The 72,089-nt window shown below is 34.6% G+C and overlaps 1 protein-coding gene across 2 annotated transcripts; it reads right to left on the reverse strand.

Annotated features, from left to right (window-relative positions):
* Positions 1-14,006: 14,006 nt before the first annotated feature.
* On the reverse strand, positions 14,007-48,220 carry POSTN (periostin; the record flags this gene model as incomplete). Of its 2 annotated transcripts, XM_082859798.1 has the most annotated exons (23): positions 14,007-14,793; positions 16,348-16,389; positions 20,760-20,843; positions 21,225-21,302; positions 22,333-22,422; positions 23,099-23,188; positions 26,249-26,329; positions 29,270-29,315; positions 30,041-30,108; positions 30,217-30,319; positions 30,426-30,556; positions 31,068-31,198; positions 31,774-31,910; positions 33,485-33,633; positions 34,788-34,922; positions 35,899-36,111; positions 37,273-37,414; positions 37,939-38,085; positions 39,021-39,185; positions 41,338-41,495; positions 43,267-43,331; positions 46,698-46,796; positions 48,087-48,220. In XM_082859798.1, the coding sequence occupies 23 exons, from the start codon at positions 48,203-48,205 to the stop codon at positions 14,756-14,758; spliced, it is 2,511 nt and encodes an 836-aa protein (XP_082715924.1). In that variant the 3' UTR covers positions 14,007-14,755. The 2 variants fall into 2 exon arrangements, with proteins under 2 accessions (XP_082715924.1, XP_082715925.1); XM_082859799.1 differs by lacking the exon at positions 26,249-26,329 and having other exon boundaries at positions 48,087-48,205.
* Positions 48,221-72,089: the final 23,869 nt, after the last annotated feature.

Genomic DNA, 72,089 nt, shown 5'->3' on the forward strand with positions numbered 1-72,089 from the left:
CAGGTACAAGGGACCTCAAGTAAAGAGGCTGTTGGTGCATATCATGGGCGCAACCTCTACAGTAATAGATCGAGCGGGAGCTACAGAAAACTCCAGCACCTTCCATCTCCTGCTTTGAGATAATTCTGAACTATCATTAATCCTTTGGTACCCCGGAACTCAATTTTACCTAATCGTATAAGTTAAAAGAGCACCATACTATTAAGCTCTCATGTTGCTCAGCCAAACCTCACTCTCTCTGTGAAGCATGGACTCTCCTACGTTACCTTGCCCGTTCTCTGCTGACTTCAGTACAGAAGTCCCCAGCATGTTACACATTGTTGGACATTGTGGGAGCTTTTTCCTGGGAGAGGTCTGGCTCTTTATAAAGTCAAGTGCATTCTTCTTACCACAGTCTCCAGCCCACAGTGACTGGTCCAAAGCATGAACACGTAAATCATGGCAGATCAGTTGATATCCTTTCCACGCACTGAAATATAAAACCATTCTTTCTTCTGGGGCTTATAGACTAATATTATCACTACCCATGTTCCATACCATGGATACAATCAGAGACGAAAACAAAAACAAAAGCCCAGGAAGAGCTAGAGCTTATTTGCATTGAGTTTCTTGTTCCAGTTCCTAAGGCTCTGGTCTGCAGCTCTTTTGTTGAAACTTGGGAGCTATTTGTTTATGCTTACTAGCATAAACTAATAATTTTATTGTTTGGCTTGACTTATTATGAGTGGTCTTTCCATTGTTTACAAGTTAGTGAATCTTGAATAATATACACATGAAAATAAAAACTAGAAAATTTAGTTGAAAAAGTAACGTGTAATATTCAATTAGATAATGTGAGAGCATAACATTTAAGTTTTTTCCTAGCTTCTATTTGTAGTGATCCATAATATTGAAAGAAATGGCGTATTGCGTTAAACTTAGTAGCATTCTGAATTCTGTGTTCATGCATTTGTATGTGCTCTGCGCACGAACTTGACAAGTATTTATTATTATGCTTATGAATAGATAACAAATGCAGTATTTGTAGACTAAAATTCTACAAGTTTAAGAATTGTCAGGAGCTTGTATTTGTGATTGAGTCTGTGTTAGTGAGATATGTTTCATAATGGGGCCGTCATTTTTGTGAAATTCAGTTGTTTATTAACAACACTCTATTAAAAGTCAAATAATCTGTCAAAACCCCAAAATGGTCATTTCAAAGTAGTATTTCTATGTGAAAGTTCGTCTTTCTGAAGGAAAGAAAAAGGCCATCTGGAGTTTCCGGAACTGTGTTCAATCTGACATTGATCATTAGCTTTTTCATTTTATAAACATAAAGAATGAGCGGGGAGATTCAGCAGGAAGCAAGTTCTTGTACATGGGAAGGGCTAGTATACACAGGATCTGAAGGTGGTTGGCTAATATAAAGAGACTATGAAGGAGAACTTAAATAAAACTTGTAAACTCTTAGATGTTTTCTTGTGACTAATAATGACCAACAGATGTGTACAGATGAGCAACAGCTTGAGAAGATTCTGACACCAATTTTTCCCTCCAAATTCCTTGCTTACAGCCTAATTGTCTAGAAATGGCTAAAGATAGAGAGAAATTGGACTAATGCACAACTGGAAACACTGTAACTTTGATTTAGGAGAAATTGTTGAAAAGTATTCAATAAAATTTTGAGCAAATAAATATATTTATTTCAATCATCACTCATTAAATATAACCTATGTGAAACACACCTAATTAGGAGCCACAGGGATGTCAAAATGAAAAAAAGTAGCACTGTCTCTAAAATCTGAGGTTTTATAGGAAAGATAGCACAAATATATAGCTTTATGTTTGCTGAATGAATTAATGCAGGAGAGATACAGTACGAGGTCGGCTATAACATTTGACAAAAGAGGGTTCCACTGAAGCCATATGTGAAATCAGAACAGGAATGGATGGTTTGCTGGGCACATCAAGAGGGGTGCCATGGACAATATGGGACTCAAGCTGAGCCTTCAACATGAGGGGGAATGAAATGTGGTAAATATTTAGGAGTACTTCAATCAGTTGGTATACCCAGTGTTTGTCAAGTTTAGTGTGAGGTTTGGTTAATTTGAAGGGCATTGTGTATGCCTGATTAAAAGTTTAGACTTCCAGAGTTAAGTGAAAGTGCAAAGTTGCTAAGCAATGGAGTGACACCATCAGAGTTGAGTTTTAGGAATAAAAATAAGTTAGTTAATTTTTTAAACATGAGGTAAGACAAGAAACACAAGCAGTACATTGCCCAGTTGAGAAACTATTGCTATAGTCCAGAAAATAAATCATAAGGCTCCAAAGGATAGTAATGGGATTCAAGACCAGATTCAGGGAAAACTGAGAAAAGAGATTCAGTCTATCATATCATTAAGAGCTCAGACTATAAAGCCATACTGCATAGATTCAAATTTGATTTCTGCTCCTTGCTAATCTGGGCAAATTATTTAAACTCTCTGTGATCCAATTTCCTCTTCTCTAAAATAGAGATAAAAATTATACCTACCTTATAGAATTGTCAGGAGGATTCATACAAAGTTCTTAACAGGTTCTGTCATATGATAGGTGCCAAATAGGTGTTATTTATTTTAAAAATAATTCTTATTATTGTATAACTTTTGGGTTCTACTAGAAATGTCAGATTGTCTGGGTGGTGGTTGCTTATAAGTGTGAAATGGAAAGTCATAGAAAAGCTGTTTCCCAGAGTGAGTTCATTAAGAAAAAATATATACTAAGTATAACCAAGTGACGAACAAGAAAAATGGAAACATTTATTAGAACAAAGGCACAGGATGATGACATAGCAGTGGAAGAGGCAGTAAGTATATGACCAAAGAGGCTAGAAGAATGAAACAAAGTATTTGTGCAGTGCAGATGATGTAGGGCATTTTGGGAAACCAAGTCCAAGAATTAGAGATAGGTATTGAATTTCCCCTTTTTGATGTTCATCTCTTGTGCAAGGGCATGTCTACCTTCTTTAAGGTCTGCACAGGCTCCTAGTTGAAAATACATGTCCAATTAAGGAGATGACACTTTGTTATTACTCCTAATTTTTGCTTTTTTGTAATTGTATCATCTATGCCAGCCCTTGTGTAAGGCAATGGGAGTATACATGTGACCCAAACATAGATCACTTTCATGATAAGGAGATGTGAGTGTTTTATGTAACGCAAGCTCTGGGATGTGTAAGAGAAGTAAGAGCATGAAAATATGATGTATGGTATGTGTAGTGTAGGCAGAAGAGGTGAAGAGAAGCAAAAGAAAAGGCTTGTGTTAAAATGAAGAAATTATTAGAGGGATATGCAAAGAGAAGACATTTTAGATCTAACAGATGGAAAAAAAGGTGGAGAGGAAAAGCAAGGAAAACTGAAATCATTGCAGACTGGAATCAATGATGAATAAATGAGGCAGTGAGGAGGTCCATAGAAGTCTGAAAAAAATGTTGAGCCTCTGGTATGTGTAAGGATTTACATGTTCCTTACCATTTACATACAAATCCCATTAGCCATGTCTTTTCAATAGTACATGTGCAAATATCCATTTTAAAAAGTTTTCTGATTATAAATATCAGTGATAGAAAGTGTATACCATACAGAAAATGATGAAAGGATTTTAAAATACCTGTAAAACTACCTTGTTGATATTTTGAGTAATATTCTTCCAAAATTTTTGCAGTTATTATAAATAGACTTATTCACAAATTCAGTATTGAAGCTTAGTATGTGAAAAGCCCAGTTGTAGACATTAGGGATATAGCTGTGAACAAAACAGATAAAGATCCCTACCCTCACGGAGTTTATGTGAGGGGAGGGGAATATATAATAAACATCAAATATAATCAATAAATCAATAAAGTTTTTAGCATGCTTGAGGGTGATAAATACTATGGGATAAAAAAAATACATAAGGTAAAAGAGATTTTAAGTGCCAGGATCGGATCAGTCTGCAACTTTAGATAGGGTAGTTAGGGTAGATCTCATTGAGAAGGAGACATTTGAGCAAATTCTTGAAGATGAGCAATATTTTATATATTGTAAATTATTATACTGTATATATATTATACTGTATAAATAGGTTCATATGATACAATTTCCTTTTAAAATTTTGTACAGTATAGTTTTCTGTCTTTAAACACATTTAAAAAGCTGTCGTAATCTAATCTGAACATTCAGGTTATTTAAAAAATGTTTTTTGTGGTTATATACGATGTTAATGTTGGGGGAAATGGGTGAAGGGTAAACAGAAACTCTCTGAATTATCTTTGCAACTTTTCCCTAAATCTAATATTATTTAAATAATAAGTTCATTAGAAATATTTTTGTTATTGTAAGAAATATGAAGACATTCACACCCAGAAATCTTCGTACTTAAATACCAGTGTAGTCTTAGGAATTATTAGATCAGTGTTGATATAATTTCAAGCTGTTGATATAATTTTCAAAAAGAATATGCCAGCAATTCTCCCATGTACTTCCATTTTCATCAAAATTTAGTATTATTTTTAGATTGCCCAAATTTAGTATTACGTTTTGAATATTGGCTCTTTGGAGATGGTTGTATTGTGGTTTTTATTTTTGGCAGAATAGGACTGAGTAAACACTGAGTTAGTTTCCTGCTGCCACAGAGACTTGTGAGCATGGATATAGAACCTTGTTCCCAAGGAGGGCGCATGGGCCAAATGGCCAGGACGAGGTGGGAATGTGTACACCTTGGGTATACTGATGAGCACTGAACAGCAAACAGATCCAACTACATCTAAATAGGAGTTGTCTCCAATTTCCATGTGTATACAGGCAGTCCAGTACCTTTCTTTATACCTTGAGATTACTGTACTGCAAATGCCAACTGGAACTAGAGACTATGCTGGATATCTAAGAAGTAAGTGGAAGAAAAGCATATGCATTCAAATCTATATGTCTTGAGAATATTTACAGTTGACCAAAGATTAAGTTTTCTGCCAATCATAATGAATGTGACTAGAAATAGAGACTAAGTGATCAATAAGACAAATAAATTCTATTTCTTAGACACCTGAATTGAAGGCTTTAAAACCTCTTATAAACAGTAGCACCTTTAGAAATGATGTTTCAAATTGGGCTATAGTTCTACAGATGCAGTTACCTGAGGAAGACTGTTCTCTCAGCCCCCATCACTGGCATATCCAGTGTTTGATAATAGTTTCCAAAAAGAAATGAATGATCATTTCTTATGTCTTACTGATTATATGCAAATTGTGTAGAATTAATGTTACTTTAATTAATACATTGGCATTCCTTTCCTAGTGCTGAAAGCATGTGAGAATTCTAAATTACTAGAAATGGATACAAAGTTATCAACTAATAAGCAAATCTCTTCAAAGCAGGGATTACATTTGTGTTAAAGGGACTAATTTCTACAAATTATTTAGTTCCAACCAGGTGGAAAATTATGAATTAAGTATGTGATTTGTGTTTAGTGTAAAATTACAGAAATATTTCCTAACTTGGAGTCTATTCCAAAGGTTGGCATTTTTCTTTCTGTAAAAGACCAGGTAGTAAGTACTTTAGGTTTGTGGTCTATCTGTCTCTGTTGCAATTCTTCAACTCAGTCCTAATAGTATGAAGGAAGCCACAGACAGTATATAAATGAATATACATGTCTGTGTTCCAATAAAACTTTATTTACAAAAACAGGTAGTGGGCTGGTTGTGTCCATAGTTCGCTTATCCTTTGGCTTACACTCAAACTAGATTAAGCTATTTTGGGTTTGGTAGAACTCATAGTTACTGCCAAGATTATATGACTTTTGTATTTAAGGAAATGCAGTGGGTTAAGTGTCCTATTTCTCTGACCTATGCAAAGGCATGGCTGTAAACAGGAAGATAATAAAGGACTGAGGAAATTACCTAAATAATTCATGCATAAAAGTATTTCTCTTCGAAGACTACTGTAGCATAAACTGTGTTAATTTTTACTTCAGTCTTTTCCTACTCTTTGCATTAATTTTTCCAATACAGTTCCTATGTTAGGCAATAAAACTGCTTAGGCAAAACTGTCATAGTAAAACAAGACCTAGGGATTTTATTTTCTTTTTATGCTCATTTTCCTGAAGATGTAATTACATTGGGGCTAAGAAGATAGTGAATACCAGAGAGTAGCTTTGGGTCTGCAGAGATAACAATGTAGTAGTTAGGTATGGTTGCAGCAGGTTCTTTGCTGTCTTTGATGGTTGCATTTGTGGACCAAATCCATCTAAAGTGTGTGAGAGATGATCATTTTATTGTAGTAAAAGAGAAGCAAACAGAAATTGTGGCACAAATATTTGAAACTCAGGTATTGGTGATATATAATGAACTTAAGAAAAAATTTAATTGAGCTCTTCTAGAACAGGAAAATTAATGATTTCAATTTTTTTTTAACTAAATGGTATATTGTTCTGCCATATTAAGAAAAAAATCCAGGTTGATTTTTATAATAGAGCCTTAACCTAATAAATAGTTTCTAAAGTTTAACAAAATTAAGTTGGGATTAATTTTCAGGAATAATTCATTCAGGAGGGACTTATTAAAATTCCTTCAACTGAGCTGGATCCTTAATCTACACATTGTTTACTGACCCTGTTTCTGTCCAGTTTTTTTTTTTTAATTCTCATGGATTATTTCTTATATTTTCAAGCTAACTGTTCTTACCAACCCCTTGAAGATTGTAATTATGGAATTTTTTGATTTATCTTTCATGAAGTTCCATAATTACCTTTTATGTTTCAGATTTTTTTCTGTATTTCCACAACTTTTTGTGAGACCTCATTAAAGTTTAAGAAATTCATTAGTTAATGACTTTATTGCTAAAAATGAAAGTCATCCAACAGCCTTATTGACATATGGTCTAAGTTTTCCAATTGTTGTTTTTAGAACCTAGGTTGGTTAGAAAATTACTAGTCTTTTCTCATCATATTGCGTAGAAATCTCATCAATGAATATTTAATGTTTGTAAGACATTACAGACATTAATGTTTGTAAGATGTTTTGTAAGACGTTTCAGAGACTCTCAGAAGTGAAGACAATGAGGCTATTTTCAATTAACATAAATAAGTGCTTAAAAGTTTAAGAAATGTTATTTTCAGAGTTTATAGATAAAAAGAAATAACTGTTCAGATGAATATAAAAAGAAATCTCAAAAATAAAATTCAATTACCATTTTCCTTTAGACAATTTCTTTTTTTTTATTGTCTCTCTAGCATTTTTTTAACATCTTTATTGGAGTATAATTGCTTTACAATGTTGTGTTAGTTGCTGCTGTATAACAAAGTGAATCAGCTATATATATATACATATATCCCCATATCTCCTCCATCTTGCATCTCCCTCCCACCCTCCCTATCTCACCCCTCTAGGTAGACATAGACAATTTCTTATTGGTGTATATGTGAGTGCATGTGCACGTTGAATAACAATGTTAGTAGCTGTAAGATATTTCATCTTGAATTCTTTTTCTGTTACTTATGATAGATCTGTGTGCATCCCATCAACATGTTTCCATCTGGCTCTTCTTATGATTAACATTTTCCAGTTGGCTGCTCCTATTTAGAGTTGCAGTTTATGATTATGAAATGGAATTAATATAACTAAATTAAATTAGAGAAGATCTTGCACTTGCAGGAAAAATGGAATAACAGGAACCAGATTTACTCTCCTGACTAAAACAATTTAAAAAAAAAAAACAGAGAAAAATTTCCAAAGAATGTTCTAGAATGGTGCCTGGGCATCAGGCAACGAATGACAGTGATGCCTAAGAGTCAGGAAACAGGTGAAGTGAGCTCTATGATTGTCCCAGTGTTATGTTCTGAAAGACTTGTCAGGTTGAAGTACAGGAAGGGAGAATCCAGGTGGAGCCTGGCTGACTCATGGAAGTGATGAGATAGAGCTGAGTGTAAAGGGAGACTAAGAAGGCTAGAGTTCACAGGACAGAGGACCAGAGTAAAGAGAGCTGCACAGAGAGAGAACTTTAAAGATATGCAGAGGGCTTCCATGAGTATTCAGCAGGGTAATCATCAGCACATGATTAGAAATATTAGAAAATTATTAGAAATAATTTATTAATTAGTAATCACATTAATATTAGAAAACTAATAGAGAACAGAGGAAAAAAACCTCTGAAAAGATTAGAGGAAGCAGTACCTCACATTCACACAAGGCCTAGAATAACACCTGTTCCCACCAGTCAGATTGGAAAGCCTCATAATTCATTGGGCACTGGGAAAAGTACTCAGAAGGACCATGCCTAAATAGCAGGGAATAATTAGCCTCAGACTATACACAGATTGGGCACTGCCTAACAAATCTTAGGGGCAAGACCCGAATGGACTAAACTGTTTCCAAGAAACTTAACTACATCCTAGAACAATATTCAAGAATATTTGTAGGAATGCAAAATATCTAGCATCCAACAAGAAAAATTTACAGTGTCTGGGAACCAATCAAAGTTTACTAGCATACAAAGTTATATATGGGGAATAATGAGGACAAAATTCAATCAGTTAACTGACTCAGAGTTGGCACATTGTTAGAATAGCAGAGAACTTTGAAATAGTTACCATAATTATATTCCATATGTTCAAAAAGTTATGGAGAGACATGCAAGATATAAAAAAAGCCAAATTGAATTTCTAGAGATGAAAACTATAATGTCTGAAATGAAAAATTCAGGGAATGGATTCAGGGTCAAGTTACACATTGCAGAAGAAAGGACTAGTGAACATGAAGACATAAAATTAGAAACTCTCTAAAATAAAAACGCACAGAGGAAAAAAAATTAAAAAAAGAAAAAAGGGTAACAGTGAGCTATACAACAACTTAAAAGTAGTCTAATATATGTAGTTAGAATCCCAGAAAGGAGGGGACAGAACAAATCATTGATAACTGAAGAAAATAAAATTTGAGAAAAATCCTAAAATCACAGATCTAAGAAACTGAATACATCCTAGGAACAAAAACGTAAGATAAACCACCCCAATCCACATAATAATCAAAAAGCAAAAAGCACATATTAAATACAGAGCAAATAAGAATGAGACAAGCAAGAAAACAGTGAAGTAACATCTTTAAAGCATTATAAATTTAAAAAAGGCAATCTGGAATTGCATATCCTGCAAAAATATTTTTCAAAAACAGAGACAAAATAATGATTTTTTTAGACAGAAAAATTCAATTTATCACCCGCAGATCTGCACTAAAAGAAATGTTAGGAAGGGGAAAATGATACCAGATGGAAATATAGATCTATACAAAGGAACAAAGAACATGAGAAATCATCACTACACATGTAAATAGATACTTTTCTTATTATTTCAATATCTTAAAAAGATAATGGAACTTTTAAACATATTTAGAAAGAAAATTAGAAAGTACTTTGAATTTAATTTAATTTTTAAAACATGTGAAATGTTGTGAGAGACCACTAAGCAATACTTAGTGGGGGAATTTATAATACTAAAGTATGGTATTAGAAAAATGAAAGTTTTTAAGTCAATGACTTCAGCTTCTACCTTAAGAAATTAGAAAATCAAGATCAAATTAAAACCAGATAAAGCAGAAGAAAGGCAATAATAAAGATAAGAGTGGAAAATAGTGAAATAGAAGATAGGAACACAATACAGACAAACATACGAAATCAAAAGCTTATTTGAGTAAATCAATAAAATTGATTGATGGCTAGCTAGGCTGGTTAGGAGAAAAAGAGAGAAGATGCAAATTTCCAGAACTGGGCATAAATGAGGTGACATCACTAAAGATATTTAAAGGATAATAATGGAATATTTTGACCAACATTGTGCCAATAAATTTCAAAATGGTGTAAAATGGACAAGTTCTGTGAAAGACACAAACTACCAAATCTCATTCAAGAAAAAATAGATAATCTGAATAGCCTTATACTTATTAAAGAAATTGGATATTTAGTTGTTTCTTTAAAGAAAACTGCAAGCCTTGATTCTATCAATTCTATCAAACATTTAAGGAGGAAAATATTATCAATTCTATACAAAACACTTTCTAAAAACTGAACAAAATTCTTCCCAGCTCATCTTGTGAGGTCTACATTACCCTGATACCAAACTCAGGCAAAGAGATTACAATAAAACAAAATTATAGACCAATATCTCTCATGAACATACATGTGAAAACTGTTAAAGCTTTCATAAATTGAATATATCATGACCAAGTAGAATTCATCCCAGAATGAAAGAGATGAATGGAATGAAGGATTTACATCCAAAACATTCAAAATTAATTCCATTCAATTCACCATATTGTCAAACTGAAAAAAGTCAAAAACAAAAACCCACATGATCATCCCAATAGATGCAGAAAAATCATTTGGTAAAATTCAACATTCATTCCTGATAAAAATTCTCAGCAAACTTGAAATAGAAGTCACTTTCTTCAACCTGATAATGGAGAACTATGAAAAAGTAGTGATGCTAACATGAAACTAAACATCATACTTAAGGCTAAAAGAATGAATGAATGTTTTCCCTCTAAGATCATGAAGCAAAAAAATGCCCACTCCTGCCATTTCTATTCTAAATTATACTACTATTCAATTTCAACCAATGAAGTAAGGCAAGAAAATATTAAAGGTATTAGGATGGCAGAGGAAAAAGTAAAATTGTCTTTATTTGAAGACAACATGTTTGTCAATGTAGAAAACATGATGGAATCTACAAAAAGTCACTAGAACTAATAAGTGAGTTTAACAAGTTTGCAAAATACAAGATCAATACACAGAAAATAAACAGTCAGCAATTGAAATAAAAACAATGCCATTTATAATACCATCAAAAATATCAAGTACTTAAGGAAAATCTACAAAAAGATGTGCAAGACTTGTACACTTAAAATAATGAAACATTGGTAAGGTAATTAAGGAATACCTATACAAACAGAGAGATATATTTTGTTCATGGTTTGTGAAGATTTTGATTATCCCCAAATTGATCCATAGATTCAACACAATTTCAAAGTCCAGCAGATATCTCTTTTTTTTGGTTGAAATTGCCAAACTGATTAAAAAATTCATCTGGAAATGTAAAAACTTAAAATAACCAGAACAACTTTGAGAAATATGAGCAGAGTTGGAGTACTAATTCTAACAGATTGATTGATTGATTTCAAACCAGTCATTGTGACTTTTCATTTAAGATAGACAAATAGATTAATGGAAGAGAATAGAAAGAAACAGAAATATATACACAAATATATGGATTTTTGACACAGGTATAAAAGGAAATCAGTAGACAAAGGATAGTCTTTTCAGAAAATGGTGCTGGAATAATTGGCTATGTATAGAAAAAAAGAAGAACCTCGGTTCATACCTTGTACTATAAACAAAAAGTAATTCAGAATGGATCATATACATCAATGTAAAACCTAATTCTAATAAAAACTTCTAAAAGAAAACAGAAAATTTTTGTGATCTTTGGTTAATAAAAGATTTCTTAGATATGACACCAAAAGGAAAATCCATAAAAGGAAAAAAAAGAAAATAGGCGTTGGTATCTTCAAAAACAATGCTAAGAGAATGAAAAGTTAAGTCCCATGCTATAAGAAAATATTTTCACCTTATATAGCTGATAAAGGACTTGTATCCATGATATATAAGGAACTCTCAACTCAATAATAATTTTTTAAAAAACAACTCAAAATTGGCAAATGATTTGAACAGACACTTCACCAAAGAAGATATACAAATGTCAAATAAGCAGATGAAAACCATACATTAGGAAAGTGCAAATTAAAAGCACAATGAGATACCACTACACACCTATTAGAAAACCTAACATTAAAAAGACTGACCATGTCAAGTGTTGGCAAGAGAAACAGGAACTCTCATGCACTTCTGGTGGGAATGCAAAACAATAGAATGCCTTTGGAGTATGATTTGGCAGTTTCCTAAAACTTTAATCCTATTCCTTTCGTCTGGTCCTGCCATTCCACTCCTACATATTAATCTAAGAGAAAGGAAAGCCAGACAAAGAAGAAGCCATGCATACTATGTGATTCAGTTTATAAAAGGTCTAGAAAATGCTGTGTCTATAGTGACAGAAAGTAGATCACTGGTTGCTTGGATACTACGGTCTCAGCAGAAATCTCTATAAAGCGATATTTCTCAAAGTTAGGATGGTGGACCTTGTGCATCAGGATTGACTAGAAGGGCTTATTTTAAAATTCAGCCTTAAATTTAATGCCACTTATGCAGAGAATGGTTAGAAGAGGAGCTGAAATAAAGTAGTGCAGAGTAAGCACAATTTCAAAAACAGATGTGTTTGCTCTATTCAAGTTTATGCTTGCTGGGTAATGGGCATGTTGTAAGCTGATTGATGGCCTGATTTAAGAGTACAGTGCAAAAGAAGTAAGAAAAGTTATGTAAAGTCATTGAGCCTCATGTTTTTCTTATGAAACTGGAGATAATAAGACTCTTGAGAATTTTTAAAGGAATAAATATTGTGTGTAAAACACATACTACTCTGCAGCTTTGATTTGTAGAAAGTGTCCCAGGAAGATTGATATCTATCTACCTATCTATCTATTGATCTATCTACCTACATATTTTAAATTCTTATTTTGAAGTTTTAAATTATTGTTTATTTTCATATGTTTTAACCTTCTTTCTTTTTATTTGTTTATTTCTATTTTATAAATAATTTCTCTTTAAATTTTATCTTTATATTTGCATATGTCACTTGGCTGTCTTTTCCCAGAGATACATGCTAGATTTTTGTATGTATACTCTCAAATACTGATTTCTTTTCTCCTATGGTACAAAAAAACCCATCAGGGCCTTAAAATTAAAGGTAACAGTCTTTAAAAATATCCCTCGGTTTCATCCCTACTGTCTCCGATGACCATGTTCAAAGTCGAACTTTGCAACACCTGGTTCATTATCAAATGCAAACCCTGAAGGGAGCTAACTGAATGAATCCATATACTCTTTGTTCTATTCAATCAACCTGTGATCTTCCAGAGGATTATTAACAACATGCTGTCTGTCTGGAATAGCCATCTGTGTTAATGATGATGTAGTATATTCTACCAGCACCACCTTACGTAACCACTTCCTTTGAATCATTTTGGTTAAAACACAGCCACACTCTGTCCAGTTTAGATTGCAGTCCAAAGATTCTCTACATGAGTACTGAGTTGGTAGGACATTTTGTTTCTTGGCAAGGGCTCTAAATGCTAGGCATAAATCTCACCACTGTCCAGACTAGGAAACATTCTGGAAAACCCAGGCTACCCAGACTTCTGCAGTTAGTGGCACCATTAGAACTTTATATCTCACTTCCTTACCTCAATTGCTCCTCAAAGAACCAATGCTTTTCAGCTACCTCAAATCTTTTCAGATCCTTTAGTATTACTCTAGGGCTGAGCCTCTGATCCAAGAGGTATCTTTAGTTTGGTCTTCCTCAGTTTTATAGTCTCTCAATGACCAACTTTCAATGCATGATATAATTTATCACACTATCACAAGTCAGTTTCTCAGCAGTATGGGTTCTATTCCCTGTCTGCTCTTATCTCTAGTCCAAGATAAGGATGACATTTATTGAGATCTGAGTAGATCAAACTGATCTCTTTATCATTCTCAGCAAACCAATATTTTTCTGCCCCTCCTTTTTCATGTAGTAGACTCTTATGTTACTTCAAGTCTCTGTTAAGGGCATCTCTTTGGCTCCTTCTATGTTAGCCTAAGCCTAGGAATAATTAATTGAGGTATTTGTGCTCCTGTAGTGCTGTTTATTCTTCTATTATAGCCCATGGTACATTGTGGATTATTGATTTGTCTTTTTACCCTTTGAGGACAGTAGTTGTCTACTTCTTCTTTTGAATCCTCATAACTTAGCACAGTTCCAGGGTTATATTATGTACTCAGTTGATGTTTAATTATTGCTTCATTGTATAATGATTATTTATATATCATAATAGTTTTAAAAATTTGAAAAACACTAAATTCATTCAATTTCCTTTAATGAGTATTTGTTATATAAAAAAAAAAGAGGTATAAAGTCCTGTTCCCAAGTCCAAACCTCTTATTAACTTAAACCTTGAGATTTTTGAATTACCCACTTTGAAGTAATTCTTTTTATACCTGAAAAATGGATTTATTGAAATGTTTGAGATAAAAATATGTATTGCAAGAAGCATAAGACAAACGTTTCAAGAGTACAAAATTAGTTGTAGAAATAACATAATTTTCTGGTAAACCCACATTGTATTACAAATGTGCAAACCTTTTTGATACAAAAGTTTTGGTTTTCTTATTATTTTTTTTTATACTGAGCACCCATTTTTATTTATCCATTTCCCATTGAGAGGTAACTCCTTGCATGCATTTTATCTATCCATTATTCAAGGTTCAATCTTCTCAAGGGGATAACAGCTCACCACTCTGAGATTTGAACTGTAATTAATCCAGTGGCAAGGATTTTCTCTCATGGATTCCAGAGTTAGCCAGAAATTTTAATGTCAAGATGTAAAAGCCTGTAAGGTTGTTACGTTTCCCTCAGATTCTATCCCACAGGAGGCTAAGCCCACAATTTCCCTCCTGTTTCTCATTCAGAAAAACAAAATACTATATTTGCATTCAGAATTGTTCAGTGATTGCTTTTTTGTGCTGGTGGTTCCTTTCTTCACGTCAGCGTGGCTCTCATATTTTTCCTTTAAGATCAGGTTGTTGATTTAGGGCTTTGTAAACTTTGTTGTCTGGTGTCTGGATTTTCACTGAGGACGATCTTCCCTTGATCGTCTTCTAGATCCTGATTAGGAAGAAGGGAGAGCATATAGATTGTAAATGTGATGAAACTATAGTGTTTAAGAATATGATATTTTATGCATAACTATATCTATAAAAGACCATCATTTCTTATTATAATAAATGTTAGATTGTTTTCTTAATAATATTTTCTGGTTATGATGATAAAACCAAGTCCTCTTTTGATCAAAGGTATATGAAAATAATAATTTAAAGTGATGATTTTAGTTCCTTAGAAAATTTGGATGAATTTTCATGTTTAGAAGAAATCTGTGAAAAAGCCTTCAGTTAAAAATTATGTGTACAACCTAAATGTCCTGCGTTAGATGAATGGATAAACAAGATGTGGTACATATATACAATGGAATATTACTCAGCCATAAAAAGCAACAAAATTGGGTCATTTGTAGAGATGTGGATGGACCTAGAGTCTGTCATACAGAGTGAACTAAGCCCAAAAGAGAAGAACAAATATCGTATATTAATGCATAGATGTGGAATCTAGAAAAATCTTACAGGTGAACCTATTTCTAGGGCAGGAATAGAGATGTAGACATAGGGAATGGACATGTGGACATGGGGTGGGGAAGGGGAATGAGGGGCTAATTGGGAGATTGTTTGACATAAATACACTACCATTTGTAAAATAGCTAGTGGGAACCTGCTTTATAGCACAGGGAGCTCACCTTGGTGCTCTGTGATGACCTAGTTGGGTGGATGGGGGGTGGGTGGGAGGGAGGTCCAAGAGGGAGGGGATATAGGTATACATTTAGCTGATTCACTTCATTGTACAGCAGAAACTAACACAACATTGTAAAGCAATTTTACTCCAATAAAAAAAAATTATGTGTACAATTGAGTCTTTAGTTTCAAATGTCTAGATTGGACTGGGTTAAAATCAGATATGCCTATAATGCATTCATAAGCCTTCAACTTCTTTTGACTATTAGTATATAATTATCTTAGAAATTCCAAATATGTAATTATTTTAAGTTCCACAAGGGAAATCTTTGAGTTTTGAATGCATCAGAATGTAAGGTAACCTATGTGGAAGATTAGAAAATGCACATAAATAAAGTTATAAAGAAAATTATAGTGCATGGGTGATATATACATGTATATAACCTACACATTATATCAAAATTTTGTACATACCTATATTAATCATTTTCTATATGTGTACAGTAGATACAGTTTTGAATTTACTTTTGTCTCAAACTGTAGCCTCATTTTAAATAATAGTTTCACAGAGTTCAGGTCTACCTGCTACCCATTTTTGCTCAACTCTGGTATTCAAGGGTTTCTTTTCAAATTAATTCTACTTGAGTCTACCTCAGTGGTTCAGTATGTCTAGCACTTTACATGAGTATAATTGCCTTTCTTTTAACATTTGTTTTTCTTATATTCTATTAATAGTGAAAGATTTATTTTCTGATTCATATCATCAAAATACTTTGCTCAAAATAAAATATATTATAATACTCTCCTTTTCTTTGGTTTGTCTTAATATAACAAAAGGTTTGTCATATATGCAAATTACCATAGTCAATATATTTACCTTGAATTCTTTTGTTAGCTTGTATCTTCCTCACAGGTGTGTCTGAAATTAAATAGCTTTAGTTAAAAATACTTTGAAATTATGACTAATATGAGACAGGAAACCATAGTTGATCAGAAGAGTATAAAGTTTTAAATAAACATCATGTAAACATGTAGATTTCTTTTGGAGTAGTGAGACTTTTGCACTGGCAACAAACAGACATTTGTTTTCCATATATCATAATGAATGTTTACTATTTTAAAACATATTGTTTTATTATGGCATGTAGCACCCCAGATGATGTTCCATTGTTGCATGGAGTGACTTACATGACTTTTTCACCCTTTTTATGAAAAGCATCACTTTATGATGAAAGAATGTCTAACATTCTATAAGTTTAGCAGAAGTATCTTCCCAGAGATATCCAGATACCCAGATATCCCAGATACCCAGAGATATCATTTTTTCCAGTCATTCCTATTTGTGGTGTATCAGACTTCTGCCTCTGTAAAATTCTCATTGTAAATTAATCTATGATCAACTTATAATACATGAGGACAACAAAATATCATAACTCTAGAAATATACCAGTAAGCAATTCAGGAAGTATGTACCAACATACTCCCCAATTTAATTCCAATCCTACAAGACCATTTAAAAGTTAAGTAGCTAAAAATAATAAAATCTTTCTTATTTTAGAATTTTAAGTGTCTCATAACAATGCAGTTTTTTGTTGTTATAGTTGCAAAATACTTCCCAATTCCTCATTTTTCTTTTAAATCATTGTCAAGACCACTTGGTCAACCTAAATTCACATTTTCACTCTGTCGTTGGACATTTGAGATCAATGAATAAGTGTGGTCCCTATGGCGACTTTCTTTCTCTGCTTACCTTTTTTACTCCAAGTTTTGAATTCTTGATTTTTATGTATCATCTATACTCAACAATGAAGTCAAAATTTTTGTTTTATATATATATTCAATTCTCTGAAATCCCATGAAAAATAAGACATGAGACTATCACCAACAGTATTGTGGGCTGTATAATATCAAGTTTAAAAAAAAGGGAAAGAAACATTAAGCATTTTTTGAAGAATTCTGTTTCTGTCTACATAGCATATTTCCAACATGTCTTTTTCCCCCCCAGAATATAAGATACATAACCATTTATCACACTATATTAATACTATAATAAAATACAGAACTAGAGAAAACCTCATTAGGTTGGATTAGTGAGGGAAAGTTTATGTGAGATAGAAAAGTCTGAATTATGGAATATGCTCCAGTTGATATATTTTTCTTAACTTCAGGTTTACTTGGTCACAAAAAATGGCTTATAAAATGTTGCCATGAAAAGATGGATCCAGTCTTTAAGCAGTGAACAAAAAGCATTGTTTATAATGGACTTATTAAATTCCAAAGAGCACTTACTATGCAATTTAAAACAATATTTTGACATTACTTTTCAAAACAAACACTTACACTCAGATTTTCTTTTATAAATTTGGCAGCATCCAATTAACTAACTTGTTAATTTATTATTATTTGGCTATGATAAAATCAAAATAAGAAGTGTTCATTGTGGCAAACAAACATCTCTGGAAGAAAAGCTTGATTAAAGTGCAGAAAACCAGATTTGCGCTCAGTGGCCCTCTGCCATCTCAAACTGAATGACACTTGTATTAGGTCGTGTTTAGAGAAGCTAAATATGGCAAGATAAATTAATCATTGAACAATCCCACAAAAATGCTCCTCTCCACCACGTTTCCTGAAACATACAAAATGCTTCAGCTCACTTATTTGCAAGATTTTTGCATTTTTACATGGCTATGACTTTGGAAATTTAGAGTGTAAAATATTACTTTGTTGACCATGTTAACGTTAATTGACTGTAATCCTCATAGTAGCTAACATCACTGAGAGTTTATATGCGCTGAACATTATTCCAAGTGCTTTTCACATATTGATTCATTTATATGTAGGTAACATTACTATCCCCACTTTTCAGATTAAGAAAGCAAGGCAGGAAAGCATCAATTTATAATACAAGTTATTTCAAGTTGGAACCCAGATTGGAAGCCAGACCTACAACCTGATCCTATGCTCTCTACAGAAGCCATAAATCTTTACATGTTATACTGGCAGATTTGTCAAAACCTTCCCAGATAACTTCTTGTTGTTGTTCCTTTCTCCATAGCCTACTACTTTGCTGTTCTCCCTTAATTACTTTAGTAGTTTCAGTAAATGTAGTTCTATCTAAGACAAGAGTGAAAAACTCAACACATTTTATGAGAAGAAGTTTTAGTTAAGGGGTCTGAAGTGTTTCAATGACAGATCATATTGGTACCAAACTGACCACTTAGCCATGTTAATAAGAATGACCTAAATGATTGAGGTATACACTCAGTTCATCAAAATGTACCATATGTACCACAATATGAGTAGTTCAGATAGAAAACTCCAAGCTTTGAGATGAAGACCACATTTACCTATAGATCAATTATCAATACTCTGAAAGAAAAAAAAAAGCCAATCTTGCATGACATAATCTTTATTTACACCAGCTTCTTTGTAAGTTGGTGTCTCTTGGGATCTAGACAAGAGATACTTGTTATTCAGTGTTGACCCAATGGTTTTACAGGGCTGGAAGAAAGAAAACTAGCATGTCCACTTAGTGTCCAGATATTAGTAACTATACTGCTTATATTGTCTTTCTTATGAGAAAAAAAAAAACCCTTGGAAATGTTTTGATAAAAACTTATGTTGTGACATTGACAAAACCAGCGCATTATGAATATGTGGAGAAACCAAATACTGGGAACTAAAGGAATCAACCTTTGGGATGAACATAAACTAGAGTTAAAGAAGGATTCCATTAACAAAAATTAGAGTATCTTATTCTTGTAACAGGTATTATCTTCTCTTGGCTGAAGTTAGTCTTCAGCACTTAATTCGTCGTTTATAATGGACTTGTTAATGGGGGCTTATTGAAGGGGAGGAAAACATACTTACCGAAGTTTAAGCCTAAATAAATTAAAGCAATATATACAAGTGCAGTTACTAATTGGTTCATTCTCTACAAAGCACTGCCATTCTACAAAGCCGCTTACTATGGCAAGGACTGAAAAAAAAAAAGAATTCAACTTAATTTTCATGTCTTCACCTCTTCCCTCAAATCCCTACCTTTTTCTAGTACAGTGTTAAGCATTTAGGGGTAGATGAGTAAATTCTGTATTAGATCTCACAGGAAACTGGTTCTGTTGTGGCTTTGGGAGTGTCACATATTCCCTGGAGTCTGAAAGGAAATCTTGTATTTTTCAGACACAAATTTTTCTATTGAGGGGAAATTCAATCATTGGTTCAATAAAAATTATTTATTTTTACTATCACTGAACAGTATCAATACTATGTAAGAGATTCTACCTATATAAAAGTAAAGAATAAAACAATAATTGCCAAAAATATACATAGTCCCAAGAGAATTTACAACTTCTTGGACATAATACTACAATTTTTTTAAATTTTAAGGATAAAACCCATTGGGACCATACTTTGGATAAACATTAAACTTCAATTTAGTGTTTCTCAATTCACAGTATATTTCAAAGAGCATATTTGATTTTTTAAAATAATTTAAATACTTGTTTCTCTAAAACAATTTCTTACCTTAAATTCTTTTATTGTTAAGAAAATGAACTGGAAATTAATTTATTCAAATACCAATTACCCAAATTATACTTTATTAACATTTACTATTTCTTTGAGTAATTACCATTGAGAGTTTGTGTAAGATTTTGAATTCTTTTTTTTCTTCTTTCCTTTTAAAAGTAGGTCCTTTTAACGCCATAGGCAGAGAACATTCCATATTTTAAATATTAAAATTAATTTCATATGCAAAATAATTTACAGCTCCAGGTATAGATTATGACTCAAACTGTTAGAAGAAACAGATAACCCATTCCCAAGTATGTAGTTTTGGAAAATAAAAATACTAAATGCAATTTTTTTGCTAGATCTATGCACTTAAAAAATTCATAAACATGCCTCTTATTATTGTTGTGGGCGCAGTGAATACATTTTTTAAAATATAAAAAGTATTTCAATTTGGGCTTCTTTAAATAACTACCAATTTTTAAAGTATCCCCCTTTCACATACAAAAATATCTTTACAGTTGTCTGTATCAAAGCAAAAAAATATTCACTGCTCCCCATTGAACTTTTTAAAGACTGTTTAAACTAGTAATTCTTTCTTTATAACGCTTACTATAACCACCATTGACCCAATCAGTCTGTTAAGACAGACATGATGTTGTCTTTTTTAACCTAACTAAAAAAAAAACAAAATAAAACCTGAATGCTCAGTCTTTAAAAAGTTGAAAATCTCAGTTATCAGAACCTGTTAAGTGGGTTAGTTGTTTCCCTTTTACTAACCTCCCTGAAGCAGTCTTTTAATTTCTTCATCTTCAAATAAATGACCATCACCACCTTCAATGAATTTGGTGACCTTGGTGACCTCTGAGAGGATACATGTTTATAGCAGAAATTGGTTTATGTAATAAAAAGGCAGGAGACGTGATGTGATATATAATGGCATCTGCCCAACAATGAATTCCAGACCAACACTTGGTTCTTTCTTGGTTTTTAGTGTTACTTTTTGATAAACCAATTTTCTTACAAAGTTGTTGAACACTGTATAGCAAATATAGAACAAAACAATCAATATGACTGTCATTTGAGTTTCATTCCCTATCTTTGGACTTTTTTCTTGTGTTGGTATGGAACTAGAACAAAGGAATGAGATAGAGTAGAAAGTGTAAGAGGCTTCAAAGATTATTTTAGACTTTGACATAGATAGCTTAAAGAAATCCACATTCTTATTCTTCTAGACATACTGACCTTCTTGCAACAATTTCTTCAGAGTTTCGTCTGCTTCTCCACCACTAGTTGAAATTCTAGTGTATTTTATTTCAGGACCTAAGGGAAAGACAAAAAAATAATAATAATAAGGAACTGAAACAAGGCTGGGCAAACTTCCTCTGTAAGGGTCACATAGAAAGTAATTTAGACCTTATGGGTCTTGTGGTCTGTGTTGCAGCTATTTAATTTTGTCCTTTAGAGTGCAAATAGCCATACACACTGTATAAATGAATGGTCACACTGTGTTCCAATAAAACTTTATTTACATAAGTAGGTTGGCATGGGCCATATTTGCTGACTGCTTGTTTAAACATGGACTGCCAGGGAATTCCCAAAGACTTAAAAAATAGCTGAATTCAGAATTTTAGACTAATTCACTGATGGGAGACTGATACAGAGGTTTACTGAAATTATTGATCAGTTGTTCTATACAAGCTTGCATATTATTTTGGTGTGTAGATGTGTATGTGTAAACCTTAAGATTAAAGGAAAATCGAAGGAGGGAATGGTTTTTTCTAGGATTTAGTAACTCATTAATAAATAGCAAAGTGAAGATAGTGTATTATATGATACACATGCGTATTCATAATAAAAACACAGGCTTATAGATTTGTCCCAAAATTTCCAATTCAGAGGAAAACATAGATTACATATTTAGGATTAATATTATTTCTACCAAAAAAGAAATAAAATAACTTCAGTAACCACTAAGAAAATGACTTAGTTTCTTTAATGATTCTTATAGAGATATTTTAGGATTAAATTGTTTGCTCTTTATAATCCAGGCATAGTTCATATACAGAGTTAAAAATTACCTGTAAAATCTGCTTAGTAGAGAACTGTAATCCCAATCTAAACTTTTCTAAGAAGATTTTACAATAACTACATTTTTCAAGTGAGTTGGATTATCCCTTCTATCACTCACAGGTGATTTTTATCATCAAGGATGATGTATTGATATTTTATCAGGATAGTTTCTTTTACAGTGTTTCATGTGCACAATGCCAGTTATTTTTTTGTTATTCATTTTCATTATTTTTGATCAATATGAGATTCAGGATCACATTTGTTTAAAAAAAAAAATTACCTGTAATGATTCGTTCTTCTCTTGTCTCTTTTTCAGTTATTTCCACAGGCACTCCATCAATGATTTTGGTGTATTTTTTAATAATTGGCTCTGAAATAGGGGAAGAAAATGCATTTGATTTATCCCCTTATGGCATCTAAATGGCCATAAGCTAGACATTTTAATGATTAAATGTATTTCTCACAACAATGCCATTTAGAATTCAATCATAATAATTTGGGGGACGTATCTCAAATAAATTCATATAACAGAGGTCTAAAAGGTAGTGGTTATGTCCTGAATCTTGGGTAAGGGAGAGAGCCAACTAGCAAGCTAACACTCCATGTCATATTTGTCTCTTGACTGTGGAATGAGTGTTCAGGGAGGGTCCAGGGAATTATACATCATTAGAATGGGAATCTTACAAGTCCTAGCAATGACTTATTAGTCACTCTTATAGAATGGCCACTCTTTCTTCTAAGTACAGTATGTTCTTTTGTATTGACATGATTGTTTTCATTATATTTCATAATTATCCTTGCATATGCAGAGTAATGACAGTTTTGTTGGAACTGGTGAGTTAATGGTTAAATCAATTCCAACTATATCCATTAAAAGGTAAACTATGTTTTAATTGATCGGCTAATAAGAATCTGTAACTGAGAAAAGTTTTCCCACAATTTATATAAAACAAAAGTCCAAGAGAAAACCTCAGATATTCAATATATTTAAACCAACACTGTTTGAAAATGTTCACAGTAGGCTACAGGAAACACAGAGAACGCACCTCCGTGGATCACTTCAGTTACTGTTTCACCTTCTTTAATCAGCCTGAATTCAGGTTCACCTTCAATTTTGACCTTTGTTATTGTGGGCCCTAAGGCATTGTTTTAGGAGACAAATTATCATGTTAATGTAGTCCTTTAAATTTACCAGAACAGGAAATTTATTTCAACATTTGGTGTTGCTCAAATTTCAAAGTGGTTTCAGGCTTTATGAAATCGGTTTTAAACAGTTCCCATTGTCCTCAAATTAAACAGTATTTATGAGAACAAATAACTCAATCTATTGGTGTGCTACTAAAATAACTTCCATCTGCTTTAGCATTTAAATTGATGTTTAATTGTTCCATTTATTCATAGTTGTAAAGTATGATCATGCAAAATATTATATGTGACTATACATTGTGAATCATACAGTATGAACAAATTTGAGTGGCTCTAATGATAACTAGTGTAGATCTTACTTTACCATACTGATATTGTCTATTACTTTCTTGTTAAATTTTTAATTTAATTTTTAATCAGTCAATATCTTACATTTTTTATCTAATGGGCATAAGACTGAACATCAAAAATGCCCAACTTTATGCCTACCTTTAAAATACAAAATTCAGGTTTTACGAGAAAATAGATTTGAGTACTTACCTTCTATATGTGAATGATGCATATATTTACTAATAAATAGTTAAACAGTCCTTCAAATGCAAAAGTTAAGTGTTGCATTTGACTTGCAAAATGATTTTGCTCCCAGAGAAAATCATTTTGAATGTTAGAAAGCAGATTACTACATTAGTTAATCAAGACTGTTTCTTAGAGAAGTTCAGTACATTTAACTCATACTGTGACACCCTTCAACAGTTGAATATAACTATATTTGCTTATCTTTGAGAGGGTTTATTTGTTTGTTCAGAAATTGTCAATGTACACCATTACCCAGAATTATATAGTCTAGGACAATCTAAAATAATGAAAACAAGAGTACAGTTCATTCAAACAGTAAGTATTTCGCACCATAATATTTGATCTATGTGGTCAAGGGACACTGAGTACCAAAACGTAAGCCCAAGTTTTAAGGAAACTTCAAAAGGAAAGAATAGCTAAGGAGTTTAAGAACAGGAAATGAGTTAATAAAATATCCCAATAGACATTTCTTTAGAAGAGCCTCAACTGGAATTTCAGAAACATCGTCTATCCTTAAATTCTATGAAGGCAGGGATTTACTACCAAAAAAATTTTTTTGCATATTTATTCCTGGCGGGCACCTACGAGAGTACCCGGCACCATACGTGCTCAATATGTATTCAGTTGATTTATTCTTACTTCTAAAATTTGGTTAGGTACCGTTTATAAGAAACATCTTAAAATTGTGTCTTGGGGTCTAATTTATTGAGTAAGAATTCAAGAGTTATCGATGAATCAGCAAAAGTTCAAACAGTGAGAAGGAAATGCCAATAGTAATTCTAGAACTGGACAATTGTAAATGGCTGCCAAAATAAGTATTTGTCTCCCTCATTATATTGCACAAAGTAAAACTTCCAAATTGTTTAACTGGAGAGTTGTTAATGCATAGGTGACTTGACCCCATTTTTCATCTTAGTTCCCTTCATAGGAAAAACTCAAGTAGAGCTGATGCTTCATTGTGTTCCTAATTGAAGAAAAGTAATACAATAGAATCCTGCTCACAAAGATTGGGAAGATAAATGGGTTGAATGAAGAAGCTTGAAAGAAAAGAGAAGAATCTTTGAAAATAAAAACAGTACATGTGAATGATTTTTACTATAGAAGCTGTGTACAAGTGATTATACAAAATTTTAGGGAATCTGATTTTTAAAAAAGAGTACAAGAATCTAAACATCAAGGATCATTTTATCATTTTTCATTAAAATGATCAAGAAACATTTTCTCAACAAAAATTTCTGAGATTTAACTTCTTAAATCATCAAATTCTCTTCGTCACTATATAAGAGCAATCAAATACTCAAATGACAATAGGTATAGTATGTTTTTTAAAAAAAGCACAGATTCCAAATACCTCAATTTTAAGTCTCAAGAATGTATAAAAATATAGATAACTCACTAGCTAGGAAATACACTTTTACATACATACTTCCAATGTCTAAGTTTTAAGTAATGACATACTTTTTGAGGAATCAAAAGTATTCAAGAAGTTGCCATCTCAATTCGTAAAATGAGAATACCCAAATCAAAGATAATTACAATAATAGTTTTCTTGAGATTCAATTGAGGATATCATCTATTCCTTTTTTGGAAAACTGTTTCTATTCTTCTTACAGAATAATGAAGAAAACCTGGTCTTTCTTCTGTGGCCAGTCACCACATTAAGATTCTTAGACATGGAAATAATTCTTAAGTTCCGATCCTTTGGGAGTAATTAAAATATGTGAAATGAAGGGGGCATCAGAGATGTTGGAGTTGGCTAACATACACAGTAGGGGGAGAGAGAAAAGTAACTTTATTTAATGCTCTAGTCTGAAACATCAGGAGATAAGTATATATGTAAGTATATGTGTCTATTTAATGTGTTATATATGTATACATATAGAATATGTAATGTATATTATATATAGACACACATTCAGGGCTGGAATTAAGGATTTTAAGGTTTGACTCAACTGCACCAACTACTTATTTCCTCTGTTTCTGGTGGTTTAATTAAAAAATATATCATGTGTGGATATACATTTTAAAAGCTTTCTTCAGTATACAGCTTCTGTGCTCTCTTAGGTTGTTGAATCAAAAATGCCTGCACTTTTTGGAACACCTCGCAACAGTATAAAAGAGATTTATGTGGGGAGACTGGAAACAAAACTATAAAGAGTATACTCTCTAAAAGAGTCTAGGTGCAGGAAAAATAGCTTAGGATTTATTTGTATGGTGAGTTATCTGGGTACTAGTGCTAATGCAATGGTAAATTAAGTTCAAATGAAATCAAATACAAGCAAATGTACTGAAAGTACATTTCATGCACCATCTACTCTGCTAAATAACTTACATTCCGCATTCTGCTGTTAAATGAGCATGCCATTGATATAGAAATATTTAGCATGTTAGTTTCAAAAAGAATGTAGATACATTCATAGAAATCAGTCTATTATATGGATTTTTAAGGAACCATGTATAACATTGATTTTTACCTTCCGTTTTGATAATAGGCTGAAGACTGCCTTCAATCACTTTAATTTTTGGTTCCACAACTTTGGTTATAATTTTAGTTGCTGAAAGTATAGAAAGTGGAACATAAATGATGTTTACATAAAAACAACCTGAACGAAATTCTCTCTTTTTTTGGTCTTTGTTGGGTACTGAGGTATCAGATGTGGTAATATGTTCAGGAAGTCAGATACAGGAAATATTCCTGATAATTATCTAGTATCTTCTCATGTCCAGATGATGAACTCTGAAGTCCAGTGACTTGGATTTGTTCCAGTGAAATACATACTTGCTAAGTGAGGAATTCTATCTAGAAATCTATCATTTTGAACTGCACCACTAAAGCTCTTTACCTTCTTTTGTACTTCTTGAAAATATTGGCTGCGTAGCAACAAAGACAAATAAACATGATTAATTTCATGCAATTCATAATATCTTAAATTGCATTGTTGGATTCTTTCTCAATTAGAAGAAGACATTGAAAGAAAAAGACTCAAAATATTTTTCATGCATTTGATAACAGTGATACAGAAAGGAAAATACAAAAATAGTTCAGAATACTTAAATGTAAAAATGGATTCCAGCCAGCCAGACATGAGCTCTATGCAACAAATATGATATGATCATGTATTTAATTATTTAAGTTACAGGCTAAATTGGCTTTAATTTTCAGCTTTATCATCATCATTTTTATACTGAAAGCTATGTATTTTGAATGTATGTCATCCATCCAGCTGAAATAATAATAATGTGCAAAATATATTTCAGATAACAGCCAACTATTTGGTTGGCTTTTGGTTGTATAGATTAACTGGAAGTGTGCCTCTGGAGCCAGATACCAGAGCTACTACTGGCTCTTTATCATTTCTAATTAGAGCCTTAAAAGATGGATTCATTAGATAAAGCACTAAAGCTATCTGTGCAATCATAACAGACTGTATTGAAGCATTAGAGGTGAGATATTAGCGCAGTCTGGATTTCTGTCACATTCTCACTTCAGGTTTCTGAGATGTTTATCTGTGTCAACTCTTTGAATTCATATGGATTCTAGAGCTTAATTGTGACTGTGTCTCGGTTATTTCAGATTTTACATATTGAGATCTCAAATTATGAAACTAAAATATGTCAAATCTTTGTGTCCAATTACTGATTCCACAGGTGGCCTGGCCACAGAGGAACCTTTCCATGAAGGTCAAATTCACAGAGGTCTCTGCTGATACTATCAGAATGGGTTAATTACTTTTAGCTTAAATTTTCACTTCATGTTAAGGAACTTGAAGTTTAGAATGTTTATTGGGGTCCTAGTTTTGTTTCAGTCTTGCTTTTCTGAAGACTTAAATAGTTTTGACAGATCACGGGTTGAGGATTAAATACTGATTTTCTTCCTCTCCACCTCAAATGTCATATATTTGACAACACATACTAAAGAGCATTTTCCCCCCTTACAATTTAAAATGTATGGTATTTGGGGGACAAGAATAATACATAGTAAGAAAATTAAAATTTTAGAGACAAGTCAATAAAGGAACATGAAAATGGAATCTTTGGTTTAATTAGTCTCAACCTCTGTTTGAACTATGCTTTCAAGTAACTGCATACACGGAGAAGAGCTAAAGAAATATTCCACATCAGCATGTAAATCTCAGAGCTCTTTCAAGAGCTGAGTAGGTAGGTAAGATTCATTAGACTTGCATAATTTCACAAACTGTAGCTTGTTCTCTGTGAGAACAATTTAAGTAGAGGAAAATAAAGGAGTTATAATATTTTGGCTCAATGTAAGCAAAATATTGCATTGACATATAAAAGGTAGTGGACCTCTCATGGATAAAGTAGAAAAGGTAAAGAAATGTAGTGCAGATATACGTTTTTAGTGGAGGAAGATGACATAGCATTTCTGATGAATAGAGCCCATACGCATTCTTTCATTTTTTATAAAATATATCTTTAATAAGATTGTATACTTCCATACTGGAATTTAAACCATGTTGAATTATAAGTATTCCAACTAAGTCATTGAAACAGCGCTGAGCTGGCCTGATACTAGGATTGTTTATGTTATTATTACATAATTAAGATCAGTAAGAACAGCAGACCTTTTGTTTTGCTCCTTACATCATCTTTACTCCTTTTCCATATCTAGTGTAAATATTAAGGAAAATTTTCTTAATTAAATAACAGGATGCTCATGGTATAAAATAGAATAATTCTTGCCAAGATAAATGTGGGAATTGAAGCAATGCTTTAGCTACTGATGCATTTTGAGTGTTGAATTGTAGAGTCAAAACAAAATGGAAAGAATTTCTGCTTTGAAAGCTGCAACGGAAGAGAGGAAAAAAGACAAAGGAGGAAAAAGCCACATTGAATAAGAAATACTATGAGTTACATTTATGAAAATGAAATACCTTTGCTATTGTTAAGAAGTAGAGGTTTAATTTTGATAATCTGGTAGAGTCAGGAATAAAAGAACCTTGGAATCTAGAAACTCTAGGTTTATCACCTGACAATTTTTTTGTTCCTTCATCCAGTTTTGAATGGGGAAGAGTTTTTGAACCACCAGCCCATAAATATTAGACTTCTCTGACAGCCTGCCCTTAGATGGCTGAGGTCTTGAGAGTGGAATGAGCTACAAATCTTTCAGCAATGTTATTTCTGTGTCCACATATTTGAATTTTCAGATAGCTCTCAAGTGCCTTTTAGCTAGCTCTCCTCTTTGTATGTTTGTGTGTCTTTTTTCCCCTGCGTCTTTGCAATGCTAGCAATTATATCTATATCAAGCTAGCAGATGAATGAGGAAGTGGTTCATTGGAGTTGAAGGGTGTAGTCAAGGCTGAGAGGTCTCATCCAGACCTCAAGCCCTGTTTCAAGTGACATGAGATTTGCCATTGTTTGGAATTCTAAATACCAGATTATCAATCATCTCAGTAAACACAAAGAAAATTCTTGGGTTTTCTTTTTTTTTTTACATCTTGCCACTTATATGTGACAAATATTCATTATGTACTTACTGTAGACAGTTATGGGGATTTCTTTGAAGGTGCTACCACGAACAAACTGAAAATAAACATTATATTTAGTAACATGAAATGTAGTAGTTGTATTAACAAAATCTTGGCACCATGATTTTTAATTTTCACTGAAGTAAAGACAGTGAAGCTATCATTATATTTAGTAAAAATGAAGGCTTCATATAAATCATCTTCCAATTTCCTGCTGTTGGGCAACATGGCATAAAATGGTTGGATTTGTTACTCAGAGTTTTAAAAATTATACAATAGCGAATCCCAAATTAAAAGTTCATTAAATAATACTCCCTATGTTGTCTGGTGCTTTAACCCTACCAATATTCAACCCAATATTTATCCTAGAATATTCCTTTACCTTTAACTATTGTGACTGGTGACAACTTCTTATAAGCAAATATTTTATCTTTCCCTTATATTCTGTAGCAAAAATATTTGATAATAGAAAAATTATAGTTTCTTATCTACATGTCTTATCTTCCCTGCTGGACTGTAAACTTTTTGAATAAAGGGCCATATCTGATTCAACTTAATATTTCTCATAATACTTAACATTCTGCTTGGCCCCAAGTAGCTTTTATTAAATCCTCTTTAAACAAAACCATGAAGAAATGATGCCAGTGTACCATTATAATCAACAAAGAGCAATGCAGTCCCAGTGTACATCTACTTATTAATGTATACATTTCTAGTTTCTTATGTTAAACCTGCAATGTCTGTTCAACACATTAGAAACACATGCAATAACATCTGTACCTTAATTTGGATGTATTTGATCAGTTTATTAAGTATTTCCAGCAGCTGATCATTTCCAACAGGTGTGTCTGTGAAGAGGAATATTAAATGAATATTGTAAGAATGGATGAAATAAAAATCTAGGTTTCTATTGAAAAAGAGTTATGTTTTCATTAATCAGCTCAATAATTACCAACCTGCTGGATAGAGGAGTTTATCTACAACATGAATGACACCATTTGTTGTCATGATGTCAGATTCTTTTGATTTCAATTCATTTACCAGAAGTGTATCATTAACCTATTAAAACAGGGGATAATTTCAATGGGAAATTTAATGAAATATGAACATTAGGATAATTGAATAATAGATTAACACTCTCATAGATTCATACTAGAGAACTTACTCCTTTCACAAAGATTTTGCTTCCTTGTGTGGTCTTTAAAATGTTAGTAACACCAGGTTCAAATCCCTTTCCAATGAAAACTCCTGGTGTCAGGTGATAAAGGATGATGTTTTGAAGAGCATTTTTGTTCCCTAGGGGGAAAAATATATATTTATTTAATAACATGTTATATATTTTGACATTTTGATATTATGAGGATGAAGGAGAAAAATATTTCTTTGTCTTTATTTTTTCCACACTGTAATTTCTCATAATATCATTGTTCTCTCAATGTGATATCAATGCTATGTCAAAACATGCAGTCCCTTCAATAAGTTCAATCAAAATATTATCCAACTTCCTGGGAGAAAAAAGTCAAATTATTTTTGAAATTGTGACTATTTCTTTCTTTGTCACCTAGTTGTGTGCCCTTTAATAGAGACAACATAAGTGAACATCTAGTCCAACAACATTACGGTAAGCAGTTAGAACATTTATGAGTGACCCTCTAATTATTCCAAATGGAATTAAAGGAGACGAAGGCTAGCCATGAATAGGAAAGAGGGGACACTCTGGTGGCTGATATCTGGGCAGGAACGCTTGAGGAAGAAATGAGATCCTGAAATCAAGGGGCAAATATATCTGGTGTTCACTTCTACTCACGAATAAGAATTTCCTTTTCTTCGTTAGTCATTCCCTTAAAGGCATCGTTGGTTGGCACAAACAAGGTCCAATCTCCAGGCTGTGTCAGGAGCTCTTTCAAGTCTGCAGCTTCAAGTAGGCTGAGGAAGATGCTAAGCAGGAAGGACATATGGACATATGTTTATTTTATTAGATTTAATCTAGGTAAGCCTACCCACCATGCATGAAATAGAGTAGAATCCCTATACGTGGAAGCATGAGAAAATGGTTCATATGTTTTCATATGTTTCAAATGCAATTTACTGTTAAAGGTTTATCATGGGGAAATTATTTAAATATACATATGATTCTTAAATTTCCTAAACTCTGTTTTCCCCCTATAAATCTTGGTGAGGTCACACTTTATTTAATATTCTGCAAAATAGTCTTTGCTAGAATATACTATCAGTTTTTAAAAACTTAATTATAAAAAAATTTGCAAGAAGTAGTTCAGTCTATTAGGTTGATTTTTGTTTGTTTTTTACTCACCAAGTCATATTATGCTGCACCAGGAAGAAAAATATTGTTAAGAACATATCTTAATTTTAAAAACATTTGTATAGACTTTCTATTCTAAATTCTGTTCTCAGCAGTACTGAATACCGAATGGATTTTGGAATACTTACTGTGAAACAAAACTATGCCAAAAGCTCTTATTCTCTTGTGGAGGTGAAACTAGTAAGCTTACCTGAAGCGCTTATCATGTTTCAGTTTTTCATGGAGGGATATCTCTGCTGGTTTGATGATCTCTTGGAATATGTGAATGGCACCATTTCTTCCTTGCTTGCTTCCTCTCACCATGCATGAATTTTCAATGCAGACAGCCTAGCAAAGAAATAAACATACAGTTGTCCATTTCCTTACTTGAAATTCCCTACGTAAAAGAAGCTACATAATTGAATTTCTGGATGGGCTCTTCTAAGAGGTCACCTGACTTCTAATGCGAGAAAAAACAGTTTCTTTCCTCTGTTTTTAAGGTCTTGTACACTCTGACCTCACTTTTCCTATTCAACTAGGTCTTCCACTACTAAGCAAGCTACCCTATGTGTGGGGCAGGTAGTTTTGTCAGTGAATTTAAAAACTCCATATAATTCCACTTCTACATTTCCTATCATTCCTCTTTAGGTTCTAATCATTCTTACAGACCCTCTTTTGTGAACTTTCACCCTTTAACTTTTTAAGACCCTCTTTAACCATAAAGTTTCGTGACTTTACTGCCTCTTCACAAATATTTAGTATATTATCTTGACTGTAAGACACTACCAATTTTAAGTCAAATTACTGATTAAGTTATAGCATTACTGAACAATAATATTTATATATGTATCATTTAGAATGCGGCGCATTTTCTGCATCATTTAAAATGTGTGTCTTGGCCTTGTGGAACTATGGTGCACAGCACTGTGTGTCATGTTTAGTTCAAGGTAATGCTTGACCTCCTATGAGTTCTTTTTTTTTTTTTTTTTTTTCCTATGAGTTCTTTTTAACTGTAGCTGCAAGGTTGCCTGGACAGAAACTGAACAGCACCACTAAGTAGCACTGTAATTCTGATAATAAATATTTTCTAGAAATTTTCCCTCAGATAAAGCACATTAGAACCACTTACTAGAAATCTTTATGTGCCTATAAAAGTTTATCCTGAAAGCCATTCAAAAGAGATTTGGTGGTTGGATGATGGTCATACATTAAAAGATCATCCTAAACATTGGACTCAATATAAAAATTACCTTGTAAACAGTAAAGTACGGTACTCTGTAAAGCAAAAGCTTATTTTAAATGAGTTTTAGTGATTTATGGAATTGAAATAATGCTTTAGAAAACGTTATTTATAATGAAACAAGTGCAAGTTATCAGAATTATTAATACACAGCACTTTTTGTATACTTTCCTCAAAGTCTTTTTAAACAAGCTATTCAGTTCCCTGATCTTCCTATAAATATTTACTATTAAGACCACACTAATAAAATTCTAAGGAACTTTTGTTACAAGAACAGTCTTTCGCAGATGTAGAGAATGGACTTGAGGACACGGGGAGGGCGAAGGGTAAGCTGGGACGAAGTGAGAGAGTAGCATGGACATATATACACTACCAAATGTAAAATAGATAGCTAGTGGGAAGCAGCTGCAGAGCACAGGGAGATCAGCTCGGTGTTTTGTGACCACCTAGAGGGGTGGGATAGGGAGGGTGGGAGGGAGACGCAAGAGGCGGGAAATATGGCGATATATGTATACGTATAGCTGATTCACTTTGTTATACAGCAGAAACTAATACAACATTGTAAAGGAATTATACTCTAATAAAGATGTTAAAAAAAAGAAAAAAGAACAGTCTTTGACAAGGGCACGTCATTTGACATTTAGGCCAGCATGGATATTTTATCTCATTCGGATTCACTTACTGTGCGATACACGAAGACTCTGAGCTGTTTGCCGCCAATGGTCTCGAGCTTTTGTCCATTGTAAAGCTCATTAAGGCCAACTTTTACTTTCAATATGTGATTCTGCAGAATTAATTTAAGAAGACGCTGATCCATGCTCAGAGTATCATCTATAAGTAAATTCATTACAAAATAGTGTTATTTTGTTTAGAAAGCAAAGTTTCTCCTGTAAGAGAAAATCATGAAAATGGGTAATCCCTACCACTAGATCTTATGGATCCTACACATATATAGTATATGAGATGACTACATGCCAAAAGCTAAGAATTCTGTGCACAAATTAGAAATTCCATGAGCTATTTCATCAAATGACTACAATATGATTCCAAGCAGTCCAAACAATGGGCTTCATCTATGTGAGGGCCACATGGTTTTATGCGGTCACTGACAAAAGTTAAACTCTAAGCCTGGCCAAGATTTTCTCTGAGAATCTGATGTCCATTAGTCACATGAGAAACTACTGATGAATCATTTCTACATTTATTTTTATTTATGGAGAGAGAGTTGAAGCATGTAACCTCTTAAAGATGGGTTGATGTCAACATGTATGGATATTTTTATTACGAAGAGAAAAAACAGCATTTCTAGGAATTTGAATTTTCTCGTTAATAATTTTCTATGTCACAACCTAGTATTTGGAAAAGCATTAAAAAGGTGATACTTATTTAGTTTTTAATTGCTAAATTTTGCCTAACAATTTAAATATGTCTTTGTGAAGTCATTTTTTTCTGGAAAAAAGTGTCAGGTTGTATTAATCTAAACATAGTCCTTGAATAGCAGCTACTAGGTCAAATACTTGTAATAACAGTTCACATCATAATATGGAAGTGTATCATTTTCTCTTGTTTGTATTTATTTATAATTTGATACCTTACATTCAAATTCTGAGTTGCAAAATGCACCTACGTATTCCTAAATATTATTATGTTGGTGTTTAAATAAACAAATCAGATTTATTTTTCTTAAGATCTGTTAATACATCCATTATGTGTGCTGGAAATATGATCAGGTTCACAGAACAACTGAAGACTACTTACCACAAACTTTCACTTCCTGTAGGCTATTATCTATTATAATGAAATGTTTTGAAATGAAGGACATTTTAATAGACACTACATAGTGCTAATGCATTGTATGTGTAGCTGGTAAAGAAACAAATTAACACCTCACAAAATATCTATTGTTTCTTAATGCAAACAATCATGGTGAAGAAACAATGTGTGTAGAGGAGGAAAGAGTAGGAATGACAGTGTCCAGTACATACCAGAAAATGCATTATTCACGGGTGCCAGCAAAGTGTATTCTCCATCTGGCCTCAGAGCAGATGCCAAGCCTAATTGGGCCACAAGGTCTGTGAAAGTGGTTTGCTGATTTCCAGCTAGCTCAATAACTTGTTTGGCTGTAACATAAACCATTACCATTCAAACAGTGTCATCGTTGTTATTACCATAATCATGAAATTAGGAAATCAGTTCTTGGCTATTTTCCATAAGCTATTTGCTGTACTGGCAATGTGACATCCTGCCTTTCCTTAGTAAGAGAGTTCCAGCTCCCCTTTTTTTGGGTTGATGACCAAAGACTTTCAGAAGGACAATATCTTTCTGACTTCTTGCTTTGCGGTTTTCTTGGATTCTTTATTACTTGCCTCTTATCTCTCTGCTCTTGTGAGTGCCATAGGTCTTTCATTTATCCAAAAGTAACCATTTGGTTATATCTTCCCTTCTGTTTTCAAGAAAAGCTCTGGCACTGTGATAATCTTTATCAATATTAGGTATTAGAAGTAAGTCAGGCAGAGAAAGACAAATATCATATGATATCACTTACATGTGGAATCTAAAAAAATGGTACAAATGAACCTATTTACAAAACAGAAATAGAGTCATAGATGTAGAAACCAAACTTACAGTTACCAAGGGGGAAGGGAGGAAGGGATAAATTGGGAGATTGGGATTGACATATACATACTACTATATATAAAATAGATAACTAATAAGAACCTACTGTATAGCACAGGGAACTCTATTCAATACTCTGTAATGACCTATAAGGGATTAGAATCTAAAAATGAGTGGATATATGTACATGTATAACTGGTTCACTTTGCTATACAGCAGAAACTAACACAACATTTTAAATCAACTATATCCCAATAAAAATTCATTAAAAAAAAAAAGAAACTCTGGAAAGCCAGAGGTCAATGCATGGAATGCCCATGACTACACAAGCTGCCTATTTAGTACTCAGCTCATTGTTAATTTTGTGTTTGTGCTTCATATGGCATTCCTTATACTGCACATTTATTTTCCATCTGCCTACTCTTAAGGCATCTAATTGGTAAACGATAGTAGGTAGAACAATATGAAACTGTTGCTCACCAGAATCAGGAATCAGGACCTGATCAATCAAATGGATAACACCATTATTTGTCACAATATCTTTTTTGTTCACCATTTTGATTCCATTTACTGTTATGCTGTCACCATCACATCCTATCTCAATTGTGTTTCCTTCCAGAGTCTCAAATACTGCTCCTCCCATGATAGCCTCGGAACACTGGAGGGTGTTTAAAATGTGGTACTTCAAGAGAGCTGGAGGACAAAGTACAAAGAGTAAGCTTTCAGATCAAGGAGAATAGCATTTGACCCTTAAAAGATGTGTTTCACTGTGGAACTAAGTATTCCTAAGAAATATAATATATATAAGACCTAAGTATTGACCTAAGGTTTTAAAATTCTGTTTATGTTCTCAAAATGTTTTTTCCATCAACTCTACAATAAAATTAGCTCAGCTCAGTAGGAAGTAAGAAGAAAAGAAGATCAGCTGCGGGGAATTATTTGTGTAGTTCTAGAAAATGTGTTAGATCAAGTTCCCTCTATCATAAGAAAGGAATTTCCAATGGGAACAAAGAATAATTCCTCCTTTGAGAAGGCCTATAAAGTTATTTGCTAGTGATACCTGTTCCAAACACCCAAGCAGTATCTTACATCAGCTACCCATGACAGAACAGCTCTACAGGCATACTTCATTTCATTGAGCTTCACTATTTTGCACTTTGCAGATACTATGTTTTTTGGGTTTTTGTTTTTTTTACAAATTGAAGGTTTGTGACAACACTAAAGGCAACATCTAGAAAATAACCAAAATAAAGATGCTTTCTTGAGGGACTTCTGAAGGGATCTGTGCCTAAACTGTCTATATTTGCACCAAAATATCTCATCATAAATTGGTTAAGCCAACTTGGGGTAGGCTGAGTAAGCGAAATGTGCTAGTCACAATGTAAAATCTAGTTGAAACTAAAAAGGAGACTGGAAAGAAGCCAAGTTCTGTGTATCAATAGGTAATGGCCAAAGAGAACCATGCAATTTTCTCAACTCAACTTTAGTGTAAATTTAGAATTAAAAGCATTGAACAATATGTATACAGTATTAAAGTTTGATGATCTAATATTTCTTTTCAACACTTTCTAATTCTTTTTAATGTCTGCTACTTAGTTACTTGAAAGCAGTGCAGAAGAATGTGATCTTTAGGATACCCTGATTAATTATTTTAATTATTAAATTAATTATTGAATTACTTTGCCTACTCTTTCAAGGATTTTCTTTTTTAAGATTTTTATAGTCCACCTCAGAATAAAAGTTTTTCTTTGCCTTTGCTTATCAAAGGTGATAATGCTGGCAGGACTTGATCTCTTTTTCATTTCCTTTCTTGGAATTCTGGGAGGCTTCTCCTAGAGAGAGACAGTTAAGTACCTTCTGAAGCCACTTTGTCTCCCATGATCCTTTCTAGAACCCCTCGTGGAAGTTTCTCAAAAGCTTCATTGGTGGGAGCAAAGAGTGTGAAGTGACCATCTCTGCCAAGGGACTCCAATATATCAGATGTGATGGCAGCTGCCTGAAACACAAATGTGCTTTTTAGAGGCTGGCACATTGCAAATCCAGAAGAAAATTACAATACATTCAGTCTGGGTGGACATGAGGGAGTTGATTATATAGAAAACTATAGAAGTTAGATATAACTCTTGTTAGATCTTTAAAATATTATCTTTTGACGCAAACAACCATGTCTTTTCAAACTTTCCTCAAACTGTATGTAAGATGGGGAATTCTGCCAATGCTTATGTGACTGAACAATATACAGCAGTAAACGTAATAATTGATGAATTCATTCTAAATGCACTAAGTACACTACAGTCATGAAACTAATCATTCTTTATCTATCATGTCCACATAAATATTATTATTTCATATAAGGAGATGATTTCTTCTGCGTAAAATGAAAACCTTTTCATTACAAGAAATACATTGGTTACGTGTCTGCCAGATTTAATAGCTTTTTATCATTATTTTAGATTCTGACAGGGAAAGAGGAGGAATTTCAATGGTCCCAGACAATCTGCTATTACTTCTTGTACTTACTCTAAAAGATGAGAGGTCATCTTCTGCTTCAATAAAGTCCTGAATTGAGGTACCAATTTGTGTAAGGACACGGTCAATGACGTGCACAACACCATTTGTTGCAATCTGGTTCCCATGGATGATTCGAGCACAGTTAACAGTGACAACCTAATTATTTGAGAAAATCAAATTTTAGAAATCACAGCTATCTATTGACCACTGAGACTGCAAGCCCCCATTTCCTATTTTTCATGATTACTGGTAAATGTAACATGAAAGAACTGACATTCTGAATGTAAATTCTGAGGGTGAAGACTTACATATTACTATGTCCAAAAAAAAACAAACAAAACCTGGGAAAAAATGCAACCAGTTGAGAACCCAAGTCCAGTTACACTTAACATACCTAGAAATGCAAGGCAAAAACATTTTTTTTGTTTAAATTATTGCTTTTATTCCTCTATTTCTTTCATAGAGATAGTCATACACTATTTCTAATGTAGGTCAATGAGTTACATAAAGAAGTCTAATTAGTCCTAAAAAAAAGTTCTGAGACAGAAACAAACAATTATTGCATAAATATAATCAGTTCTATTTCAATGATTTCCTAAATATTGAGTCCTCACTGACCCTTTATTTCCTGGAACTCTGACTGTTGAAAGAGCTCTATGACCCTGGTTGGACGTCTCCCGCAAAGACTTTATTAAAACACACAAGAACCTAAATCAGTATAGTAGCCAGAGGGTGAATAAAAGAATACTCATTCTCTGATTTTTCTCTGATAAATTCTCTGACAAATACTTATTATTTTTTCTGATTATTAGTTTTTCAAACACATCAAATACTAAAATTTCCTTTTGTAGAACACCTAAGTCTACTATCAATGAACTATCAATTTAATTTCTTCCTTGCAATCACTCTTTAATAGAAATCACTCACTGAATTAGAAATTTACATGCTCTAGATGTAGGGAAAAGTCTTGATATGGCATTTACATTATATTCACTAACTTTTTATTATTTCTGGGAACCTTATATAAAAGGTATAGAAAAAAATTAAGGGCAATGTTATTGAGAAAGGTACTTTTTATTAATGAAACTTACCCCATTAGGATAATGGTTAATGGAGAGCCCCAAATTGTTATACATCGGATGAACAATCATGCCATTTTTCAAGTCCTTGGTCAACATTCTCTTATTAATCATGTGGCTATGTAGAGCATTCAATAATTCAACATTTACGTTGCTCTCCAAACCTCTACGGATATCCTAGGAAAAATTGAAATGACAGAAGTTTATTTTATTATAGTTAATTATTTAAAATCTTATAATCACTCTGTTTCTACTCTCTTGTTATTTTCTCATTGAATTACCCAGACGGTCAAGCCAAATTGACATAAATAACTTAAAATTATACTATTTCAATTGATTAAGAAATTTTGTAAGTAGAGGTACTCAGTAAAGGGTTCCAGCTCTTACGGAGCACTTGGACATTTTTAGAGACAAAACAAAATTTTTAATAAATGTATTGATGAAGAGATGATCTTGCTGTAAAGGCTTAGGGAATATGAAATTATCAGATATTTAAAGTACTTTGAGTGGAAAACAAAGAAAAGTGGCATTATATTTGTGTACAACATCAGAGTTTTAATAACCGTTTTGTGTTTATTCTATGACAAATTCAAGAATTCAACCATCCTGTACCTTTTAATTTATCCAATACCACACTATAAAATACTGTACTTGGTGTTATGAGAAATACAATGGTAAGTAAGGTGAAGTCTCGACCTTTGAGGTACTTATTCTATAGCAGCAGGCAAAAATAAACATAGTAAGATAAAGGACGGAAGGAGAAAAAGAATGCTTTCCAGATCAAATGAAGATGGCTGGCAATTCAGGTTTGGAGACAGGTCTTGCAGGGTAGGTAGACAGGGTAGGGACGGTGTGATGATCATTCTAAGTCCAGCTGCTGGCACAGGGTGAACGTTGGGAAAGCAGAAGTTGTCCAGTGTGGTTATTATATGCCTTTACGTTTCTCAGATAATATTAAGAAAGAAATTTTAGAAAGTATATGGGACCATAACATAGAAGACTTTAATGCCCAAGTAAAGAGTAAATTAAACTGGCAATGGGGAGCCATTGAGGCTGTTGTGGGCTTGGAATATAATGATTAGCCTGGGCTTTAGGAAGGTTAATCTGGTGGTAGTGCATAGCAGGAAAAAGACTATTATGAGGATGAAAAATGAGATATGGGTGACTAACAGTAGTTTCTAAGAACTGAAGAGAGGCAAAGTAAGGATAACTCATAATTTTCAAGTTTGAACTCTGAGATTGGTACTGCCAATTATGGAAAAAAGACAGCAGAAAAGCAGTTGTTGATGGGGAGAAAGAAAGTGGCATCTATTTTAGATAACGTTTTGTTTAAAGATACGTATGTATCTTTAACATATCTTGGATATGTATCCAAGGAGAAATATTAAGATAGATGTTAGAAATATTCTCCTGGGATTCAAGAAACACAGATTCCATGGCTCTATGCATTAAAGTGAAAGCTGAAGCCATCAGAAGTGCATCTAAACTTCAGAGTATAGTTCCTGGAAGAGACCTTAATAAGACCCATTCTAAAGGCATGGAAGAAGAGGAGTCTGCAAAAAGGACCAGAAAGGTGGTTAGAGATGTGGTCAAAGACAACCAGAAGAGAGAAAGTTCTATAATGCAAGCAATTAACCTCACAGTTAATGAAGCAAGATAAAATCTAGAAGAATCTGCCTAAGTTTTACTAAGTATTGTATGACTCTAGTAGTAATTATCAGTTCATCTTCATATCAAGTAGAAAGTAGGAATATATTTCTATACCAGTTTTACAGATTTGTATATTGTCATAATTTAGTGTGTTGTAAATCAGATTATGCATAAAAAAGCCTGAAAATTAAATGTATTGCTTACAACCCTTCAATTTAAATATCCACACACGTTTATAAATCTGTCAGTCTCTGAACAGCCATATATATTTACATATAATTAAAATAATAAGTATATGTATAATATAGCTTATTAAAAATTTTAAATTCCACTAGGCTTCTTAACTTGCCTTTCTATGAGATATGTCATTTAATATTACCTATATTTCTTCACAACCAAAAGGGAAAGAGGAAAGGAGTAAAATAGAATAATGATAAAGTGCTTGTTCAATCCACTATTAGTTTGCCTTTATTAGTCCATGAGCCTACTGGGGTGTTATTCCATTTATGGATGTATTAAAATGATTTTCTCCTTACCCTCAATTAACTCATCCTTTTATGTATCCTCATATATGTACGACAGAAAGATATACAATTTCTATTCATTTCCAAGTCAGTAAACCAATTAAAGTATACCAATAGCAGTAAAAAAATTTATATTCATGAAAATAATGAATTACAGAATCCAGGTTGTCCCAAGCCTCGTTACTTGGTGCGAAGTAAGTGAATGACCCCTTTCCTTCGATCTCTTCCCTCAGTTTTGAGACATCAGAATAACGCTGCGTGGTGGTGGCTCCCACAATGCCCAGGGTACCATAAACATGGTCAATAGGCATAACTGAAATAATCAAGAGATGAATAAGTACTTAGGAAAAAATTTCAAGAATGTTATTTTACAATAATTTAACCTTTACACAAAGCCCCCCAATATATTAAATGATAATTTTAGCAATACAGTTCTATAAATCATCAATTTTATGTGAAAGTTGCCTTTTGAATGTCAAATAATAAAGTAGTATTGAAAAATATCATTCCATATATCCTTGGTGTTGAGGGAAAATGAATTTTCAATTATTATCCTTGTTTGAGGTTTAGTCTGTTTACATGTCAAATCTGCTATGTCAATATGGTTCAATTACAATTATTAGTAAGTATCTTTGATTATTTCTCTGAAAACAACAAAAGTTCCTCACTTCTCACTGACAATGGCAAAGGTAATTTATTTTTTCATGTTGGCTTAAAGCTCCTAAATAGTATAACTGTTAGGTATAGGGGTGTAATTATACATATTTGGGTCCCTGAAAGAAATATGTAGACCTGCTTCTTTTCATCATAATTTCAGGAAGGAGGTATAGGGGTGTAATTATACAGATTTGGGTCCCTGAAAGAAATATGTAGACCTGCTTCTTTTCATCATAATTTCAGGAAGGAAATATATAAAAATATCTAATACTTCTAGAATACATCTTCTGAACTTCAGAAGAAAGGTTAATATATGAATGTCAGCCTGAAGTTTGGGTGCAGCCAACTTATTTTTTATGACTCTGTCTTATTTAAAATTTAGTATGATTTGGATCATATCATAGGAGAAATGGTTATTACCTTTGTGAATATAGCAAGACTAGGTACACAATTAGTAAATTAAGTCACAAAATCAAGATTTAAAAACACCCCAACAGGATGGGGAAAATGAGTCAAATGTGACAGTTAAATGTCACAGGGTTCCATTTAAGTCCCACGCCTAAGTAAAAAAAAAAAACAAATCCCAAAGGAAGACTTGATTTGACAGTATTCATTTAAAAAAGATCTGTAATCAATGTTAATTACTTAAAAATTCAGCATGAGTTAACGATATGACATGGTTACCAATAACATTAACCAAAGTTCAAGAGCCCACCTGCCCCAAACTGAGGTATTTGTCTTAATATTTTCTCAGCTTCCTGGACACACATAGATAGTAGACACCAGTCTTGGATCACAATCAGAAGGAAAAAAACGACTGGATTAGAGGCTTTTCATGGGTTGCTGTCAATTACAGTAAGGACTCCAAAGTCTATATCACATTCAAACTGGGGGCCATGAGCCCAGAGAAGAGAAGATTCTGTTGGGGAAGAGAGGGTAGCTGGAGGAAGGGTGTGACGATTTGTGTTAACTATCTGAATGGCTGTCATTTCAAAGAGGAAATAGATGAACTAATTTTTCTCTAGTTGGCAAGTTACAGGAAACTAACTTTCAATCTGAGAAACGTTATAAAATCAGAGCTGTTGAAGCAGAGAAGATGATGTCTTGCCAAGTAGTCAGCCCATGTTCCTAGACAAATTCAAAGAAAGGGATTTTGTAGTGGCGATTTTTGTTCTTGAAGGAAAGTTGAACTAATTTAAATTTAGAATAAGCTTCTGTTGTCCAGCATTTAGTGTATATGATGTATATTTGAATACTTTATCAACATGATAAAGTCATGATTAACACCAAGATATGGGGGATATATCTTGGATTTATCATGGTGCTAAACACACACACACACACAATTGGCTTCGCTATAAGCTACTTCAACTCTTTTTCCTCAAACAAGACAAATTCCTCATTTAATTCAGTAATTGAAACTTTACCTGCTGGGCAGCCTTTCATTCCTTCCATCCTCATATAACCAGGGCAGCATTCATATAACACAGTCCTATACATTGGAAGAAAATTAATATTAAAATGGGAGAACTACAAAGGATATATTTTGACATAAACTTAGCAAAACATATTACTTATTGCCTTGATTTATTGAGAATTTAGAAATCCAGTTTTTTTGTTTTTATGTTTATGACATCAAGGTATTTATATTAGCTTGATTTCTCTCTATAGCCTCATGGCATGGTGGAAAAATTCCAGGATCTTGAGCCAGAAGAATGGAGTTTCGTTCCCAGTTCCACTACTTAGTTGATGTGTGGCCTTGAGCAAATCATTTAATAAATTTGAGTCTCAGTTTCCCCAACTATTTAACATGAAGGTAGTAGCTAAAATACTTATTCATGGGTAGTTGTGAATCTCAAATAAAACAATGCTTTGGAAATAATTTTGCAAACTATAAATAGCTATAAATGTTTATTAGTATAAGGTTATTAGGAACTAAGAACGTCAGAAAAATTTATTAACTCACTTATAGGTAGTAAAACATGAAACTATAGATGAGAATAACATTTCTGGCATGGAATATTGGCTTAAGGATAGTTAAAAGATAAGAATATAGAGATAAGTGGGAAACTAAATTTTCAAACTGTTCTCTAATTTTAATATAATTTCAAGAATAGCTGGTATTGGAAACATACACAGACTGTAAGAGAGCCTTATGCAAATATGGTCCCTGAAATAATTTTATTTACATGACTACCCATAAAAATAAATGTGAATATTTGGATGCCAAGAGATTGATTAAGAATTGCTTATACTTTAGCTTTAGCATATATCATAATAAGAATGAGATACATAATTTTTAGTTCGGGACTAATAATACTTTATGTAAAATAGTAAATAGAAGAAGAAATTGCTAAAGTAGCAAAAATTTCTATAACATATGCTCATATTAATGCACTATATGGTATAGAATTCCAAAACAGGCAATTGCAATTTCAGATGATACTTGAACAATACAGTTGTCTGAGTTAATGCTTTGAAAGCAATGACAACAAAGAAGTATTTTTCCCAGGAAATTTATGCTACACAAACCTCAAATTTCCCATATTGTCAGTAGGACAAATAAGAGTAAAAAAATATCATGAATGTGCATATCTCTGAAAGTGGGAAATTTATCTTCATTTTCTGAATAGTATCTAAAATCTCATGGAAATGCCAACTGAAAATGTCACTGACATTTTTTTGAAGGAGGTCTACAAAATTCTATATTATTGAGCCAATATATATTGTGGGGAATATCTTAAACCTAGGAAACTTCCTGTTTTTCATTAGACCCACCCAGTTACTTCCCCCAAATCCCCAAAGCAGCTATGCAAACAGAAGATAAACATTTCTGTCAACTGATACATAAAGTCCTAACGATGACTTTGGAAACTTTAGCAGCTGCAAGCAGATGGCAAATCAGGCATTCTTCCTGTCAATGTTACTAATTCCTTTGGTTGTTTGAAACTAGCAACTAGCGTTTACATTTATTCCAGAGCACAGATGTTAATATGTTTGTGAAAATGAAGTTAAGGGAAATAAGCTAATATAATTAAACAAAGGAGACACTGTTATATTTCTGGTAAAAAAAACCAGGCTTCAAAGCAGGAATTTTTTTTTCTTTTTTAATGGAAAGCAAGAAAGAATCTTGGTATAAGCTTTGTACAAGCGTCGGCATCTCTAACATATTTAGATGGTTAAAGTAAGATTGTATCGGACTTCCTTAACTTCCGGGAAGTGTGTAATAAAAATTTTCCCTAAATATTTCAGAGAGCAGGTCCTTTCTTATGCAGTTAGTGTGCCTTCCAAATAGGCCTCATGGTAACCAAGAATACAAAGAACAAAGCGAGAAAAATCCAGAGCTTTGGAGTTCCCAACTGGGGCCTGACCTAAATCATGGCCAGGATCCTTGTAACTACTGACTTACGCTGTAGTTGTGTGAATGATCCACAAGTCTAGCAGATTTATGCAAACTAATAAGAATAATGTCCAGGTCAAAAAGTAACATTGGTTAAAACTCTGTTAAGCCAACATGTGGGAACGGGCAGCAATGTCCTGTGGGTCCTAGCCTTGGTTACCATGGGGAGGTACAGTCCAGATAAGGTTATATGCCTTGAATACGTGATTCTTAGTAAAATAAAGAGAACCCTATGCATTTTAAATAGGCATCTGCACACACCCCCTTTTCACACCAGCATATACCCAATTTGCTTAAAGTAGTTTAAATTTAAGTACGATTAATATTATGAGTTAGAGTTACTTAGTAATTTCACATTAGTCCATTAGTTCATTCATTTTACCTTCAGAAACTCTCCAAGTATTAAATCTGCATTTCACAGGCAAAGAAACAAGACTCCAAAATGTTATGTGATTCCACAGTTAATATTTGTAACCAATATTATTAAGTTAAGAATATGTTTTTTAACAATCCCCCAATCCTTCCACCTATTTAGAGTAACTGAAGTTTAATGATGATGTGCTTCAGATATTCTGGTTCTCAAGTCATCCTTCACTAAGGTTGCTGTCCAAAGTAATAAGAAGCAGGCAGGAGCCATTTCACTGACTGAGGATGACATCTTTAATTTTTTTTTATCTATAATTCAGCTCCTTCATCTTAAAATGAAGAATTTGCACCACATGAGTACTTATCAACCTTTATATGTCTAGGATTATATTTCTTCTACCAATATTTATTAATTGATTAAACCAATAAGCTATCAAGTAATAAAAATGTTTTCCAACTCTAGGTTAATCAGTGAAGTATATAACTAAGTTGAAAAGTAATCATCTTTTTGGCTGTTGAAATAGTAATATAGTGGTGAGTTTCCATTATCACCTTTGGGGACCCCTGGAGATCTGACAGTTTGGGATGGAATGACTGGATTAAATGAAGATATGAAACCTAAGTCCCTTCCAACTTTAAGCTTTGATGAAAACTCTGGGGTAAACTGGTGTACTTTATATAATTTCTAAATGACTGTAGGCAAACATTAATTTTTACCTGAAAACCCTGGTATTTCAGATCAATTTGTTCTTCTGGCATTTTTTTAAATAAAATGAGGAAACTGAGGCAAAGAGGTTAATTGACTTGCCTAAGATAAAAGAGGCCAAACCAGGAGTAGAAATGACATAGTCAAACTGTCAGTGATTCTATACCAGATCACATGGCCAGTGCCATAGATTCAGGAATAACATGAGTTCCACTAGTAGAGGGAGAAATTCAGGGAAAATGTCTTTATTCATATGTGATCCACTTTTTTTAAGCTCACAATTTTGCAGAATATTTTCAAGAAGATCATGTGTATGTCCAAGGAAAGACATGGGCATTGTGGTGTTGTCTTTGGAACTGGCACATTAAGGAAAAAATGACACTTACGTTTTCTTTCCACAGATGGCACCTTGATACCAGTTCCTACAAGTACTAAAGTATTTCCTTTTGGTGCCCAAAATCTGTTGAAGGGCGCAGACATTTGGGCTGGAAGATGGAAGGAAAGAAAGTTAATGTCCTAATGACAACTAGTTTTTCATATCTACATGTCAGATAGTACAAAAAGAAAAAAGTTAATATGTGGATTCGATTATCAAAGATGCAATTCTAAAAAAAGATGTGATTCTAGTCAGCACAAATCTCATTCTGATCCAATCCTCCTGAATCATTGGAAAAACTAAAGTCTATGAGAGACAGAGAGAGAGAGGAAATTATACATCTCTGAGAGTAAAATGCCATTGTTTCAAAAGTTAACCTAATAGAATTAAACAACGTGTCTTATTACTTTTAATAGTAGGTATTTCACTGACACTTTTAAACCAAACGTGCTCATTTAGGGTTTGGGGGTGGCTTAAGGCTCTGGAACAATGACAGATCAGACAGCAAAATAGACAGGTTTTCCTAAGTCCAGGGACACTGTACTCTGTAATTTTCTAGGTAAGCAATCACGGAAGTAAATGAATGCTAAGATTAACTTAAATAATATGGCTGCACAAAGGAAAATTTATTGCTTTGCCTGGAAGTAATTAGATTAAGACATCCTCTGCCAGAATTTTAAGTGTTTTTCTCCCTTAAAAAGAAGGAAGTCTTATTTGCTCTGTAAGGCAAGGGAACTTTGGGGCATTATGAACATCTCTCTGAGACATTGTGGATGTAGTGCCAAGATCCATTTCAAAAATTAATAATAAATTGTTGGTTAAGTTACTAAATTATGTCTGATAACTTTAAAAATGCTAAGTTATAGTTGAGTTTATTCTAAGAAATAAAGTTTTTGCAAATTGTACAGAATGCAAAATTTAAAAGCATTCTTAAATGCTTCAAAAAATTGAGAAAACTGGTTACATTACCTATTAATTTTCATAATAAATGAAGTTTTCCCTAACATAATGTGAGATATTTCAAAGCTGTTTACATAATGAGAGTCTCCAACAATAGATTCTTTCATCTTGGAAACCTCATTCTAGAAATTTGGAATCAAATAAAAGCACAAATAAACTGAATCATGAAGAAATGCCCTGTTAAATGTTGTTAATTACATTAAAATCTTACAGTGTTCCATAAAAAGCAATTATACACAAGTTTTTTGGACAGTAATCCTTAAAGTTTAAGACACATACATCAACCACAGAATACTCATTTTTTCCTTTTTCTTGTTACATTGTAATAAGCAGGAAAAAAAAAAAAAACCCTGAGGTATAAATAAGGAACTGTATGTAGAACTGTACATATAACAAGCTAAGGGAAAAGAAGGTTTATAAAATCAAACCACTGACTTACCCCTGATCCCGGCCCCTGATACGGCTGTGAGCCAAGATCTTGTCATAATGACCATTGGCATTTGCAGGGTTAACCACAACAAGCAAGAATAGAGAAAATATGGATAAGAGAGGAATCATCTCTAGTCTCTCCCTTGCAGTTAGTCCACGAAGAGAACTGGCAGTGGGCTTTGGAGAGCTCAGAGCTTATATACATGGCAGAGTTCTGGGAGGGAGCACTGTATCAACCTGGGAATCTGAACTCTCTCCAGAAGACATCAGCAACTTCAAGTTGCCAGCTAGAATCTGCTTTTTCAGCTATGTTTACTGAGCACACTGAGCCTCTTTTTCTTCTCATTATCAAAAGGATATTTATTTTATTTTTATATTATTTATCTTTCTCTTTATTTTTACTACCTGGCTCATTTCATGTTCATATTTCTGTTTTATTCTTTTGTAATTTAGAGGGTTTTTATGGGAAATGATTTTATTTAGATTTTAAGGATCATTCTGTAATACATCCCTTTCAGGGTGCATGTCCCTGTGCTCAATGAGAGTATGATTTGATCTTATCACATCTTGTCATATTCAGTTCACATCAGAACTGAAAGATTATTTTTCACCAGATAACAAAGGTAGATGTAGGTTGGATAATCACAAGGCAGTAATGGCTGTTGATTAAAAACAAATGTTGAATGGACATAAACTTTTACAGAATATGGGACAAGAATTTTAACTTGCTGATGAAACATGTAGGAGGGATCACATTTTCCTTGCAATGTGTAAACTGGGGGGATCCCTCCCATTTCACTTCTCTTTTCAGCTATCAAGGAATAGATAGAGTTAACATAAATCTGGTTCTGTTAAGTTTCCCTAACTTTTGAAGCAAAGCAGGAAAGAAAAACATGTGTCATTTTGTTTTTTCATTACACACAGGGCATGATGTTAACCATTTGACAGCGCATCTCTTGGTAACCACAGGACAAAAGCATCCCCTGTTGGAAACAAGTATTAACCAGTCTAACTGCAATAGAATAATGCAATACATATTAAGAAACAGGGGCATTGCCAGAATTATTCTTCTTCTGTTTTATCAAGAGTAACCAAAGTCTCTTAATGTTACACAGTGCAATTCCTAGCCAAGGGAATATGCACTCTCACCACTCCACACGTGATACGTCAACAGTTAGCTAAATAACTACAATGAGTTTCCCTGGATAAATAAGTTACACACTATCCTAAAGTGAAAGTGTAATTCAAATATGTCTTGTTGCAAAGTGCTCCCACTGTAGTGGCCCATCAGAGTTGTTTCCCCACTGGCAATATAGAGAAATTTTAGACTGAAACTCCATGTTGCCCAATTGGAAGGTCTTTTAGCGAAGGCTGGATTAGGCCAGAGAGGATTCCAAGTATCAGGAGAGTTATATTAAGCTTGCTATAGGATTTTGTCTTGGGGCACTAAAACAATTCTGCAACTTGCTGCTAGTTTAGTAACAAAGCGTACAATGTAATAATAAATTCCAAAATATGTTTAGAGGCTTCTTTTCAATTTGAAAATCTTGACATTAAGGTATAGAAAATGAAAGAGCAATTCAAAAGGAGAGCTGGAGAAAAGATGGTAAGAGGTAAATTATATTCTTTCCCTGGTCCCTTGCGGGAAGCAGAGAATTAATCTATCACTTATATTTCTCTGAATGGAATTACTCTAACTTTGCTCGTATGTCACTGTTTTGCTTTATACAATAGGTTTCTATTACTCTTATGTTGCGCAAATAGAAGGTGGTCAGTAATTGCTTATTGAGTAGAATGAAAAGGTTTTTTGAAAATAAGTTCTATCTGATATCAGTATATTAGCTATTAGAACATTATTGATAACAGTTATATAAAAGTCTTCAATTCAAGGCTGGTGAGACATTATAACGTAGATTGCTTATCTTCTAAGATAAAACAGTAGAATTTTGGAATTACTGGAAACAAATCAAACTCAAAATACAGAAATCCCTCCAACATCATCACTGTAAATAGTCATCCACTCTTTACTGAGATGCTCTCTAAGATTAATGCAACCCTTTTCATTTTAGACAGCTGTAACTGTTAGTAAGCGTTTCTGTAATGAAGCTCAAATCTGCTCAGATCCAATGGGGTTTGATTGGAGAGGAAGGAATGAGGTATAGAGAGAGATATAGACTTGGAAAATATGTATCAAGAGTGAGAAAGTTATTTAAATATGGTCCAGAATGATAACAGATGGACTTGACTTTGAAGATAGGGGTGAAGGCAGAATTAATATGTCATGTTACCTACTTTCTTAACAGCGCCTATAAATTGAAAATATATCGATTATTTTAAAGAACGATTTTGACCTGTGATCTGTGTTCCTGTGACCACAGTTTTATCCACTGGAATGAATGGCTTCCATTCACCCTGACTCCTCCTTTGGTACAAATAGACAAATAATTGCATGAGGAAAGTCGTGAAAATGGAAATGCATTCATATTTCAAAAGATGACTTCTCCTTCCTGACAGTAGGTAGAGGTTTACTTTTTGTAAAAAGCATTGTATATGCTTATACTATAAAAAGAGTATTCTTAAATCTTTCTTTTCAGAGTTTCAAATAATTGAGTCTTAAATGTATCCATCTCGAGCATCATATTTGGAAGTCAACAAATGCTAGCCCTCAACAAATATTTATATTCAGGGTGAGTAATGCCATCAAAGAGGATCTTGAAAAATGAAGGCCAGATTGTACATATAAATTTCATGTAAATTTAGAGGTTGGAGAACATTCCAAGAGAAGGAAAATTTTAGAGTAAATATATTAAAAAAAAAAATGCACTGCAACTTAAAATCCTGAGCCCAGCCCAGGAGGGTGATATTATAAGATATTACATAGTGGGGGAAGTCCAAGCAACTACTTTAGCCAGGATCCTGACTTCAGGGAAGCTAATATGGAACCCTGGTCCATAGCCAACAACTATGGGCAGGGTGAGGGAAGGAAATAGTTCCAGAGATTGGGAATACTTTCTAAGCTGTAGGGAAAAGTTTAAACATCTTGAGAGGGACACAATTCTCTCCTTTCTGAGCACTCATCAAGGGTTAATCTCTCACTCCACATAGGACCCTTATTCTTCTGCTTCATGAAAGGATCCTGACCCTGGGTTGGCTATGTAATTTTCTTAACAGTTTGGAGGAAGTTTGAAACCTTGATAATTAAATCTGACTTTCAGGGTTGCAAAGTCTGACCCAGAACTGTAAGTCATTAATGAAAAAGAAATGGTTTATTACACAACCAAGGAAAAATAATGTGTTCGAAAGACAGTGACATTTGTTTCTAGCTATCAGGATGCTAACTTACTGGCAGTTTGCAAATTATCCAGTGGATCTTTGTAGCAGCCTCGTAGCCTCTGGAGACTGTGATGTGATTAAAGTATCATGCTTACTATCACCAGCATGTAACCAACATTAAAATTACCTAACAATCTCTGGGATTAGACATGGCCTATGGATTCAACAAACCTGGATACTCAAGCCAATAGTGGATTTTTTTTTCTAGGAACCATACTTTTTTCCCCCAGCTTTATTGAGGCATACTTGACAAATCAAAAATGTATATCTTTAAGGTTACAACGTGATGATTGGATACACGAATCATTGTGGAATGATTACATACCAAACTATTGGATTTTTAAAACAGAATTTCCTTGGTTTTGAATGATCCAGGGTGGTTATTTCCCCCAGATAATTTAAAATCCCCTGTTTTTTAAATGTATGGTCTGTGGGATCTTGGCGTTTCTTAAGTACTACTTTTCTTTCTTATTGGCCCATTTGGAAACTACAGGTAACAGAATTTACTTCTAAAAGCCGATAAGGCTTTGAAGTTACTGCCACAGTTTCTTGGGGACACACTTCTCAGTGTCCAAGCACCTTGGCCTGTGAAGTGCGTAGCCTTCCTTGGTACCTGGGTTTGCAGCCTTGTAAACTGAAGTCCTGGCAAAGACCCAGAGATCTTCGCTTCCTTCGAGGAAGAGAAAACCTTTTGTTAAAATGATTAGATTATGCTGAACTCAGCCAACAGTAAAAGGAATTCACATTAAGCTAAAAATTAAATTTTGTGATTATTTTTCCCTCATTAAAACAATCATAACAGCCAAAATACAAAGTAAACATTAAATGATGTCTCTTTAACGTTAATTCATTTAGAAGCAAAAGGGCTTTCTGTGATAAACGTGGGTAGTGTGCCATCTTTCCTTTATACATTTAGACTCTCATTTTCCTTAAAAGCCTATCAAGTGACAGATTTCACTCTTATACTAAGTAACCAATGTAACTATTTGTCCTTAGTTGAGCTGGGTGTGTATTACCAGCATTTTTAATTAGCAGTATTTACTTGTATTTCTCTGGAGACATCTAGTGGAGAAAGTACAGTATATGTTTCAAGAAGCACAGATACAGTCTATTATGTTTTGATTAAAATAATTAATATGAAATTGATATGAAAAAATTTAAATAATCTACATGCATTTCAAAATGCTAGACAACTGAAGATTAATGATGGTCTCTTTTTTTTTTGAGTGAAGCCATCTTTATTTTATTTTAACCTCTTTATTAGAGTATAATTGCTTTACAATAGTGTGTTAGTTTCTGCTTTCTAACAAAGTGAATCAGTTATACATATACATATGTCCCCATATCTCTTCCCTCTTGCATCACCCTCCCTCCCACCTTCCCCATCCTGCCCCTCTAGGTGGTCACAAAGTACTGAGCTGATCTCCATGTGCTATGCGGCTGCTTCCCACTAGCTATTTATTTTACGTTTGGTAGTGTATATACGTCCATGTCACTCTCTCACTTTGTCCCAGCTTACCCTTCCCACTCCCTGTATCCTCAAGTCCATTCTCTAGTAGGTCTGTGTCTTTATTCCCGTCTTGCCCGTAGGTTCTTCTGATCTTTTTTTTTTTTTTTAGATTCCATATATATGTGTTAGCATACGGTATTTGTTTTTCTCTTTCTGACTTACTTCACTCTGTATGACAGTCACTAGGTCCATCCACCTCACTACAAATAACTCAGTTTCATTCCTTTTTATGGCTGAGTAATATTCCATTGTATATATGTGCCACATCTTCTTTATCCATTCATCGGATGATGGGCACTTAGTTTGTTTCCATCTCTGGGCTATTGTAAATAGAGCTGCAATGAAAATTGTGGTATATGACTCTTTTTGAATTATGGTTTTTCAGGGTATATGCCCAGTAGTGGGGTTCCTGGGTCGTATGGTAGTTCTATTTTTAGGTTTTTAAGGAACTTCCATACTCTTCTCCATAGTGGCTGTATCAATTTATATTCCCACCAACAGTGCAAGAGGGTTCCCTTTTATCCACACTCTCTCCAGCATTTATTGTTTGTAGATTTTTTGATGATGGCCATTCTGACTGATGTGAGGAGATACCTCATTGTAGTTTTGATTTGCATTTGTCTAATGATTAGTGATGTTGAGCATCCTTTCATGTGTTTGTTGGCAATCTGTATATCTTCTTTGGAGAAATGTCTACTTAGACCTTCTGCCTATTTCTGGATTGGGTTGTTTGTTGTTTTCATATTGAGCTGCATGAGCTGCTTGTAGATTTGGAGATTAATCCTTTGTCAGTTGCTTCATTGACAAATATTTTCTCCCATTCTGAGGGTTGTCTTTTCATCTTGCATATGGTTTCTTTTGCTGTGCAAAAGCTTCTCAATTTCATTAGGTGCCATTTGTTTATTTTTGTTTTTATTTCCATTTCTCTAGGAGGTGGGTAAAAAAGGATCTTGCTGTGATTTATGTCATAGTGTTCTTACACTTAGGTCTTTAATCCATTTTGAGTTTATTTTTGTGTATGGTGTTAGAGAGTGTTCTAATTTCATTCTTCTACATGTAGCTGTCCAGTTTTCCCAGCACCACTTATTGAAGAGGCTGTCTTGTCTCCATGGTATATTCTTGCCTCCTTTATCAAAGATAAGGTGACCATATGTGTGTGGGTTTATCTCTGGGCTTTCTATCCTGTTCCATTGACCTATATTTCTGTTTTTGTGCCAGTACCATGCTGTCTTGATTACTGTAGCTTTGTAATATAGTCTGAAGTCCGGGAGCCTAATTCCTCCAGCTCTGTTTCTCTTTCTCAAGATTACTTTGGCTATTCGGGGTCTTTTGTGTTTCCATACAAATTGTGAAATTTTTTGTTCTAGTTCTGTGAAAAATGTCAGTGGTAGTTTGATAGGGATTGCATTGAATCTGTAGATTGCTTTGGGTAGTAGAGTCATTTTCACAATGTTGATTCTTCCAATCCAAGAACATGGTATATCTCTCCATCTATTTGTATCATCTTTAATTTCTTTCATCAATGTCATATAATTTTCTTCATACAGGTCTTTTGTCTCCTTAGGTAGATTTATTCCTAGATATTTTATTGTTTTTGTTGCAAGGGTAAATGGGAGTGTTTTCTTAATTTCGCTTTCAGGTTTTTCATTGTTAGTGTATAGGAATGCAAGAGATTTCTGTGCATTAATTTTGTATCCTGCTACTTTACCAAATTCATTGATTAGCTCTAGTAGTTTTCTGGTAGCATGTTTAGGATTCTCAATGTATAGTATCATGTCATCTGCAAACAGTGACAGCTTTACTTCTTCTTTTTCAATCTGGATTCCTTTTATTTCTTTTTCTTCTCTGATTGCTGTGGCTAAAACTTCAAAAACTATGTTGAATAATAGTGAGAGTGGACAACTTGTCTTGTTCCTGATCATAGTGCAAATGGTTTCAGTTTTTCACCATTGAGGACAATGTTGGCTGTGGGTTTGTCATATATGGCCTTTATTATGTTGAGGAAAGTTCCCTCTATGCCTACTTTCTGCAGGGTTTTTATCATAAATGGGTGTTGAATTTTGTCAAAAGCTTTCTCTGCATCTATTGAGACAATCATATGGTTTTTCTCCTTCAATTTGTTAATATGGTGTATCATATTAACAAATGATATACTGAAGAAATTTGCATATACTGAAGAAACCTTGCCTTCCTGGAATAAAACCCATTGATCATGGTGTATGACCCTTTTAATGTGCTGTTGGATTCTGTTTCCTAGTATTTTGTTGAGGATTTTTGCATCTATGTTCATCAGTGATATTGGCCTTTAGTTTTCTTTGTGACATCTTTGTCTGGTTTTGGTCTCAGCGTGATGGTGGCCTCATAGAATGAGTTTGGGAGTGTTCCTGCCTCTACTATATTTTGGAAGAGTTTGAGAAGGATAGGCGTTAGCTCTTCTCTAAATGTTTGATAGAATTCGCCTGTGAAGCCATCTGGTCCTGGGCTTTTGTTTGTTGGAAGATTTTTAATCACAGTTTCAATTTCAGTGTTTGTGATTGGTCTGTTCATATTTTCTACTTCTTCCTGGTTCAGTCTTGGAAGGTTGTGCATTTCTAAGAATTTGTCCATTTCTTCCAGGTTGTCCATTTTATTGGCATATAGCTGCTTGTAGTAATCTCTCAGGATCCTTTGTATTTCTGCAGTGTCAGTTGTTACTTCCCCTTTTTCGTTTCTAATTCTGTTGATTTGACTTTCTCCCTTTTTCTCTTGATAAGTCTGGCTAATGGTTTATCAATTTTGTTTATCTTCTCAAAGAACCAGCTTTTTCTTTTATTGATCTTTGCTATCATTTCCTTCATTTCTTTTTCATTTATTTCTGATCTGATCTTTATGATTTCTTTCCTTCTGTTAACTTTCGGGGTTTTTTGTTCTTCTTTCTATAATTGCTTTAGATGTAAGGTTAGGTTGTTTATTTGAGATGTTTCTTATTTCTTAAGGTAGGATTGTATTGCTATAAACTTCCCTCTTAGAACTGCTTTTGCTGAATCCCATAGGTTTTGGGTGGTCGTGTTTTCATTGTCATTTGTTTCTAGGTATTTTATGATTTCCTCTTTGATTTCATCAGTGATCTCTTGGTTATTAAGTAGTGTATTGTTTAGCCTCCATATGTTTGTATTTCTTACAGATTTTTTTCCTGTAATTGATATCTGGTCTCATAATGTTGTGGTCGGAAAAGATACTTGATATGATTTCAATTTTCTTAAATTTACCAAGGCTTGATTTTTGCCCCAAGGTATGATCTATCCTGGAGAATGTTCCATGAGCACTTGAGAAGAAAGTGCCTTCTGTTGTTTTGGATGGAATGTCCTATAAATATCAATTCAGTCCATTTTGTTTAATGTGTCATTTAAAGCTTGTGTTTCCTAATTTATTTTCATTTTGGATGATCTGTCCATTGGTGAAAGTGGGGTGTTAAAGTCCCCTACTATTATTGTGTTCCTGTCAATTTCCCCTTTTATGGCTGTTAGTATTTGCCTTATTGAGGTGCTCCTATGGTGGGTGCATAAATATTTACAATTGTTATATCTTCTTCTTGGATTGATCCCTTGATCAGTATATAGTGTCCTTCTTTGTCTCTTGTAACAGTCATTGTTTTAAAGTACATTTTGTCTGATATGAGAATTGCTACTCAAGCTTTCTTTTGATTTCCATTTGCATGGAACATCTTTTTCCATTCCCTCACTTTCAGTCTGTATGTGTCCCTAGGTCTGAAGTGGGTCTCTTGTAGACAGCATATGTATGGGTCTTGTTTTTGTATCCATTCAGCCAGCCTATGTCTTTTGGTTGGAGCATTTTATCCATTTACAGTTAAGGTAATTATCAATATGTATGTTCCTATTACCATTTTCTTAATTGTTTTGGGTTTATTATTGTAGGTCTTTTCCTTCTCTTGTGTTTCCTGCCTAGAGAAGTTCCTTTAGCATTTGTTGTAATGCTGGTTTGGTGGTGCTGAATTCTCTTAGCTTTTGCTTGTCTCTAAAGCTTTTAATTTCTCTGTCAAATGTGAATGAGATCATTGCTGGGTAGAGTAATCATGGTTGTAGGTTTTTCTCCTTCATCACTTTAAATATGTCTTTCTACTCTCTTCTGGCTTGCAGAGTTTCTGCTGAAAGATCAGCGGTTAACCTTATGGGGATTTCCTTATGTGTTTGTTGTTTTTCCCTTGCTGCTTTTAATATTTGTTCTTTGTATTTAATTTTTGATAGTTTGATTAATATGTGTCTTGGCGTGTTTCTCCTTGGATTTATCCTGTATGGGACTCTCTGTTCTTCCTGGACTTGATTAACTATTTTCTTTCCCATATTAGCGAAGTTTTCACCTATAGTCTCTTCAAATATTTTCTCAGTCCCTTTCTTTTTCTCTTCTTCTTCTGGGACCCGTATAATTCCAATGATGGTGTATTTAATGTTGTCCCAGAGGTCTCTGAGACTGTCCTCAATTCTTTTCATTCTTTTTTCTTTAACCTGCTCTGCAGTAGTTATTTCCACTATTTTATCTTCCAGGTCACTTATCTGTTCTTCTGCCTCAGTTATTCTGCTGTTGATCCCTTCTAGAGAATTTTTAATTTCATTTATTGTGTTGTTCATCACTGTTGGTTTGCTCTTTAGTTCTTCTAGGTCCTTGTTAAACATTTCTTGTATTTTCTCCATTCTACTTCCAAGATTTTGGATCATCTTTACTATCATTATTCTGAATTCTTTTTCAGGTAGACTGCCTATTTCCTCTTCATTTGTTAGGTCTGCTGGGATTTTATCTTGCTCCTTCATCTTCTGTGTGTTTCTCTGTCTTCTCATTTTGCTTAACTTACTGTGTTTGGGGTCTCCTTTTTGCAGGCTGCAGGTTCATCGTTTCTGTTGTTTTTGGTGTCTGTCCCCAGTGGCTAAGGTTGGTTCAGTGAGTTGTGTAGGCTTCCTGGTGGAGGGGAATAGTGCCTGTGTTCTGGTGGATGAGGCTGGATCTTGTCTTTCTGGTGGGCAGGTCCACGTCTGGTGGTGTGTTTTGGGGTGTCTGTGGCCTTATTATGATTTTAGGCAGCCTCTGTGCTAATGTGTGGGGTTGTGTTCCTGTCTTGCTAGTTGTTTGGCATAGGATGTCCTGCACTGTAGCTTGCTGGTCGTTGAGTGGAGCTGGGTCTTGGCATTGAGATGGAGATCTCTGGGAGATTTTCGCTGTGTGATATTATGTGGAGCTGGGAAGTCTCTTGTGGAACACTTTCCTGAACTTGGCTCTCCCACCTCAGTGGCACAGCCCTGACTCCTGGCTGCAGCACCAAGAGCCTGTCCTCCACATGGCTCAGAATAAAAGGGAGGAAAAAAAAAAGAAAAGAAAAAGAAAGAAAGAAGATAAAATAAAATAAAGTAAAATAGAATAAAATAAAGTTATTAAAATAAAAATTAATTATTAAGAAAAAAATTTTTTAAGTACTAAAAAAAAACAAAGCAAAACGGACAGACAGAACCCTAGGACAAATTGTAAAAGCAAAGCTGTACAGACAAAATCACACACAGAAGAATACACACTCACAAAAAGAGGGAAAGGGAAAAAATATAAATATATCTTGCTCCCAAAGTCCACCTCCTCAATTTGGGATGATTTGTTTGTTCAGGTATTCCACAGATGCAGGGTACATCAAGTTGATTGTGGAGATTTAATCCGCTGCTCCTGAGGCTGCTGGGAGAGATTTCCCTTTCTCTTCTTTGTTCGCACAGCTCCCGAGGTTCAGCTTTGGATTTGGACCCGCCTCTGGATGTAGGTCGCCTGAGGGCATCTGTTCTTCGCTCAGACAGGACGGGGTTAAAGGAGCAGCTGAATCGGGGACTCTGGCTCACTCAGGGCGTCGGGGAGGGAGGGGTACGGATGCAGGGCGAGCCTGCGGTGGCAGAGGCCGGTGTGACGTTGCACCAACCTGAGGCGCGCCGTGCGTTCTCCCGGGGAAGTTGTCCCTGGATCCCGGGACCCTGGCAGTGGCGGGCTGCACAGGCTCCCGGGAGGGGAGGTGTGGATAGTGACCTGTGCTTGCACACAGGCTTCTTGGTGGCGGCAGCAGCAGCCTTAGCGTCTCGTGCCCGTCTCTGGGGTCCGCGCTGTTAGCCGCGGCCTGCGCCAGTCTCTGGAGCCCCTTTAAGCAGCGTTCTTAATCCCCTCTCCTTGCGCACCAGGAAACAAAGAGGGAAGAAAAAGTCTTGCCTCTTCGGCAGGTCCAGACCTTTTCCCAGACTCCCTCCTGGCTAGCCGTGGCGCACTAGCCCCTTCAGGCTGTGATCACGCCTCCAACCCCAGTCCTCTCCCTGGGATCTAAGCTCCGAAGCCTGAGCCTCAGCTCCCAACCCCCGCCCGCCCCGGCAGGTGAGCAGAGAAGCCTCTCGGGCTGGTGCGTGCCGGTCGGCACCGATCCTCTGTGCGGGAATCTCTCCGCTTTGCCTTCTGCACCCCTGTTGCTGCTCTCTCCTCCGTGGCTCCGAAGCTTCCCCCCTCCGCCACCCGCATTGTCCACCGGCAAATGGGCTCCTAGTGTGTGGAAACCTTTCCTCCTTCACAGCTCCCTCCCGGAGGTGCAGGTCCCATCCCTATTCTTTTGTCTCTGTTTTTTCTTTCTTTCTTTTTTTTGGTCTACCCAGGTATGTGGGGAGTTTCTTGCCTTTTGGGAGGTCTGAGGTCTTCTGCCAGCTTTCAGTATGTGTTCTGTAGGAGTTGTTCCACATGTAGATGTATTTCTGATGTTTTTGTGGGGAGGAAGGTGATCTCCGTGGCTTAGTCTTCTGCCGTCTTGAAGCTCCTCCAATAATGGTCTCATATAAAATATTTTAAAGCTGATTAGATTCAAATCATTTGATTGAATTCAAATTAGATTTATTGTGGTCACCACAATAAATGTTGTCAAATCCGGATAAAAAGTGAAAAATCTTGACTCGTTTTTGTATGTATGTAGCTGAAGAATGAATTGCTTCATTTTTTTATCTGAGTTTTTGTTGTTGTTCTATGCTGACATAGGCTAATGACAAGAATAAGGACTCGTGACTGACTTTTCTAATTCAAGTAAATGATTGGAAGTAATCACTTCCACAGTCTATTTTCACTTATTGGTTCGCCCTCACATTTATACATCCCATATTTCTTATCTCTGGCCTGCCTGATGATATTGACATGTGCTTTTCGTCTTTTCCCTCATTTAGATTTGGATGACTTTGTTTCAGAGGCAATTAAGACCCTAGTCATCGTCTGTCTCCCACTTACGGATAACTTCCAATATTCCTTCAGATCAGATTGTAAGATGAAGGGATGGATAAATTGCTGCTATTAAAAGCACTCTGTAGACATCTATCCCTTAAAATACTAGACTTTCAGCATCCCACCTGGCACATTTGGTCTGCTGAAAGAATGGTTGAATTACGGTAACACCATCATTCATAATCATCCATAGATCACCTCCTTCTGTCCCTGAGAAACAGGAATATTCTCAGGTCTCATACTGAGCTCTCTATCTGCTGATATCTTCGCTGTTTATTTGTCCATGTCGACAATGTCCTCAAATCCTCATCTTCTGTTTCCAGTGTTTGTACTACATGGTCTATATTCTCTCTCTCTCCACACCTGAGAAGTTTCTTGTACTTCTTCCCAGGAAAATGCTAGCCAATGTTGAGTTACTTCTCATTTTTCAACTATAATCTCTCTGCTAGCCACAAAGACATGAATATATTCTGCTCTAAAATTAACTGTGTTTCTCCACTTCTCCAGATATTGATCTTATATGATGAATTTCACTATTGGAGATTCTTTCTTGTTGCTCTCTCCATATATCATGAGAGCTCCCACTTTCCTTGCTCAAATTTACCCAAAAATGTCACTTCTTCTCTAAATACATGCATCTGATGAAGGTTTTTATTCACTACAATTTTCTTATATACAAACTAATCTTGGGGTACTGTGTTAGCACTGTAGGGGAACAAAAATGGAAAAGACCTTCTATTCTTATTTTAACCAATGTCCAAAATTCATTTTTATTCTTGTTCCCAGAGATACCTGTACTTGTGGAAAAAATGGAATTAGACAAGTCATAGGACCTAAAGTTATGTCTACATGTACAACCTACACAGGGGTTTGGGCGTAATAGCCTCCCAGGATATAATGAACAACAAAAAAGAAGGTGACCTTATTAGAAAGATTTCTAGGGAGAAAAATCATTCAAGTGGACATATAGACTAATTCTATGGTTCTTATTCAGGAAAAAAAAAGGCTTATAGTAGTTAATGGAAGCTTTTACCTTAAATGAGAAAAGAATTTTTGATTCTTTAAGTCTGCTTTTAATTTTCATAGAAACACACTCACAAGTTGTACATTTTTGCCTTTAGCAAATCATTTGCAGTTTAAGTAAAATAAACTCTTAAGCATGTGGACATTGGTTAAAAAATAACAGTAACAGATATTCATTATAATGGATATATTCATGTACATCAGCAGTGTTTGGAATTCATACACAAAGTGAAATGTGGGAGGAAAACGTTATTTGGGGTGGGCATTGGTAGTGCTGGTGCAATAAGAAAATGTAATAGCCAAGCAGTGAAAAACCATAGAGGCTGTAAATTAATAATTCTTCAGTCTGAGAGGCAATTTTGGGAACTTCGATTTTAAAATAGATTATGTTAATTCTTCAATTGTATTTAAGCATCTATCAGCACATGTCTTTGCCATGCAGCAGTGGCTTTTTCTCCAGCTTTTTTTCCTCCTGCACCCGATGCCCCACCAATCTTACCAAGTTAATAGCCAAAGAGTAATTGTGAAGAACAAACAAATCATTTGCCCAGAATGACTACATTTTGGCCATTTCTGCTTTAACAAAATCCCAGTTGAGGGGAGGAAGCTCAGTTAATTTCTCTGGGAGTTCCAGTTATCTCGCGCTGCCTAACACACCAGTCTAAATTTAGGGGCGTAAAATAGCAACCGATTTATTACATTCATGGTTTCTATGGGTCAGGGGTTCTGACAGTGCACAATGGGTTTGCCCATAATCCATGCTGCTCTGTGATGTCTGCAGCTTCAGGTGGAGAGACCAGAATGGTAGGGGTAACCCCAAAGACCACCGGCTGCCACCTGGAACCCTTTGTACTGGAGGAGGCTCCACTTCTAGGTTGGCGTCTTCACGCATGTATCCAGCACGTTAGCAAGGAGGACTGGAAAGCTGAGCTCAGCTGGCACTGTCGGCTGGAGCACCTCCCCGTGGCCTCTTCAGCATGGTGGCCTCAGAGTAGTTGGACTTCGTACTTGACAGCTCAGTGATCCACCTAACAAACAGAATATACATGTTTTTTAATGAGCTGACTCAGAGCGCACATGGTGATCTTCTGCCACATATGCTAATGATTGAAAGTGTCACAAATTAACCCAAACATAAGAGAAGAGCTCATAGACTCCACCCGTCATTGACAGGAGGATAAAAATGCTTGTGGCAATGGGAGAATGGCATTTAGGCCCTGGGACTTCTGAAATGCCTACAGAGTCCTCTAATCTGTAGTTAAATTAGATAGTTATGTGGAAGTACTATATATCTAACACTTCCATTTTCTATTTTATTTTTAGAAAAACATCAGAAGATGATCATGCTGATAGTGCTTTAACCTTCTGTACTCCTGGATTACATTTCTCTTTAGAATTTTGAAGCTTGGATGAAACAGAGTGTAAAACACCTATCCACACAGGCAGGAAATGCTTTGAACTTTTTGAAAGGACACGGTTTTTAATAATGGAAGAAAATTTAGAAAATATTTTTGAAATCAGGATACAGAATTCTAAACTGGATAACTTTAGTATTTGAGCATCATACTGCAGATTTAAATGTCTGACCTCTAGTGGTTGTAACTACTTTTTGCAACTGTAAGGAGATGCATTTCCTTCAGAGACGTGACTAACCTAATTCCTTTGAGATTTTATTGACAAAATAACAGATCCAGGATGTAGCAGATGAAAATATTTTTGGTATAGTAACTAAAGTCCTAAAACATGACTTTTAACTATATATTCAGTGCTAAACCTTTAAAAATGTGAGGGTTTTATAATTACATAGGGAAAAAAATATTTTGACCATTTTCCAGCTAACTTGGGCTCTAAAGTACTATTATATGAAATGTCTAGATTAGTGCTTGTTGACCCTAACTGCACATTAGAATGCCCTGAAGAGCTTTTAAAAATACTGATAGCCAGACCACCACCCCAGAAAATAAATAAATCAATACTTTCCCAAGAAACGATAATAAACAGCCAGGATTGAGAACCACTGGTTCAAATGTTGTGACACAAAGTAAATTAATTTTGTTGTTCCTTTTAAGTTATTTAAAGAAATACTTCAGCTTCTAATTAAGTTAGCATGTAAAATCGCTTGAAGAGATAAAATATTTTGAACTCAATACAAAGATGGTATTTTTTGACATTAGTTCAACATAAAGCAATCAGATGAATTTCAGGATTGCTTTTGTTTGAGATAGTGTTATATCACTACACACACAGTAGAAAGGGGTGAAGGTGAGATGGATCATATTTGGGGTTTGGCTATGGACTGGAAGTCACCCAAACCATAAAATCTAAAGCAGAGAAGAGAATAAAGGGCTGAATAGGAAAATTCACCCTGCATATGTTCTCAGAACCAGCAGATACACTCTTCCCTCCCCTTCTAAATTCTTCATCCTTCTAATGTCCTGCACTGTCTGATGTAGTCTGAAATTCTACTGTATGAAAGTCTTCTTTTTTTTTTTTTTTTAACAGTTTTATCTGTTAAGGAACAACTTCTCTGAGAAGCAGGAGTAAAACTTCAATCGATCAGCTGCTTATTTCTTAAGGAAAAATGAGTTTATGATAGTTCTGCTTGATTTCAGAGTCTAAGAAAAATCAGGAAAAACTGTAAGTAAACTTATGACTGACACCTTATCAATCCCTTAGCAAAGATTATTTTCTTTTTATTTCTTTTCTTTTATTCCTCTCTATATTTGCATTGGATCTTTCTTCTTTCACAGAAACTTATACGTTACTGTTAAAATTTGAAGGGAGTTTGGATATTAATAAAAGTAAAAAGACAGAGTAAAGAAATTAAAAACTTAAAGATGAGACAAAGAGAGACACAGTGCCATATATATATATATATTTTTAAAGAGGCTGCTACTGGGAGGTTAGATGGCCTCAGTTGAACCCTTGATTATCTAGTCTTCAGTAGTGAGATCATTGGGAAAATTGCTTAACATCTCTGTGCCTCAATTCCCTTAGCTGACTAATCAGCTAATAATATCTGCCATTTCAACTCCTCAGAGATGTTTCAGGAGTTATTTTTAATGTAGGAGAGAGTTTTAAAGTAAATATCCAAATAGAGTAATTCCTGTGCCTTTTCGAGGTTGACGGAAGGGAATAATACTCAAAATTGCCAATTCTGTTTTTATGTCGAGTGAGACCTTCAAAAGGCAGTAAGAGATACCTATTTTTCAGTCTTGACAGGCATGGTGATTGACCTCAAGGAACTATCCTGCAGTAGCACCAAAAATATCAGTGAAATGTCCAGAGTTATTTTTCTTGAAGTGGAGGGTGTGTATTGTACAATTTTTATACTGTACAGCAGGTGAAGGAACATTTAGAGTTAGAGGATTAAGACATTTCTGGGGGGAAGAAAATACACAGAAGCACCTACTCAACCTACACAGATAATCAACTCTGGGGAGATACAGGGAGAGAGCGAGAGCCCAGCTGTGGAGGAGAAAGGGCAGGTCAAATGGACAAAAGACAAAGTACTTGCTGAATAAGTTCACTGTTGAGGTTGTATAGTTAGGTCATGATGACAGTGAAATGCTAAACTGACAAGTTTTCAAAATGCAATGTATCCAAATTAAAAAGAAAAAAATATGTATAAACATACAGGAATATTATTCAATAATGTATCAGGATGATATACAATAACTTTACATATTTGTTTGTAAATAAATGTAAATTGGGTTTTAAAAATCCCTTTTTAGTGTTTTGTCTAAAAGGTTACAAGATATTTTGTTGTTGATGCATGATTTAGTTTTTGATGTTTTATTTTTGGCTGCCAGGAGACATACATAGTTGACACTAACTTAAAAGTAAAGAGTACCTGACAGGGTTTCTATTCTGCTGATGTGCCCTGAAAGAGCAACGATCCTTTGTATCCCTTTTAAACATGTAAAATGCACAGTTGAAAAAGGAGTTTCTGAATATTTTGCATGATGACTTTGAGGGTCAAGCTTTATATAACATTAGGACATTGCCTTCCATTGTAGCTTATGTGTTCTGTTTAAGGTCTTTGCAGGACTTATCTATATGCCACAGTGTCATATCAGAGAAAACTAATCCTAGGAGTGTGTCAAGATCACTGTTGCTATTTCTGTTGGGGATCATGTTACCATAGTAATATATTCCCTGTGGCTTATAAAAGACTTATTTTCCTTAAGTGCTATTTTTATTTTATTCAAAATGAAATAGAGATAAAGTTATAAAAAATGTTTTTCGTTAGCCTTCAGCCTTAATGGTAATTTCAGATAAAAAGGTTAAATGTAATCAATGCATATCTCTTTTTAGCAACTTTCTTTTACTGTGTGTTTGCTCCTCAGGCCAGCATCATCATTAGAAGGATCATGTGAATGGAAATTAGGGCCCGTGGATATTTTGTTTTCCTTTTTAATTTGTGGTTTCTTGAGGGGGGGCACTACTCTCGATTCCACTACTCAAATTTTGTCTAGAGGTCCAGACTGATGATTCCACACATGCACAAATAGGGTATAAAGACATCTATTACTTACATAATAAAGCTTTCTCTGGAAAGCAGGGCAGGCTCCCAAGAAGGTTCAAAAGGGATTTGAGAGAGTAGGAAGGGGAAAATGACTTTGACTTTTGTTGGAGTTAGGGTATGGGGCCAGGGTAAATGGTCTCACATTCGGCCCTGGGTTTGCTCCTGAGAGAGAGGGAGAGAGAGTGGGAAAGCCCTTGGGAGTACCTGTGGGCTTTCTTATTGGCTTGTCTAGATGCCAGTTAAGAGGGAAAAGGGAGGGGCAGGCTTGAAAGCTCTGCGCAGTCAAACATCAAAAATAGAGTCAGACTATTTATAGTCTTTTTATTGTATCTTTATATCCAAGAAGATAGTAAAGACATGAGATAAAATTATGCAGTGTATGCAAATGCATATATACACAGGAATACAAATATCAGTAAAAGACAATGACAATTTGCACTTGTTGAAGATTACGTGTATGATTGGGAATGGTTACTGTGAAAACATCACAGGATACTTTTCTGTACAACAGCGAAGACAGGTGAAGCTTAGCCTGATTTTAAGCAGTACTCTCCACTTTCCTACTCCTATTTTCCTGCTCCTTTCTTTTTCTTCCTGGAATTGGTGGATTGAAGATAATGATATTCATGAAACATTCTCCGCATAGGGAAGGTTGAGACTCCTCCCTTGTTCTGTTTCATTATTGTTTTCTTTTTTTAAAAAACTCACCACATATGACATTCCTCTTTTTCTTATAAAAACTCAGTTAACTGCTAATATGTGTGTGTAGTAGGAAAAATGTACAATGTTTTGTTTTGTGTGTGCACATTATGAATTTACACAAGTAGTATTTTGCTATAGATATATATATTTTTTAACTCAATACCATGCTTTAAAATCGATCCATGTAGCTATATCTAGATTGAGTTTGTTACTTCTGACAGACACGTAACATTCAATCTTATGCTTATAGGACATCATAGGTATCTATTCTCTTTGTGACAGACATCTAGACATCTCTTCTCTAACCTACACACTTTTTATAATGTCCTAGGCTACCATTCTGCCCCCAAACCCACACTTGAAAGTAACCATGTTTGCTTCTCCAGGGATCTATCTGTGTGTGTGTGTGTGTGTGTGTGTGTGTGTGTGTGTGCGCGCATGCGCGCGCGTGTGTGAGACAGAGAGAGATCCTGGCATCCTTCAACCTCTCTCTTGCTCCGGTGGCCTCTGTAAGTTGAGTTCAGGCAAAAGATCCACCAGGCTATGTTTGTTTACCACATTTTTACACCTCAGAGAACTTTCAAACACTTGACTTCATTTGATTCTCATAATTCAGTAAGTCAAGTGCTATGATTACCTCCACTTTATTGCTAAGGCAACTAGCTCTTGGTGAAGGTAGGTTAGAATAAGACCTAAATGATGGATTATGGAGTAATACTTAAAGTCTTCTGACTTTTCACACTGCTTTAGATTAGCCAGAATAAGCCACTACCGACCAAATTGTGATAAATGGGCCCCAGGTTGCAGTAAACTTTTTATTAGATCTCTGGTGCTTAGTAATACCCAGAACAAATTCTACAAGGAGATGAAATACTATAAATTATTACAGAATATAAATTCATCTTAAATTTCCTGAAGTTGACTTGATATGAGTGTCATACAACATAGTATGATCTAAGCATGATTTAATTATACCTATGCGGTATTAGCTTACCACAGGATCACATCAGGTTCTGAGCAACCCCAGTCAGATCTCATATGTTTATACAGGAAGCTCTAAAATATAGCTTTTAATCAGCATTAGGTGTCACTCAGTATAATTCCTGAAGGCTAGTCATGTGGATAGGACTTAAGATGCTGGCTTAGGAATCTGGAAACTTGGATTCCAGAGTTGCTTCCATCTCTAACTTGCCATGTAACCTTGTGAATATAATTTAATTTCACAAAACCTCAGCTGAAATTAGACTGTTGGAGATGATTTGAAAGATTCTCTCCACCTTGAAATTCTACAGCTACAGTACATTGTTAATTTAAGTGAGATAACAACTCTTAAATATTCTTCTGAATAAGGAACTCAAAACAATAATTTATATCTTCATACATGTTGCTACAAGTCACAAGCGCCAATGCTTCTCTATGTTTTTGACAAATAATTTTTATAAATGTCAGTGTCTTCATGAAAGCTGCAGGTGAAGAAGTATCATCTGCTCCTTTGTACATGTCTGAGATTCCTTTCATTTGTAGCATCCCCAGATTTAAGCCCTGGGTTCCCATCAGCTACCATGGACAAAAGACAGCAGGAGTGAGAAGCTCAAAGTGTGTAGGATGTAAAAGAAAGATGGCTGAGAGTTTGTTTCTAACAGTAGAGAATGGGTGATGCCCTTCTGTAACACTCAAGCAGCTATTACATGGATTCTCCTGGCTGTGTGACATTGGCAACTTTTTAACCTTTTAACCCCCAGTTTCATCATCTTTACATATTTACATATATTATTTGGATATATTTAAAGTGAGCATTTTTTTTTTTTTTTTTTTTTGCTGTACGTGGGCCTCTCACTGTTGTGGCCTCTCCCGTTACAGAGCACAGGCTCTGGACGCGCAGGCTCAGCGGCATGGCTCACGGGCCCAGCCGCTCCGTGGCATGTGGGATCTTCCTGGACCGGGGCACGAACCCGTGTCCCCTGCATCGGCAGGCGGACTCTCAACCACCGTGCCACCAGGGAAGCCCTTAAAGTGAGCATTTTTAAAAGATCTGCAGCATCTGAATCACATTTTGTTGCTTTTGTTATTATATTTAGTATTAATATCTCTCATAGGGAATTTCATGGTACTGATAAACAGAGAGAATGGAAAACTCTTTAAAGACCACTACAGTAAACTTATGCATCACCTCAGTTTGTTGCCATTGCCAAACTTTTCCCCACTGGGAAGAATTACCTTTGATCATTTCCCCTGAGCTGGGAGCCAGGTTGTGGTTACTCCCTGCCTATGACACAGACACGCATGCGCCGGTGTACAAACTCACACTCAAATACACATTCCAAGGTCAAAATCACTTTGAAGTCATGCTTGGACCACTCTCTTTTTGATTGGAGTTCACAATTTTCCCTCCCCTACTCACAAGCAAAGCATTTAGGACCTGGACACATCACATTGTGTCTCTTCTGCAAAAATTCCCTCAGAGATGTCCCCTGCTTCTTGACAGCGAGTGAACGTTTGGAAATAGATAGGTCGCTATTGTAATAACCTGTTGTAATAACCTGTATTAGAAGAGTTACAACTGTGACAATTGCCATTATTTCCTACATGAGTCAGGTTAAGAGAGACTTCTTATACAAGGAAAAAGCCATCATTCATCCTGAAAACTAGCAGCCCAAGAAAGTGAGAGGTTGCAGGATGAGAGCAGAGAGGAACAGACAAAGGGCATCTGTGCCTCTATTTGTTCTCTTCCAACCAGCCAATAACCAATTCTCTTCAATAGCTGAAATCACCCTGCACAGAGTATGACAAGAATACAAGAATCATTTGAGTTTAGAGTCAGGCAAAGGTTGTGTATCAAAAAGTTCATGACAGAAATCTTAAAAATATGGCACTTCAAAAAATGCAAACAAAAGCAGCATTTGTTAACTTTGCTCTCAGATCGAATTTATACAATAACACTCTGTGAGACATCATGTTATGACAATAGACTCTCCTCTGACTCTATGTTGAGACACTTCTTTCTCTCTCTCTCTCTTTCATTTCTTGCACACAAAGCTAATCTTGGCTTCTGTAAGTTTTGATTTTTCATCTGCTGCTATTATATGAATCACTTACCCAATAATCACTCTCTACAATTATTATTGTTGGTGATGACATGAAGCCATGAAACAGCATGAAAGCTCAGGAAAGACAGAACAAATGTGAAAAGTTAGAGTAGGCATAGCTCATTAAAATTCCTCTGCCTTCATTAATGGAAAATGCAGCAATTTGTATGCATCCTTAATGAAATATGCACTTAACATCACACCACACTCCATTATTTTATCACATAGATCACTCCTGGGGCTAATTTATGGGGGCATTTCTCTGGACTCACATGGTGACTCTACAGGTCTATGTTCTGTGGAGGCAGAAAGCGAAGGAAAAAAATCTTTCCTTTTGTTTGTGTTTATAGAGTGGTGCTCTGACAGGTTCTCCAGTGTGAGAGAAAACAACTACCGTGATGGTAGATGCGTAAGGGACACTAGACAGAATTTCCTCAGAGTTTTATTTCTAGCAGAGTATTAATATGTAATGCAAACAACGTCACTGCAGCTAGTGGAAGCATGGGGACTTGTGAATAAGAAGGATCACCTTGTCCTTCATTTACCGTGACTACAAGAACCAGCCCAAATCCAGTTTTCTGAAAATCAGTCTGGGTTCTTAATGAAACTAAATCTCTTCTGCCTTTCTTTTCTCTTACTGTCAAAGATGTTGATTGAATTGGAAGAGCATGGGCTTTGGGATTAAAAATAACCCAGTTCAATCTCAGCTCCACTACCTTTTAGCTAAGAATCACATGGAAAGATCATAAAAACTGTATGATCATCAATTTTGAATAACATGGGAATGGAATTTATCACATCTAATTCTTGTGAAAATTATGAGATAAAGTGTTTATGCCAAGAAGCATTAATTTTTCTTCTATCTTCTTTCTCCTTCCCTCTCTCCCTCCTCCTCTCCTTCCTTCTCCTGCTTCTCTTCCTTCTTCCTTCTCTTGGAAGTGAGTTGCATATGTTAAAATCCACCTTATTTTCCAAACATGGCATTTGACAGAGGGCAGTGCTAATTTTTTTTCAGTTTCTTCTTCCTTCATCTACCAAACTTATTTATTAACAACATTTATGAGTTACATTAAATGAAATATGTGTGAAAGTCTCCTGGTATAAGTAAGTGTTCGAAAATAGATTTCTTTTCTTTCCTTCATTTCTTTGTTAAAATTTCTGTAAAAACTGTGATTTTAGAAAAACATTGAATTTATATGTATTTTACGATTCCTACTTCTTTGACTTATTGACAGAGGAAATTGGGGTGGTTAGTAAACTTGGAAGTGTGAAGGAACATTTCAAACTTTATTATAAAATATTTGTTAGGCCTATCCTAATATCTCAAACACTGTTCTAGGCACTAGAATTAGGAGCGAACCAGCTGGATAAAGCCCCTGCCTTATGGAGTGGTATTTTAGAGAGGAAGAGGCAGACAATAAACAGAGAAGGAACAAATAAACAATTTAATGGCTAGGAAAAAGTTTAGATAGTCTAGTGATTTTTGAAGACTATAATAAAAATTGGGAGCTAGAAAATAACCTCATAAAAATTGCACTGGATCGAGTAACATCTTTTGAATAAGCTTGTGTCACTGTCTTAACCAATCTCTTTTTTTTCATTTCCTGGTTTTCAGCAACAATTTTTAAGGTACCAAAAAATGCTGATTTCAGTTAATGCTTTCACTCAACAAACGAATAAATCTACTATTATCTAGGACTCCTGGTTAGACTCTTTAAAAATTTTTTTAATTAAAAGAAGTTTTCAATTAAAGTATAATCTAGTTAATACAGTGTTGTGCTAGTTTCAAGTGTACAGCAAAGTAATTCAATTTTACATATAGACTCTTAATCTCTAATAAAACCTATTACATGTCTGTGCACCTGGGCTAAGCTTCTCTCAGAAACACAATTAATCAAAGATAAGGCTGATTTTTCCCAGAAGGTATAGTAATGTGAGTAATGTTTCCACTCTCTTCCCAAATCCACCAGGAACTTGGAAAATCAATTATTTGAGGAAATCGTGCAACACACCGGAGCTGCCCTATTTTCTTTTATTTTTTTAACATGTTTATTGGAGTATAATTGCTTTACATTGTTGTGTTAGTTTCTGCTGTATAACAGAGGAATCAGCTATACATGTACCTATACCCCCATATCCCCTCCCTCTTGCATCTCCCTCCCACCCTCCCTATCCTACCCCTCTAGGTGGTCACAAAGCACGAAGGTGATCTCCCTGTGCTATGCGGCTGCTTCCCACTAGCTATCTATTTTACATTTGGTAAATAGTCTATGCCACTCTCTCACTTGGTCCCAGGTTACCCTTCCCCCTCCCTGTGTCCTCAACTCCATTCTCTACGTCTGCGACTTTATTCCTGTCCTGCCCCTAGGTTTTTCAGAAACTTTTTTTTTTGATTCCATATATTTGTGTTAGCATACAGCATTTGTTTTTCTCTTTCTGACTTACTTCACTCTGTATGACAGACTCTAGGTCCATCCACCTCACTACAAATAACTCAATTTTGTTTCCTTTTATGGCTGAGTAATTTTCCATTGTATATATGTGCCACATCTTCTTTATCCATTC

This window comes from Leucopleurus acutus (assembly GCF_964270905.1).
Source record: "Leucopleurus acutus genome assembly, chromosome: 18".
Lineage (NCBI taxonomy): Eukaryota > Metazoa > Chordata > Mammalia > Artiodactyla > Delphinidae > Leucopleurus > Leucopleurus acutus.